At 39.8% G+C, this 71,699-nt stretch overlaps 1 protein-coding gene across 4 annotated transcripts; it reads left to right on the top strand.

Moving 5' to 3' along the window:
* The first annotated feature begins 12,204 nt into the window (after nt 1-12,204).
* Nucleotides 12,205-67,030, top strand: U2surp (U2 snRNP associated SURP domain containing). Of its 4 annotated transcripts, none has more exons than XM_051140717.1 (28): nt 12,205-12,352; nt 22,938-22,982; nt 24,595-24,726; nt 29,465-29,563; nt 31,746-31,860; nt 32,288-32,421; nt 33,126-33,193; nt 33,668-33,762; nt 33,846-33,878; nt 33,971-34,053; nt 34,955-35,120; nt 35,314-35,525; nt 36,438-36,481; nt 39,527-39,631; nt 40,856-40,922; nt 40,999-41,162; nt 43,068-43,230; nt 43,826-43,905; nt 46,342-46,429; nt 48,179-48,301; nt 51,932-52,088; nt 53,376-53,471; nt 54,223-54,289; nt 56,262-56,421; nt 62,275-62,385; nt 64,381-64,499; nt 65,959-66,135; nt 66,863-67,030. In XM_051140717.1, exons 1-28 carry the CDS (start codon nt 12,308-12,310, stop codon nt 66,999-67,001), a joined length of 3,087 nt encoding a protein of 1,028 aa, XP_050996674.1. In that variant the 5' UTR covers nt 12,205-12,307; the 3' UTR covers nt 67,002-67,030. The 4 variants fall into 4 exon arrangements, with proteins under 4 accessions (XP_050996674.1, XP_050996672.1, XP_050996673.1 ...); XM_051140715.1 differs by having other exon boundaries at nt 33,846-33,881; XM_051140716.1 differs by having other exon boundaries at nt 12,230-12,352; nt 33,846-33,881; nt 40,856-40,926; nt 41,003-41,162.
* The last annotated feature ends 4,669 nt before the right edge of the window (nt 67,031-71,699 follow it).

Here is a 71,699-nt window from a genome sequence, read left to right as displayed (position 1 = left end):
AAACAGTGTTATTCGCAAAGTGTCCTTGTGTCTGGCTACGATAAATCAGGCTCTTGTTGAATAAGCTTAAGGAGAATCCAGTTGAGGTTTTCTGAGAGCACTTTTGTCCTCGCGGGCAGGAAGGTCAGCTCCACTCAGAATGAGTGGTGGTCATCTTTATGAAGGTGACTGCTGATTGCCCCAGGGCCAGTGGTGGAAGACTGACCTGCAGAGTACTACACACCAGTACTAAGGGAAGAGCATCTCGTTTCTATGCCCGTTATCCTTGGTCTCTGGCAGAAGCTCACAGATGCTCAACAGGATTTTTTAGATTTACCACCTGGCAAAAGTAGTTCACACCATGGGCTGGCCCTTCCTCTTTCTTGGCCTGTTTTTCTTCCTATCGTTGACCATGCTCTTATATATTGGGGGACATGAGTACTGGAAAGACCAGAAAAAAAGGAAGGAACAATGACCGTGCCTCTTTTTCTCCCTGGACCTCAAGTAAAAGGCTTTCAGATAATTACACCTCTCAGTTCAGGGCACATTACATCATTGTTAGTCTGGCCAAATTTCTTTGTGATTGATCGATTCATTCAATTATTTATCCCCCGGCCCCATTCACTGCCTTTTAAGACTTCATCTGATGGCAGTAATTGTGATATGTTTAATATGTATCCTTTTGTTCTCAGAGCGGATGAACCAGCCAATGTCTTCTTCCGTTGTGAAGGTCACTGCAAGGTCTATAAATTCTTTGTAGCAGCTCCCACAGAAGGATATAACTTAAAATGCCTGAGGAAAAGGGGAGCTTATTTTCCATATGCCCTTTCTCTTGCACACTTTTTGAACAGCAACAGCATTTCCTAACTCTCTTGTGTGCCGTCTGCAGCAGAGCCCAGGAGCTGTTACAGTTCCTATTGCTGAGCTCCAAGCCCTTCCAACAGCACGCAGAAGCCCAGGCTAACCTCACAGAGCAGAGAGAGAGACAGAGAGACACATGGAGAAAGGACCTGGTCCGGTCAACCTCCTCAGCGGAGATGCCGAACACTTGAGTGAGCTATAAGACACCAGAGCAGAAAGTGGCTGCTGGGCAGAGCCTGGTCCAGATTCCCTACCTACAGAGTTGTGAGCTAGGAAAATGGTTGTTCTAAGTCAGTAAGTTTGGGGGTGCTTTTCTCTATAACCATAGATATGTAATAAGCACCCATCACAAGAACTGATGGTTCCCACATTCCCACAGCTGCCTGGCAATTGGCCAGCTTTCTAATTTTCACACCTCTTACAGAGATAATTTGATGACCTGTTTAATAATAATTTCTCCAAAATTGCTAACAAAGTTATAGATAGATTTCTTTACATTTTTAGTAGACTTTGGGCCCTTTCCTCGTAAACTATCCTTTGCTCAGCTTTCTTATTATGGTCCTATCGTTCCTTCGTGGTTTGCTGGGGTGCCTGTATATTCTGGGTGTTTCTAGGTTTTGGGCATTGTCTTCAAATGGAAGAAGTACACACAAAAGGCTGAGTAACAAAGGGTTTTATTCAAAGGCAAAGCTGAAGTACAGAGGATGCACACTGAGAGAGCAGCTGGCTGTGGGAGCCTGGTGTAGCTCAAGAATGGTGTGTAGTCACTGCCCAGGGGCTTCCTTTCCTGGGTCCGGGAAGAGTTGCTTATTCAGGGGAGAACTGGATGGCTTTCTGTTTTGATTGACAGGCTTAGGTTATGCAAGCATTTCCCATATCCTTTCCCACAATGCATCTGATTTTGATCACATGACTGTCCAATCAGGCAGAAGCATGAGATGACACATAAAGGGTCATCCATAAAAGTTCATTCAGAGGATGGAGTTTGCATTCCTGCACATGGACCAAAACCAGTCCAGACTGGATCAAGCCACTGTCCTAATTCCAGTATATGTTCCAAGATGTGTTTGACCACAAATGGAGAGTAGTTATGGGGTTTTTTTGGGGGGGGGGCTACAGGTCAGAGTTTGGAGAGGGGGTTGTGTACAGTCCAGCATAGATGGGATGGGGGTGGGGGGTCCTGTTACTGAGTGCTTTGGTAGACGTATATGTAGCTCAAGCCAAGAAGGTTGCTCAGATACCCCTTGCTTATTTCCCTCGATTCCTTTTCATTTTTAATTTCTTCTATCCTGTAATATCTCCCTGTGTCTATTGTTCCGCCTTGAGACAGGGCCTAGCTTTGTGGGTCAGGCTTAGCTCACCTGGGCCGTACTTCTGGTGCCTTTCCAGTGCTGGCATTGCAGGCATGCACCGCCACACCCTGCTCTGTAATCTCTATATTTAATCTAAGACGGCTTCTAAAAGTAAAATTCTTTCATTTTTAATGCGATCAAACGCATCCATTTCTCGCTTGACGGTTTCTATGTGTGAAGTTTCCTTTGAGATGTTGTGTTAGTTAGGGTTTCTATTGCTGTGACAGAGCACTGTGAGGCGACCTTTAGGACTTTAGAAGAGAGCATTGAGTTGTGTTGACGGTTTCGGACGGTTGGAATCTGGGACGGCAGAGTGAAGCCACGGCAGCAGGTGGCTGCAGCAGCAGCAGCAGGGAGCTCACCTCTCACAGGCAGGAAACAGAGGGCAAATAGGAATGACGCTGAGTCTTTTAAACTCTTAGAGTTTGTTCTCAGTGACACATCTTCCCCAACAAGTCCACACCTCCAAATAATTCCACCCGAGTCTGTGGGAGCCATTCTCACACAGACCACCACAGCTGGGATTGGATTATATGGAACACACAGCTGGCCTGGAAATTGATTATCCAAATAAAATCTAGGCTCTGCTGAAATGAAGAAGTGGGAAGGAAATGGCTTACACACATACATACATACATACATACTCACATACACACACACACACACACACACACATACATACATGCTATCTACACTGATTAAATGAGCCAATTCAAGCCAAACTAGAGTATATAACTGCAGGTTTATTGGGTTCACCAACCTCACAGGAGGGGGTCAGTGAAGTTGCCATGAAGTGGGAGACTGAGACAACAGAGTTGTGAGTTCAAGGCCAATGTACCCTACAAAGTAAGAAATCATCTCAAAAACAAAACAAAACACTAGAATTATGAACAGTGGAGGCAACACACACACACACATGCACACACGCACATGCACACTAAACAGTTCAGGAATACCCCTGAGAATCAATGAAAGTATATCAGCACCAATCACTTCCCGTTACGTAGTTATTTAAACGTGGTTTTTGTTTTCATGTGAAGCAATGACATATCCCCAAAGAAATAGTGAAAAAGATCTAGAGTAAAAGAGCATATGTCCTGCCACTCTGGGCCCCAGAATCTTGTTTTCTTTTTTAGTGACAAATAGAATCTCTGGTTTTAAAAGGAACATACTGTGTACATGTGTACATGTGTGTGCCTTCACAAATACACCTGTTATATATATTACATCAGGTAATTTGTTGTGTAACAAGTTACCCAACATTTTCTTAGTGCCAAACAACAAGCATTTTTTTTTTTTTAACCTCCCATTCCCCTGGAGTTGAGCTGGCTCTCCTGGGGACTTCCTGAGGCTTGCTGGTGGCAGGCTGCCAGCTGGCTCAGCTCCTCTGTAGGTCTGCTGAGCCCCCTGCTGGCAGGGCCAAGCTCCTCACAGGCTGCTATTGCACAGGCAGCTTCGTCTGGTCTCTGGCCCTGAGCCTGAGCTTTCCTTCAGGTTTTCGCTGTGCGGGCCTCTCAATGGGAGCACAGGAACTGGCTACGTTAGAGTGAGCACAGAGAGAGAGGAAGGAGCCAGAAAAGGCAGGACAAGAAGCCAAGGGATTTGTTTTAAACCTGTTCTTGGAAGGACAGCCGTCACTGTTATGATCTAAAGTGGAAGCACGGGCCGAAGGGAAGAGACTCAAATGAGGGGGCTGATCTAGGTTGGAGGCCATCGGAGGCCACCTGCCACACTTGGACGGTATTTTTTATTTACAGATGCATTTTAAAAAACAAACGCACACCCCCCCCCCGTACATTCCCCCCCTTACATACTTTTCCTCAGGCAGCTATGCAACCCCCGCATTCTAACACCATCGTAGCATCTCAAGCCCACACCACATGGCGTTGTTTGGATGTGTGGCCAGACTTGAGAGTCCCGTCTTGGCGGACTCTCGGATGCTATGGGTTGTTGGCCACACAGAGCGCCTTCTCTGCATGTGTACTACACTTTGATAGCTATGGACACCAAACTGCAACCCCACAGCAAGGTCTGCCTGCTTTATCTACAGCGTCTCTGCACAAATTTCAGTGCCGTGGGAAAAATGAAAACTAAACTTCAAAGCTCCTAGATTGGACAAATTGGAGCACTTACGTTTTACTAGCTAAAAGAGAGACAGAGGTCTGTTATTCATTTACTCGGAGGTGGGTTTAACTGCTCACACCTGCAAGCTCAGCATGTAGCAGGCTGTGGTGGAAAGCAATTACAGGAGTTTGAGGCTAGCTTGGGCTGCACGGTAAGAAGCTATCTCAAAATAATACTAATACTAATAGGATATAAAGAACACGTGTAATAATAGTAAGGGGCCTTCAGTGCAGGCATTGGTGTGCCTGCTGATCTCTCTGTTCCAGTCAACATAACCTTAGATAATAATTCTTTTTGAGGTTGTTGGCTTCTTTAGGGGTACACCATAGTCAGTTTATTAGATTCAAACTTCATGGGATGTGGCGCTAGATGCCATCCCATCCAGTTGATACTGAACGTTTACTTTGGAAATGTTGTGCCTTTGGCCAGTTTTAGTTTTCCTCCTGATCTCTGAGGCATTGGAACGACAGCAGAGGCTGCAGGGCAGAGGCTGCAGGATGGAGGCTGCAGGGTAGAAGCTGCAGGGCGTAGGCTGCAGGGCAGAGGCTGCAGGGTGGATACCTCAGATCCTCCAACTGTCCTTCATGTTTCAGAACTTTTTCTACAATCAGCCTCTCCATGTGTGTCACGTGGAGAAGTGCTAGTTAGCTGTTCAATCACTAAACTCTCCTAGAGGTTAAAAAGCATTTTATGCCTTGAATTCATATGGAATGGGTTGTTCTGAGCCTTCAGGGACATGGAGAGAATGTCTGCTCCTTGTGAGAGATTCCTGTGGCCTCCTGCATTGTGCTCTTCTCCTACGGGGTGACTTTCATTCTCTCCTTCCTGTTTTAGGAAGAGTCACTTCTTAAGTGCAGGGTCACACTGGTTCCTTTCTTTCAAACATACTTCCAAGACCCAAAAAAAGTGTGGATCCTGAGGACCCCCACAGTACCAGTCTTTCTGTGGGTCCCCATATGATGATAGTAGGACTTTCCTAATTGCTTTTTTATTGCTGCAATACCAGAGCAAGGCAACTCACAGAAGAAACAGTTTACTGGGGCCTTACAGTTCAGAGGGTGAGTCCATGACCATCGCGGCAGGGAGCGCGGCGGGGATCCAGGTGGAGAAGGGAGCGCACGGGGATCGAGGTGGGGAGGGGAGCATGGCAGGGAGTATGGCAGGGATGGCAGTGGAGAGGGGAGCACGAGAGCAACCAGCCATGATGCTGAAGCAGTAGCTGAGAGCTCACATCTTCAGACAACCACCATGAGGCAGAGAGAGGGAGAGAGACAGGGAGGGAGGGAGGGAGAGGAGCACAGGGAGTGGGGGACAGTGAGGAGAGAGAGAGAGAGACAGAGACAGAGACAGAGACAGACAGAGAGAGAGAGACAGAGAGAGAGAAGGGGGGGGGGGGATTCTGACATATACCCAGAATAACACAGATGTATGGTGGGGACATTCTGCTAAGTGAAATAAGCCAATTGCCAAAGAACAGATCTTGCCATGCAGGGTCACTCACACCTGCAGTATTTACAGTAGGAGGAGTCTAAGACAGGATTATCTAAAGTTTAAGGCCAGCTTAGGCTAAAGAGTAACATTCTGTCTCAAAAATAAAAATAAATACGTAAATAAATGAGAGAAGATATTGTGAGAGCCCACTTCCGTGTGGTATCTACAGTGACCATGTTCACAGACACACAAAGCTAAGTGGGGGCTGCCAATGGGCTAATGGGAAGGGAATGGGACTTGATTTTTTAAATTTTATTTTAATTTTTTATTTGATTAACTTTTATTACATGCTTGCATAGCATAGTGCATGTGTAGAGGGTCAGAGAACAGCCCTCGGGAGGTGGTTTCACTGTGGATCCCAGGGACTGAGCTCAGATTACTGCTGGTTTTACCCACTGAGCTACCTTGCTTGCTTATTACTTTTTAAAAACAGGATACCTTGCTATGCTGCCAGGCTGCTCTCAAGCCCCTGGGTGCAAGCATTCCTCCTGCCTCAGCTCCCTGAGTAGCTGGGACTCCAGGCATTTCCCACAACACCTTGCTGTAGCTATCCCTGAGTGGGTGAAGAGAAGGAGAAATAGGTCTCCAGATGAGTTGTGGTGATGGCTGCACAAAAATATGAATGTACTCGCGGCCTCTTAGTTAAAATGGGGAGCTGGAGAGGTGGCTCAGTGGTTAAGAGCACTGGCTTCTCTTCCAGAGAACCCAGGTTCAATTCCCAGACTCCATATCGGGCAGTTCCCAGGAGACTGAGCTCCACAGACACTGCACTGGCATATCCACACACATATACACGTAATTGAAAGTAAAAGTTTTTTGTTTTTTTTTTTTTTAAGAAAAGGCAAGTTGCTGGACATATTGGTGCACGCCTTTAATCCCAGCACTTGGGAGGCTGAGGCAGACAGATCTCTGTGAGTTCCAGACCAGCTTGGTCTACAAAGCGAGTCCAGGACAGCCAAGGCTACACAGAGAAACTCTGTCTTGAAAAACCAAAAGAGAAAAAAAAAAAAAAAAAAAAAAAAAAAGAAGAAGAAGAAGAAGAAGAAGAGAAAAGAGAAGTTAAAATGATAAATTCCATTATGTATTTTCACCACAGTCAAGTTATATCTTACCACTCGTAGATAACCGTCTGCCCTTTATCTGATACCTCTTCTGTATACAGTCAGTCTGTGGTTAATTTTGTCTCGCCACCTCTTCCTGTCCTGAAATCTTTGTTTATTCCAAAGAGAACCTTTTGGATATATTTATACTATGAAGAACTAGTTTGCTGGACATAAACAAACTGCAAATGAGCAACGAGCCTGATTTCAGCTCTTGTGTAGGGGTGAAAATGAGGTGACAGATGGTTGGGAATGCTAACACAGTCAGTCATCTCCTTCCGTAGCCAGTCCTTACTCAGTGAGCAGCACTGCTGCCCTGCTGGGGTGCCTGGTGGCTGGTGGCTGGTGACTTAGAACAGGCCCCACGGTCAGGTCAGGAGCTGGCGGGGGTGGGGTGGTGGAGGGGCTGATCCCTGATGTTCTCTCAAATAACTTTTGCTACCCTGACACTCTCTCTCTCTCTCTCTCTCTCTCTCTCCCTCTCCCTCTCCTTCTTTTAGCCTCCCCTTCAAGCACATTATTTTAGGCCCAGTTACTCAATGAAAGCTTGGCTGACAATGATAGGATATTAGGAACATGCAGAGTTAGAACGAGGAGCATCAGACTTGCGATCTCTCTCTGTCTCTGTCTCTCTCTGTCTCTGTCTCTCTCAGATGTTCTTGGTGTCTGAGTATGGTGGCACACGCCCTTGATCCCAGCATTCAGGAAACAGAGTCAGGAGGATTTCTGTGAGTTCAAGCCCATTGTGGTCTATATGGTAAATCCCCACCTTAAGAAAGGAAGGAAGAGAGAGAGGGAAGGTAGGAGGGAGGAAAGGAGGGAGGGGGAGAGAGAGAAAGAGGAGAGAGAGAAAGAGAGAAAGAGAGAGAAAGAGAGAGAGAGAGAGAGAGAGAGAGAGAGAGAGCATGTGTGTATGTGTTCTGTAGCAATCACACCAATCTCAGAGTGAGAGGATCTGTAGTATTTGTACATGGAGACTTTTTAATTATTTTAAATTAGCATTATATGAGCTTTTAAAAAACGAGACAGTATTGTTCCAGGGTCTCCAGCATTCTCTGGGAGGCTTGCAGCAAGTCCTGTAAGTCAGTCCTTATGTATGCAATCCCTGTGTTGTTGTTTTGTTTTTAGATGGAGTCTTACTGAACCCAGCCTGGTCTTGAACTCTCTATGTAGCTGAGCATGACCTTGAACTTCTGATCTTTGTGTTTTACCTTCCAAGTACTGGGATTATAGGCATGTGCCAAAGTAGCTGGCTTTGGTGAGATGGGGGATTGAACTTGGGACTTTGTGCATGCTAGGCAAGCACCCTACCAACTGAGCTATATCACCAGCTTCCAGAGAGCAATTAAAATTTCATTATATATCTAATTATTTATCTTTTTATATGTGTGCATGCACATATCATGGCTTGTCAGGAGCTGTTTTTTTCCTTCTACTAGTGGGTTTCAGGGATCAGCCTAGGCCATCAGGCTTAGCAAGTGCCTTTACCTGCTAAGATTTCTCCTTAGAGATACAATCTTGAACATTGAAAAATATTTTATTTTATGTGTATGAACATTTTGCCTATATGTTTGTCTGTGAACCATGTGCATGCCTGGTGCCCACAGAGGCCAGAAGAGGGCATCAAGTCCCTAGAAATGGAGTTACAAATGCTTGGGAGATGCCACATGGATCCAGGTCCTCTGGAAGAGTAGGCTCTTGATTTTAAGCCATCTCTCCAGCCCTAGAGATAAAAACTTAAGAGGCAGACAGACACCCCCTGAAATTCAGCAGTGCCCTTCAACACACTTCTCCTGCCTCTAATTTTGCATCTTCAAACCATTCTCTGGTATTGATTTGATAACAGATGCTCATTGCTGGTCTGTGAGGTACTTAGCTTCTAGGCCCTTCAGACTCAGCGGTAGTTGTACCATAGACGATAACTCCACATCCTACACTCTTACCATACTGGGACACAGCTGTCCTCTTGATCCCAGTAGGCCCTTTGATGACATGAACCTGTCTCTTCTCATCTTGCCTGTAACACATCTTTGACAAGTGATTTCAGAATCTAGCTGGTTAGAGATGGCCATTTCATGTCAGTCCTCTGGTAGGGTTCAAGTAGGGCTCTTCGCATGGCCCCAATTCTGAGCCTTTGTAGCTGTGACAAGTTCCTTTAGATGATCCTGGGTTGTAACAGTGACCTTGGCCTCTTAGAAGATACTTAAAAGAGGGAGGCAAGATTTCTCTGTATAACAGAGCCCTGGCTGTCCTGGACTCACTTTGTAGACCAGGCCGGCCTGAACTCACAGCGACCCGCCTGCCTCTGCCTCCCAAGTGCTGGGATTACAGGCGTGCGCCACACACCTGGCCGAGAAGGTACATGTTAGAAAATGCTGTACCACTATCTTTGAAGCTGGAGGGTTGGGTCACTAGCTGAGAGTGTAGATGAACTTCAGAAGTTGGAAAAGGCAAGGAATAAGATTCTCTTCCAGAACCTTCCAAATTAACCCAGGCCTGCCTGTACTTTTTAGACTTCTGACCTCCAGAACAGCATATTCGTGTTGTTAATAAACCACACACTTTGGGGGTTAATTGTTATAGCAGCAATAGAAAACTATACACGCTTCTACCCGGCTTCCTACTCTGCCTTCCACATGGCTGATTCTCACTGGTCCAGTGTAGGAGCTTTTACATTTGTTCCTTTAGTCTTGTCTTAACACTAAGACTTGGCTGTCAGGCTAGAGAGAAGGCTACACAGAGAGACCCTGTCTCAAAAAAAAAAAAAACAAAAAACAAAAAACAAAACAAAACAAAAAGACATGTCTGTGTCCTGTTGGATCACAGAACTGGAAGGTCTTTGGATGTGATCTCTTGCCAGAACAGCCATGTTCTGAATTAAAACTCCTCTATAGGGCAGGCTTCGTGATGTGTTCCTACTTCATTACTTGAACCCTGTTGTTTTCAATATGTGAAAGCCTCCACAGCGCTGTCACTTACAAAGACAGATCAATGCTGTACAGTGTAAAACTTGGGAACAAGGACAGCAAACAAGACGACTGCAAAGTGACCCTGTGTATAACTGATGCTGAAGAAAGGATCTGTAGGGGAGGGAACTCAAAGAACAAATTAACTCTGAGAGTAGGAGTGGCGTCAAGAGATAGTGGATCCACAGGAGCAGGAACATTCACCATGCAGAAGTTGAATTGTATTTTGGCTGGTGGGGATACAGTGAAAAGGGGGTGGGGAGGGCAGGGAAGCACTTAGGAGGCTACACTGTTGAACTTTTTAAAACCATCAACAGAACCTGGTGCTAGGCACTGAGGAATAAACAAGCTGAGCAGTAGAGGTAGAAGCACTAATAACAGCAAGCCAATGATCAGAAAGTAACGGTTGCTGTACATGAAGTTACAAATCTGTGCCCTCCAGCCAAATGAATTTCTTTCTATTCTCAGATCCTGTCACACATCTCCAGTTCTGAGCCTCTCCTCTCAGGCTGACCCTCACCTATGATTGAAATCTAGGTGGTTGTACACACTTTTAATCCCAGCTATTGGGAGGCGGAGGCTGGGGCAGAGGCAGAGGCAGAGGTAGGCAGATCTCTGAGTTTGAGATCAGCCTGGTCTATAGACAGAGTTCCAGGACTACCAGGATGGCACAGAGAAACTCTGTCTAGGAAAACAAGACAAAACAGAACAACAAAACAAAAATTAAAGACTTAGCTGTTTTATGTGTGTTGGTGTTTTGCCTGCATGTCTGTCTGTGTTAACTGGATTACAGACAGTTGTCAGCTGTTAGAGGGTTCTGGGATTCGAACACAAGTCCCCTGGAAGAGCAGCCAGCACTCTTAACTGCTGAGTGGTCTCTCCAGCCCCATTTCTCTCTTCCTTCCTTCCTCTTTTTGACTTTCAAGACAGGGTTTCTATGTAGCCCTGGTTGCCCTGGCACTGTCTCTCTCTCTCTCTCTCTGTAGACCAGGGTGACCTTGAACTCATAAGAGACGACACTGCCTCTGCCTCCAGAGTGCTGGAATAAAAGGTGTGTACCACCTCCACCCAAAATCTAGTGTTTTTTTTTTTTAAACACTTTCTAAAGATAATCACTTCCTTCAGCCAGGCGTTAAAGGTAGCACAGGCCTTTAATCCAATCACTTGGGAGGTAGAGGCAGGCGATTCTCTTTGAGTTCAAGGCCAGCCTGGTCTACAAGAGGGAGTTCTAGGACTGCTAGCGCTGTCTTGAAAAACCAAAACTAGCAGCCGGGCGTGGTGGCCCACGCCTTTAATCTCAGCACTCGGGAGGCAGAGGCAGGCGGATCGCTGTGAGTTCGAGGCCAGCCTGGTCTACAAAGTGAGTCCAGGAGGGCCAAGGCTACACAGAGAACCCCTGTCTCGAAAAACAAAAAACAAAAAACAAAAAAAAAAAAAAAAGAAAGAAAAACCAAAACTAGCATTTCCCCTCCCCCCCACCAAAACAAAACAAAACACTAACAAAAATCAGGGGCGTGGTGGCTGGAGACTGTAATCTCAGGACCTGAGGCTGAGGCAGGAGAGTCATCTTCTGTTACAGAGTTTTTGCGACTATGCTTCAAAGAAACGGGAACTGATAACCAGATGTTTCAGAGGGTAAAAGGCGCTCGCGGAGCAGACCTGCCAACCTGAATTCGACTCCCGGATCCCACAAGCTCCTGCCAAGTTGTCCTCTTAACCTCCACACCGTTGCTAGGGCGTGCCCGCACTGCACAGTAACAACAAATATAAACGAATGCACAGGCAATAATAAAAATGTATCATATGCTTCGATTTAGAACAGCGTCTATATTACGATTTTTTTTTTCCGGTCTCTGCAGGTACTAACAGTTTTTTTTTTTTTTTTCGATTACCCTCAAGTCACAATTCTTTCTCACTGCTCACCACGTTCACGTGAGCAGATTGCAAATTTGCCTTTCCACTAAGGTCTGTGGCCGCGAGGGGCCGTGACGCAAACAAGTGTCTGGACGGTCAGACCTATTTTCTGAGCCCAGACGCTCGGCCCACGTGGCTACTGCAGTTCTTTTTAAAGGAGCCGCTTCCTTTGCCCCTTCAGGAAGTAGAAGCCACTCGCAATCTCACGCCGGTCGGCTTTAGTAAGAAAAACGACTGAAATATCAGTTAGCTTTGAAAGTCGGGTCAAGGAGATTCCCTAAAATTCCGCGGCCCGGTGACGTGACTAGACGCAGCACCTCACCGGAAGATAGAGGAGTGGGCGGGGCGCACGTAGCGGCTTGACGCGGAAGTCACGCGGTACGGCGCTGCTGAACTCTGCCTTTCGGCATTCGGCTCTTCAGCCTGGCAGGCGTCTGGCGCGCTCCGCCGGGTACCTAGCTCTTTCGGCGCTCGACTCACCCGCGCTGCTGCCTCCGCTGAAGGAGGAGCAAAGCTCAAGATGGCCGACAAAACGCCAGGCGGATCTCAGAAGGCCAGTTCAAAGGTAGTTTCTTTGGAGATCACCGTCGGTCAGTGGGTCCTTCGCTGTGCTCTGGGGCCTACAGAAACCCCTGGCCTTCGAGAACTTACTGGGGTGAGGGGGCTAAGGCCTGTTCGCCACAGTGGGCCCGGCACCGCTGCACCAAGGTGCGCAGCTTGAGAGGCCCGAGAGCGCGCGTCCGTCCCAGCCGGGATTCAGCCCCACATTAGCGTGCCCGGGGAGCGGTGGCGAGCGCGGCTCGCCCCTCGTTTGGCTTTTGGGGGCGTCGCGGGGGGTCAGACCAGTTGATTCAGATCGTGGTGCGGCGTCCTTGTGTCGCAGCCCGCTGCTCTCGGAGGCCGGGGACTAGCGCCTGGGAGAGGCGGGAAGGTTCCCGGGTCTTAAATGTCTGTCCCCACCCCCCTCCCCTCACGCCACCCTCTCTCCCTCCTCTTTAGTTTGGATCTCACACCTTCCAGGAAATGAGCCTGGACCGTCGCGCGCGCGCGTGTGTGTGAGAGAGAGAGGTCCGCCAGTGGAGAGCCTTGGGGGTGGCAAGTGCGGAGCGAGCCGCTCCCTGTGCCCCCTGGCTTAGTGTCACCCTCCACATGTGGCTTTCTCCCTCACTTCTTAGGGAATGAAAAGTGAACACCGCTTTTGAGGGCCGCAGACTTTGGGGTCTCCATCACTATATGGGGTTGCCACTGGAAAGAAAAAAAACTACAATAGACCTGGAAACTGCCCAGAGAAGAGCGCCTTGCATTTAAGTTTATAGGGAACCCTGTGCACTGCTCGGGAAACCGTTGAGCCGTAAAAGTAGTTTAGCGTTAGTAAGGTTTGTGTTAACATCTGGTATTAGTTGCCATTTTGGCCAGCGCGTTTAAAAAAAAAAAAAATTTTTTTTTTTTGTTTTTTGTATTTTGCTTTATGATTCTCATCCCCAACTTTAAGATTTAAACACTGCCATAAACCAGTTGTGAAGCTTTAGAGGCAGAGACAAGAAGTTGGGGAACACGTAAGAGTGTAAGGACTTCAGAGTGTACCAGGATCAGCTTGTATTCGCTGTTTGATTTGAGAAATAACACATTGTCTATTTGCTCTCTTTCCAATAAGGCTGAGTTGTTTTGTTTTTTTTTTCCTTTTTCTTTTCTTTTTTTTTTCCTCCCATTTTGCCGCATTACTCTATTTCCTTTGCAAATAGCAGTGGCCTTATTAGACATTCTGTAGTTAGGTGAAACTATGGTAGGGGGCCAGTTTTGGGGTGTGCTTACCCCAAACTTACACTGTAAGTCTGTTTTCTTTTCTCTCCAGTGGATTTCTTTGGGGAGAAGATAAATGAAGGCTACCTCATGCTGCCAGTCTAAATTTCAGACCCATGACAAGAACGGCTTCTCACTGTATTAGGGGGCTGTTCTTAAAGCTAGCCACATCCATAATTACTCTTTGTTTTTTCTTCTCAAAGTATTATGTATGTATCCCCTTGAGGCCTGGATACATTGAAAACTTTTCCGGGCACACACCTTTAATGCCAGCACTTGGGAGGCAGAGGCAGGTGGATCTCTGTGAGTTCAAGGCCAGCCCGGTCTACAAAGTGAGTCCAGGACAGCCAGAGCTGTGTAGGCAGAGAAACCCTGTTTGGGGGTGGGGGGGAGGCTTTTTTCAAAGTATGCGTACAGGCTTCCGTCTTAAAGAATATTTCTCATGACTCTAGAGTGTTGTTGCTCCCTTTTGAGTAGTAAGTAACTTGTCAGGTTTCTTCCATGAATATTTTCGTCAGTTTATAGTCCTTTAGATGTCACTAACGGGTTTCTTATGGTGTCTGTAAAGGGAATATTTAGACTCATAGCTTTGCCACAATTTCTCTATTAGTATGGAAGTGCTGTAATTATGCGGCAAGGTTATAGGCTTTGAAAACAAGACCTCTGGATTCCGATCCTGACTTGGGTGAACACGGCATGGTGGTGCAGGCCTGCAAACCCAGTGCTCTGGGAGGCAGAGGCAGGGGGATCTCTCTGAGTTGGAGGCCAGCCTAATCTACAAAGTAAGTCCAAGACAGCCAAGACTACACAGAGAAACCCTGTCTGGAAAAGCCAAATCCTGACTTGGTAATTAAGTATATTTGTGATAATATTGAGGTAGATTGCCTAATCTCCTGAGCCTCAATTTTTCTCAGATAAAATCTACCCCTTTCCCCCAGACAGGGCTTCTCTTGTAGTTCTGGCGCTTTATAGACTGGACTGGTCTCGAACTCAAAGAGCTCCGCTTGCCTTTGCCTTCCAAGTGCTGGAGATAAAATCTTACTGGTCTCGAACTCAAAGAGCTCCGCTTGCCTTTGCCTCCCAAGTGCTGGAGATAAAATCTTTTTTATAGGGCTGATATAAAGATTGAGTTAATGTCTGTAAATGTATAGAAAATCTTAGTTCAGTTTCTAAAGTTGTATGTCATCCACCCATCTTGCTTACAGGGTTTTTGAGACAGGGCCTCATGTAGCCCAGACAGGCTTGAGCTTGCACTATAACCTTCAGCATTGGATCTTCCCTCCATTTCCCCAGAATTTGGGGTTGCAGGTGTATGTCAACCATTTCCAGCTCCCTTTTCTTTTTTAAAGAGCTAGAAAGCACTTTTCAAAATGTCAGAGTACACATTGATCCTGTGATTTGGATTCTTAAGTCATAATGACTATTCCAATTGCTGTTTTTTTTTTTTTTTTTTAAATTTCAAATATAAATCCAGACATAACTAGATTATCAGACCATTTTGGCTAGTACTACAGTGTTTGGAATTTCTAGGCTTTAATATGACCTGATTTCATTTTTTTCTGGAAATAACAGGTATTTACCTTGTATTCTATGCTGTACATTAAATAAATAGATACTTCTGTTTCGTGCCCTTTCCTTGGTAGTTACATTTCCATCAGTATGGATAGAGGTGTTTGTTAGTCATTTCTAGATATACAAGAACATGTTACCTTTGTACAAGATAGAGGAATTTTGCCATTGGCAGTGGTGAAGTCTGTCTTACAGAAAGTGTGTGTGTGTGTGTGTGTGTGTGTGTGTGTGTGTGTGTGTGTCTGTACCCTCATGCTACAGTGCGTATATAAAAGTCAGGACAGCTGGGCAGTGGTGGTGCATGCCTTTTATCCCAACATTCGGGAGGCAGAGGCAGGTGGATCTTTGTGAGTTCTAGGCTGGCCTGGTCTAGACAGAGAGAGGGAGAGAATGTGTGTGTGTGTGTGTGTGTGTGTGTGTGTGTTTCTAGAACAGCCAAGGCCTCACAGAGAAACCCTGTTTCGAAAGGCAAGACAAAACCAAAAAAAAAAAAAAAAAAAAAAAAAATGGGTTCTGGAGTTTGAGGCCAGCTTGGTCTACAGAGCAAGTTCCAGAACAACTAGAGCTGTTACAGAGAAACCCTGTCTTGAAAAAAGTGGGTTCTGAGGCTCAAACTCAGGTCTCCAGGCTGTGTGGCAAGTGCCTGTATTCTCTGAGCCATGTTTCTGGACCCATTAGTGCTTCTTAATTACAAAACACATAAACCACTAGAGCTTTTAGCTTTATAATTAATTTTATGTATGTATAATCAAGTGATATACACAGTCTATATAGTTGTCCCTGTTAAGAGGACTTGATGGAGGGGCTGACCTCCCACGTTCCCTTTTATTGTATGCGATTGTTCTATACTTTTCATTTTAGTATCTCCTGGTAGATACTGAGTATGTATTTTAGAAATGAACAAAATTTTCTATTGCATTTTTTTCTTATTACTAAAGTATTGCTTGAGTTCAGGAGGGGTTTTGGAGTCATATTCTAGTTTTGTTTCAGAGTGGGAAGACAGAACTGAGATATTTCTAAAGATTAAAAAAGAAAGTTTATTAAAAATTTGTTATTTTTCCAAGCAGTGGTGGGCCCACACCTTTAATCCCAACACTTGGGGAAACAGGCAGACAGATCTCTGTGAGTTCCAGGCCAGCCTGGTCTACAGAGCAAGTTCTAGGACAGCCAAGGCTACAGAGAGAGAAACTCTGTCTTGAAAAACAAACAAAGAAACAAACAAATGAACAGAAAAACCAAAAAATGAAGTGAAAAAACTTTGTTATTTTGGCCATATTTTGTTTCCATGTTCATACAAATGTGGATTTGAAGACAATGCTAAATTCACTCTATGGCAGTGGCAGTACCTGTTTTTTTCTTTCTCTTTTTAAAAATGCACTATTTTTGTTTGGGCCTGCGTGGAAGTTAATGAGCAGCTTGAAGGAGTTGGTTTATTCCTTTATCATTTGGGTCTGGAGATAGTACTTGTCAAGCTTGGCAGCAAGTACCTTTACCTGGTAAGCCATTTTGCCTGCTCCAGTGCCTTTAAAATCATCTCTTGTGTAACACTTTCTGGGGGAGATGTGAACAAATGTCTACTTTCTAGATAGGGAACTGACAGGCAGACCAAAGTAAGGACACTAGCGAAGTCCAACTTGGTGACCCAATGTATTTTATTGGGTTTACTTACAGGAATATGAAATAAAGGTTATTTGTAGGAACAGAAATGACTCGAAATTAGCTATTTGCAGTTGGTCTGAGCTTTTTCCAGGGAGCTCAGCTTGTCTGAGGGTCTTCTGCGTAGCTGGGTTGGTCTGTTTTGGGGTGGCTGGGCTAGGGTGTCTCTCAGCAGTCCTCATTACTTATATTCTCTTGAGGAAGTAGGAGTCTGGAGTGCCTGGTTAGTTTCAGGGACTTCCTGAAGCCTGTGGATTGTTTACTTTCTAAGTGTCTCTGCAGGATGGAATGTTCACCTTCCTTTAGAATATTCTGTCTCTTCAAATCTGCTCTCCCACATGGAGGTGGAGCTTGAGGGAAATTGCTGTACTACACCACCACCATCAGTAGCAGCACCACCAGCTCCAGCACCCACTACCACCACTACCACCCCACACCCACCTACCACTACCACCCCCGCCCCCGCCACCATTCTTATAGAGGTGAATGAATAAATCAGGAACTACTGACTCTTTGAACATGTAATATGAACTGACAGGCTGATTACTAGGAAAAAATAGTAATATTAGAATCTACTCAAGGCTTGATATTCCTATTTGTTATTTCCGATGTACTTGTGTGTGTGTGTGTGTTTGTTTCTTTTCCTTTTTTTTGTTTGTTTGTTTGTTTGTTTGTTTTTGTTTTTTCGAGACAAGGTTTCTCTGTGTATCCTTGACTGTCCTGGACTTGCTTTGTAGACCAGGCTGGCCTCGAACTCACAGCGATCCGCCTGCCTCTGCCTCCCAAGTGCTGGGATTAAGGGCATGTGCCACCATGCCCAGCGCTTGTGTGTGTTTTACATGGAGATTTAAGTGTGAAAAATAGTTTACCAGCTTGAAACTGAACTTTTAATACACCATGATTGCAACTTTATCTTAAAATATAAAATGGTTAACTTATTTTAGTAGTTGGTTGTATTTGAGTGGAAGTAGGAAGTATGACACCACTTCCCCCTTTTCTTTGAGACAGGATCTTACTCTGTAGCCCAGGCTGCCTTCGTCCTCACTGTGTAGACTTGACTGGCCTTGGGCCCTTTTCAGTATCTACAATGCTAGGATTACAGGCCTGCTCATCATATCCACCTTAAACAACTCCTTCCTTCCTATTTTCCTTGCTCCCTCCTTCATTTTTCTTAGAAATGACCTAATGGACTAGCCTCAAAGTATGTAGCTTTGGATGACTTTGAACTCTTCATCTTTCTGTCTCCACCTCCCTAGTGCTGGGAATACAGACACGTGTCACCTCCTCTAGTATTTAAAGTATTAAGGAGCAAACCCAGGGCCTTGTGCATGCTGGGCAAACATTCTACTAATGGACTTACATTCTTGGTCTCTGAACTCCCATTTTTTTTTGTATGTTTTAGACTTGATTTTAGATCTATTTATTTCATGTATATGAGTATTTTGTCTGAATGTATGTATATCACATGTGTGTCTGGTGTCCAAGGAGATGATGAGTCCCTTGGGACTGGATTTAGTAATGCTTGTACTAATGGTTGCCTCAGTTCTTTTCAAGAGCAACAAGTGCTCCTGACTGCTGAGCCATCTCTCCATCTCCCCTCCTCCATTTTTTTTTAAAGGTTTATTTTATTTTATGTATATAAATGTTAGTCTGTTGTGCATGATGTGAATGTCTGGTGCTTGTCAAGGTCAGAAGAAGGTGTTGGATCCCTGAAACTGAAGTCACAAGTTATAGACACACCTGAGTATCCTGGCTCCTCTGCAAGAGTAACAAGTGTTCTGAACCACTGAGCCATCTCTCTAGAGCAGTGGTTCTCAACCTTCCTCATGCTGCAGCCCTTGTGATACAGTGATATGTTGTGGTGACCCCAACCATAAATTTACTTTGTTGCTACGTCATTACTATAATTTTACTACTATTGTTATGAATTGTAGTGTAAATCTGTTTTTTCTGATGGCCTTGGGCACCCCCTGTGAAAGGGCCCTTTGAACCCCAAAGGGGTCACAACCCACAGCCTGTGACTCACAGGTTGAGAATTGCTGCTCTAGATCTTGTTTTATTGAGCCTGCAGCACTGTTGCAAGATTATGATCGTTGGTGTTAAAAATACTATCTCACTGGACTGATTGTTTTCTAAAATCGTATCTTTCAATTCTTTTGGCTTCTGTTTTCGAAGCTCTTCCCCTTAGAAAGTAACCTTAGAAAATACAGCCATTTGCCTAGTGGCAGGTGAATGAAGAGATCATTTATTTAGTGTACAAGTTGAAGACATCTGTTTCGCTAACCCTTTCTACAAAGGACATTTTTGAAAAAATTAAAATTAATATTTCAGATTGCCTCTTAAACTGTGTTGTTGGTGGGAATTGATTCTACTGCCTTGCACTTGCTGAGTGCACTCTCTGTCACTGAGGTACAGCTTCAGCTTGGAAATAACAGTTCTGAAAGCCAATATCACTTGAGGCTATTGTTAGTTATAGGTTTGTTCTCAACTTTCAAGAAAATTTAGAGACATTGAACATGTATTTAAGCGTTTATTATATTGATAGTATTTGTGTGTATGAATAAATAATTACCTATATTATACAGAATGTTTTAATGCTCTTAAAATTTTTTAAAATTATTTTATGTATATGAGTGTTTTGCCTGCATATATGTCTATGCATCATGTGTGTGCCTGGTGCACTAGAAAAAGGTGTTAGATCCTTGTGACTGAAGTTACAGATGATTGTGAACAGCAATGTAGGTGCTCTGAATCGAACCCAGGTCCTCTGGAAGAGTAGCCAGGCCTCTCTAACTGTAGAGCCATCATCTCTTAAGTATGTATGGTTTTTGTTGTTGCTTTAAGTCGAAAAGTTGGTTTGGCTTGAATAGCTACTTATTAACGAGAGGCAGAGTGGTGTGTATCGTCTGGAGTGTAGGTTTCTGGGGCGGTGCTTGTGTAGACAGGGTATAATAGTTAGTTAGACTGAAGCTGCTTCTCTTGCCTGATCTTGAGCTTGATGCTGAGATACAGTTTTTTGTTTTGTTTTTGTTTTTGTTTTTATGAGACAGAGTTTCTCTGTGTAGCCTTAGCTGTTCTGGACTTACTTTGTAGAACAGGCTGGCCTCCAACTCAGTGATCTGCTTTCCTCCTCTGCCTCCAAAGTGCTGGAATTAAAAGCGTGCACCACTACTGCGTCCGGCCAAGATACAAGTTTTCAAACAAGCAATTACCCAAGTTTGAGGGAGCATGTTGTGCAGCAGGAGAAGGTCAGTACCCATAAGAGAACAAGGCAGAACTGTTGGAAGAATATGAAATGATGCCTTCTTGAGTGGAGATTCGGAGCTGTCCAGAGCTTAGTGGAATTTGATTGCTTTGAGCAGTGAGTAGAGTTTTGAAGGTTATATTTTGAGGCATTAGAAAGAACAGATGAAGATGAAGGCAGTAACTGACCAGGAAATCAGTTGTTACTGATACAGTGCACTTGCATGGGGAGAATAAAAGGAACTAAGACTGGAAAGATAATGATTGGGCTAAAGTGTGGAGGGGTTTGAGTGCAGGAAATAAAATTAGAGGGACTGGGAAGTCTTTTGGGAGCGTTATCCCAAAATAATGGATTAGAAAGAACTTGAAGGTTGGAGGCCCAGAAATTAGAGAGTATTGCATTGCTGGCTCTATGAAGGATTACTTCAAGTATCTTCACATCCTTTCTTAGAAGCTTTTTCTCAGAAATCTTCCTTTCCCTGCCAGGTTAAGATTTGCCTGGCCAGATATGCTCTTGTGGTGTAACCACATTGTTTTAACGGTCTTTTTTTTTTTTTTTTTTTTTAAGTGTTTAAGAGGCCAGAGGTGTGGCTCAGCAGGTAAAGGTGTTTGCTGTCAAGCCTGACTTCAGCCCTGCGATTCAGGTGGTAGAAGAGAGAACTAATTTCTGTTCATGGGCATTTGACTTTCCTAACACACACACTTAAACCATGCACATAAAGTAGAAAGTCTTACGAGACTCAATTTGCATCTCTTTATCATAAACTTGAAATTATTCTGATCTGAATGCTGGGTAACATATCATTGGCAAGTGGCTTGCCATAAGTATGACCGTTGACCTACCTTAGTTGAAACCAGCCGATTCGTCTTCTTACATCCTGCTGCTTTATTTAAGGTTTGAACTGGTTACCTTTGGTTTTGAGGTTATTTACCAACTTGATGGACAGTTAGTTAAGTGATAACCTTTTAAAGTTTTTGGTTTTATATTGTTATTTACCTCATCTCAAGCCCAGCCCACGTGCGAGGCATTGAGTGGAAGTCAGAGGACCACTTGTGGGAACTGGTTCTCTCTCACCATATGGATCAGGGATTGAACAGGTTATCAGACTCGGTGGCGAGTGCTTTTACCTACTACTGTCTTAGTGGCCCTAAGTGACAGTCTAGATGATTAGATTACAAGTGTCTTGGAGTCTGAAAAGATTTAGTTATGGGGAAACAGGCAGAGTACCTGGTGGCTTTTATTTTTAAATTTTAGAAATAAAAACAAAAAGAAATCCTAGAAAAGGCCATTTTGGTTACAGCCCATAGATTAAGGAGATAGCTGGTTTTTCAGCTGCTGCTTCTAAGTAAGCCCCAGGGCTATTTTGGCAGTCCCCTTGCGACTTGGAAAGATTCTTCTTTGGGGTTTTGAGCTGTTGAATAAAGTTGTATTAATATATAAATAATTTTGAATAATTTTAATATGGTTTTAATACTGTGTTTCCTGACCAGGAATGAGTCGTCACAAAATAATTTGGATGGATGAATATTTTCATAAAGTTGGTGATATTTTTCGGTCTTCTGCTCGGGTGGGGGTGGGAAGGAGACTGTAAAGTTAGTTTCCAGATATTTTATGATACTATTGTTATCTAGAGGGTTAATATTAGTGTATTGGAAAGTGTTTTCCATTAACCTCTTGGCTGAATTTATCTTTCGTAAAAGTAGGTATTTGTTGTTTTGGATTTTAAAATTTCCAGATGACAACAGATTCCAAGGTGTGTTTCATAGAGTTTAGATAGCTCCTCCCCCCTCCCATTTTTCTTTACTTTTGAGAAAGATTAGCTGAGAGAAGAAAATTTACAAGGGAGAACGCAATAAAAATTGAGGAGAAAACATAGAAAATGGTGGTGGGGGGGCTTCCTCGATGGTTGCTGCCTCTTACTAATATTTGCTTAAGGCTCAGTACAGAGCCTTTAGAGAAGTAAACGTTGTAGATGAGGTAATTAAAATAATACTCATAAAGCCTGTGTACTCTGAAATGTGTCATTTAAGAAAAAAAGTGAAACTTTCACAGTTGATATTAGTAAAAAGTGACATTATTTGGAGACAGTTCTTTTCTGTGCCAGAAGTTGGCGGGAGTGGGAGGGGGGAAGGAAAAAATAGCTACCTAGTGCGTTTGTTCTCTCTCTGAGACAGGGTCGTACTATGTGGCCTTGGCTCAGAGACTCACTTTGTAGACCAGGCTGGCCTCAAACACACAGAGATAGTCCTGCCTTTGCCTCCTAAGTTCTGGGTCTAAATGACTGCAGTATGTACCAGCCTGGCAGAAGCAGCTCTTGTGTAGCCAGTTGAAAATGACAGCTGAAATGACAGCAAATTAGGAAATTTGATGGTAAGACTTTCTTTACCTTGAACTGGTTCTGCAATGAGTCTTGTGCCTTCTTTCTGCTAGGCTGTGAAGGTTGATGTGTGTGCATTCTTGCTGCTACAGCCCGTTACTCATGTTTGCTTGAGTGACTAGAGAGAGGGAGGATAGTCAGTGTGTAAGAAGTTGCTGTTGGGCAGTGCTAGGGCTTGTGAGAAGTCTTTGTACAAGTGTTTCATTACAAATAGTGGTTCTTGCTTTCAGCCTGTACTATGAAAAGGTAATTGTATTTCTGATTTTTCATTAGCATTTCTGTCATATTTGGAAATATGCATTGCTAATTTTAAATAATTGACTTAACACATTTACCTTAGATCACAACTTTTTTGTAAGCCAGAGAGTGCCACTGTTTAGTTTCATTAGCTGAAAAGCAGTGGCTGAAAGCTGAGGAACATTAGATCTCTGCAGCATAAGAAACAACGTAGAAAGAATTTTCTGATCCTTTAAATATTCACTTTTATTGTTTTGATACTTGTAGAGCCGATCATCAGATGTTCATTCATCTGGATCTTCAGATGCGCATGTAAGTATAAACGATAACCTTTCCTTTTTCCTTTAAAAATGTTCTCTTTATGTATGTACGAGAGACATGATAAATGAATGCAATTATACATGTGAACATTTAATTCAGTCTTCCTTTGTATTTTGTTTGCATAAACTCCCTCAAATTATGTTAGAAACTTGATGTGTATGTTTAAAAATTTTTTTATTATGCTTACAAAATTCTGTACACATAAATGACCCCTTTCTTGCTGCGCATTGTACCTGCATTTTGAAATCCCTGCAAATCAGCTGCCATAGCATGTCAGTTGGTTCTTTCTCATTATGGTACAATGTTGTATATTAGAAAGGTAGACTTGTTTGTTTTCTTACTGCGTGTATAACCTTTTTAGTTTAAAGTTTTTTGGCATTTTGTAATCAATAAATATTTTTTCCACTTACTATAGCAATACTCAATGTATGCGGTGTAGATTCATACTACAAGTTGTTGAAATCATTGGGAGTCCGTGAACTGAGAATTATTTTGTAATAGTGGCTTTGGGAGATGGCTCAGTAGGTAAAGTGTACCTGTGTGACAAGTGGGCATGGTGGTGCATGTTTCACTTAATTTTTGTTCTGGGAATGGAGTCCTGAAGCACTTTAGCCTGCCAGCGTCTATCAACTGTTGAGTTCCAGGTTCAGTGAGAGACCTTGCCTCAAAAAATTAGGTGGCAAGTGACTTAAGGAAGATACTTGGCCCCAAACCTCTGGTCTCCAAATTCATGCATGAACAGGTGCATATGTGCTCTCTCCCCCACTCCCCATGCCTCATGTGGTTCAAAATAAAACCCCTTTTGTAAAAGCACCAAGGCATTACTTGCCTTTTTCATTGTGTTGACATTTTCTCTGACGGTGCAGAAGCAACTGATAGGCAAACTATTGGCACATAAGCAGGCATCAAGGGAGTGACTCTGAAGTATTCAGAGACACTGTTCTATTCATTTCCATCATGTGCAGTAAATTTATACCTTAAGAATGTTTCAATGTGAGCCTACATGGGGGCCATGCCTGTTATCCCAGCATTTGGGAAGATAAAACAGGAAGATCATGGGATCATGAAGTTGAAGCAGACTTACTATTATAACAGACCTTGACTCAAAAAAATAATAATGAATATTATTTTTAATGAGGTGGTAAAATTCTTAGACTCAACTCATGTATGGGTCTTTCCTTTTCATATCCTTTGTGATGAAACAAGTACACATAAAGTCCCTACTAACTAGAGTCTGATGTTTGTAGTAAGGGCGACTGAGTTGATGATGCAGTTCCATTTAATGAACTACCCTTCTTATTTAAAGGAATAACTGATATATAAACTTGTTATCTGACTTGGGTATTTGACAGATATTTCTTGAAAGTGAAGGGAAAAAACCTGTTACTTAAGGAGTAACAAATGTTTCCAATGTGATATTTGAGCTTTCAAGAGCAAGTCAGAGTTTTTGAGAACTTCTTAAGCAATTTACTTATGAACTTGGTGTTGTTAATAATGTATTTTTAGATAAGTGCAATTTGTCAGTATGTGGACACTGGATTAATTCTAGCTTTTAGTACTGTGGATGTCATTTTTGAAACCATTTTTAAAACTTTATCTGAAGATGGATGCATCTGGACCCTCAGACAGTGATATGCCAAGTCGAACACGACCTAAAAGCCCAAGAAAACACAATTATAGGAATGAAAGTGCCCGTGAAAGCCTTTGTGATTCTCCTCGTCAGAGTCTCTCAAGAGTGAGTATTGCTGAAGATGACAAAGGACGGCTAATGATTTTACTCTGTCCTTGGTTGAATATGGTGGTTTTGTACTTGTTTCCTTTTTTTTGTTTGTTGAAACAGGGTCTAGCTATGTAACTCTAGTTGTCCTGAAACCAGGTCTGTAGACCAGGCTGGCCTTGAACACACAGAGCCATCCCTTCCTTTGCCTCCCAAGTACTGGGATTAAAGGTGTATATCACCATAGCCTGGCCTTATTTCATTTTATACTATTTGAATTAATATTGTTTATTAATAATAAACTCCTATTTATCCAAAGAAAAATGTGTAGCTCATATTAGATGTTTCATTGAAGGTGTTTACTTTTATTTGGAAAATAAACATTTTGAATGTCAACTGATTATTGTCATATTTATTGAGTTACTTAGAAATATTCAGACATTTAAGATAGTGGTTAGGTCTCTTGACATTGCTCAGTAGGTAGAGGTGCTGGCTGTGCAAACGTAGAAACAAGTTGGATTCCTAGAGCCTCGTACATGTGGATGGAGAGAAATTACAGAGTTGTCTTCTGACCTCCACATACATGCCTTGGCATGCACACCCACCTACCCACAACATGCACATATACGCAGTATAAAAAGGATGCAGTCTTATTGTTCTGAGAGCTTATGCCCTCTCTGAAACATGGAGATAGATGATAGTAGTTGCTTGGATAAGTGGATTCCCAGGACAATCATGAACATAGAGGTTTTTTGTGTTTGTGTGTATGTTGTACGCACATGAGTGCAGGTGCAAGCAGCTTGCCAGAGGTCACTATGGGCATCTATTTCAATCACGCCACCATGTTTATTGTGAACTAGGGTCCCTCAGTGAATCTAGAGTTCCTCTTCATTCTGCCAGCCTAGGTAGCCATTGAGCCTCAGACCCACAGTGCTGGGGTTACAGACATACCCCACCACTGGCTGTCTGCACAGGTGCTGTGTATCCACACTCAAGTCCTCATCGACTAAGCGTTGCCCTGAATGAACTATCTCCGCAGCCCCTGAGAAATGGATTCTTTATTATAAAGCATCCCTGAGTCTTCTAGTGTTTAAAATCTATTTAAAATGTTCTTGTAGGTATACAAGTTAGTGTACTTGTTTAGTACTTGTGAGTCCCTAGGTTCCATTCCTAGCACTATTTTAAAGTGTACAACTTAAATAATTTTTCTTGTGAAAAAGTTCAGAAAATATTGTCATCAGCCAGCACAAAGCACTGATCATACTTTTTTTTTTTTTTAAAGACAGAAACTCTTTAGTTTTTTTCAAGACAGGGTTTCTCTGTGTTATCTTGGCTGTCCTGGACTCTTTTGTATAGACCAGGCTGGCCTCAAACTCAGTGATCTGCCTCTCTCTGCCTCCCAAGTGCTGAGTAAAAGGCTTGCGCCACCACTCCCAACAAGACAGAAACTCTTAATGTAGACCAGGATGGCCTTGAGTTCACAGATACCTGCCTCTGCCTCTAGAGTGCTGGGATTAAAGAAATGCTCCACCATGCCCTGCTTGATCACATATTTATTTTTTTCTAAGCATAAATAATATTTTTTCCTTTCTCATGTACATTTCATAGGAACAACATACTTAAAATAGCCTTTTTCTTGTATTTTTATTTCAGCAAAAAAACTATTTTTTACATAAAATACTATATTGCTCCTTTGAGTAAACAGTAATTTTCTTTGCCATTTTCTCTTTTGGGTATCCAAATATACCTTTAGATCTAAACAAAAGTTGTTGTTTTTTTTCTTTCTCCCTCTCCTTTCTTCATTCCTTCTACTTTTCCTCCTCTTCTTGGGTTTGAGAAGGTTTTCTCTGTAGCACTGGCTGTTGTGGAACTTACTTTGTAAACCAAGCTGGCCTTGAACTCAGTCATATCTGCCATCTTCTGCCTCCTAAGTGCTGGGATTAAAGGTGTGCGCCACCATGCTTGGCTACAAATTTTGTTTCTTTTTGGTTTTTTGAGGCAGGGTCTCTCTGTGTTAGCCTTGGCTATCCTGGACACGCTTTGTAGACCAGGCTGGCCTTGAACTCACAGGGATGTGCCTGCCTCTGCCTCCCGAGTGCTGGGATTAAAGGCATGTGCCACTATGCCTAGCCAAATTTTGTTTCTTAAAATTGTGTTTTTACTCTAATTTATGTAATTCAAAGCTTGCTCCAGTGACACTGAATGATGGCAAGACATTTTTCATTCTTTTTTGAGGGAAAGATGATTTTGAATCTGTTTGAAAAATTGACTTTTGGGGCTGGAGAAATGGCTCAGTGGTTAAGAGCACTTGCCACTTTTGTCCAGGACCCAGGTTTAGTTCCCAGTGCCCCACAGGTGACTTTCAGTTCCAGGGGATCTGACAACTTTCTTCTGATCTCATTGTGTACCAGGCACACACGGTGCATGTGTGTACAAGCAGGCAAAACACTCATAAAATAGAAATCTTAAAAAGTGAGAGAGAAATTGACTTTTGTGTTATTAGCTGCTTACCTTTCAGAGGGCTTTTAATGTAACCTTCATATAGGTGACCTCAGTGTTTCTCTACTATACTCCAAAGTCTAATTTAGTAATTTGTTAACTTTTCATTTTAGTAAGGAAGGAAAAAACTTTGAGAGTTCAGTATTTTAGGTTGTAGTTAATTAACACCCCTACATTTTAAATTTATGAATCAAGTGAGTTACATGAATCAATTGAAGGCCTATTAGATCAGATTTCAGAAGGAAACTGCTTCTGAATTGTACAGATGAAGACTTCATTACAATAATGTTTCTTTGGCCTGCTAGGTGGCTCAAGTTGTAAGAGCACTGGCCACCAAACCCGACCCACCTCAGTTGGCTCTTGGGGACCTACATGGTGGATAAAGAGGACTAGCTCTGTTACGTTGTTCTTTGGCCTTCACACATTTTGGCACGTGTGTTCTGTTTTTCACATGCATACACATAAAAATAAACTAAATGTGCTAAATTCCTTTAAAACAAATGAGAATTCATTGTGTATATACATTTTGATCAAATCCATCCTCCATTCTTCCCCTTCTCGTTCCTCTTGTATCCCCCATTCCCTCCCGACTCCATGCACTTTTTCTTAATTTTAAAATGTTTAATTAAAATCACATCATTTTCTTCTAGTTCCTCCTGTGTCCCCACCTCCTGACTTCCTCTCAAATTCATGTCCTTTTTTTTCTTTGATCATTGTAGACACACACACACACACACACACACACACACACACACACACACACACACACTGTTGCATTGGTTTTAGTATTGCTTGTGTTGATGTGGTTTCAGGGCTGAAGCTCTTGGTATTGTATAAGCAATAGTGGACCTCACCCATGGGGAAGACTTAATTCTCTTTCTCAGCAGTCTTTAGTTGCCTGTTCGTGTAGGGGAAGGCCGCTGAGGATTTCCTTCCTCCACTTTGGCATGTCTGTAGGTGCTGCTGTCTCAGGCCAGTTTTTGGTAGCCAAGTTGTTAAGGTTTCAGGGGTGTGGATTGATTGTCATTTCTAGGAGACAATTTCACAGCAGACTTCCTGGTCTCTGGCTCTTAAAATCTCTTCCTGCAGTTGTGTTTCAGATACAGCCTTGCGCCAGAGCACCCCTCAATCAATTATTTCCTGTATTTTGAACAGTTGTAGTTTTCTGTAATGGCCTCTCACTGCTGCAAAGAGAAGCTTCTTTGAGTGGTGAGAGCTATACTTATCAGGCAAAGGCAGCTCCGAAGCCTCATTCCAGATCTGGAGCTAGGCCTGTGGGTGTGGAGATGGCAGTGGGCAAGGGAGAGGATGGAAGAGGAATGGCGTTCCAGTTTGTGTTCCTTAAACCCACTGTGTTTACTTGGTGCTGCCAGATAGTTTTCTTATAGAACAGTAGAATATCATTTAAGCTGCTTGGCAGGAGTAGTGTTTCAGCTTTTTTTTTTTTTTTTTGACTCTTGGAATCTTTTCATATCCCTGAGGTATCTTGGGCATGGGACCCAAGTCTAAATATAAAATCCTGTCTGTCTTACATGTATCTTAGACATGCAGCCAAAAGGTAATTTGTTACACAGTATTTACACCTGGATTTTGACTGAAGCTTGTTCCTTGAGACCAGGTTTGAAACTTCCACTTGTGGTATTGAGTGTTTCAGATTTTAGATTTTCAGATTAGAGGAGGCTCATTTGGGTGTTCAAAAAATATTGATAAAGTTTTAAGTATGTTGAAACCTGAAATGCACAGAAGATGGTATAGTCTTAGCAAAGAAAATGATATTTTGTTAATATCAGCATTTTTGATAAATGGGATACTTAGTTAAGTTATAATCGGATGTGATGTGATTTTCATACCTGAAAATGAAGTAAGTGGTGGCTTTCTGAGAGCGGGAATGGATGGATGCCCTTCCCATTTGAGGATTTGTTTTTCTGTCATGGCTACTTTTGCCTAGAGGTGTCTATATTTTTTCTCTTCTATGCCTCTGTTGTTCTAAGCCTTGGTTGCTATTTCTTTGTTATTTAAACCTCTTTCCCCTTAAAAAATGGCTTTTGCCTGTTACTGACTTTGATTTGGAATAAATTCCTTAATTGGTGAGTATTTACATCAGAATCAGCCTGAGATTGGCATTTGTGCTTTTCTTTGCATTGGTACTTTAGAGACTCTTCTAAAAACTTGGTTATCAATTAAAGTATAGTAAATTTATAGGTAACATTAAAGTATGTATGTAAAGACAAAATCATCTTTGGATTTTTTTTCACAGCCCCTTCTAGAAAACAAGCTTAAAGCATTCAGTATTGGAAAAATGAGCACAGCGAAGCGAACTTTAAGTAAGAAGGAACAAGAGGAATTGAAGAAAAAGGTAATGTTTGAGGTGTATTTTAGGTTGTCCTTGGAAGAGAATGGTAAGGGAGCGGTAGAAGCCATGTTTCCTGAAACATTTGACTGCTTAGATGTTTGCACCTCCACACAGGAGTCAAGTCTTGAACACAAGAGATGTTTAGATGAGTTCAGCTGATGAGTTGTTTTGTGAGTGTGATTATATGCACGTGCACTGTATTGGACCCATTTCCCTTAGACGATGCTGTAGAGTGAAGGCACTTCCCTCCATTTATCTTTTTAATTAAATGTTGAACCTTTGTGATTATTTGTAGGATAGAAGCAGTCTACATTTTTATAGCTTTGTAATAATTTATTCATTTAAAGTCCTTTTGAGCGATTTCTGGTTTTGTTTTTTGGACAGCGTATTAAAAATAATGCTGTTATGAACAATGCTATACATGGGTGTATTTTTTTCCCCCAGTTTGCTTTTTGGGATATATTCCTGAAAGGGAAATTGTGGAGTGAATGGTAAATTAATAAATGTGCTGTACTTGTCAATTTTGTCAGAATGTTCTCTGTAGGGCAGTGACATTTTGTTCCCTATCAGTAATGTATTAGTGATGCCCCCGCCCCCATTCACTTGGCAAGTAGTGGATTTTAACCGAAGGAGTTTTTGCCAGTCTGTAGTGTGAAAAATAATGCCTCAGTTTAAATTTGCAATTCTTTCATCAGGAATACTGTTGACCAGCCCTCTGCCTCTGTTTTGTTTCATTTTTCTTCTGGTGTTACTCTTTCTTGTAAAAACTGTTGTTACAGTCAGTTGTCAGTTGTTTCCCATAACTTCTGTATTTCTAACCAAGTTTTTTTTTCCATTCTCTTCCATTTCTGGCTTAAAGAAGAATTTCCCTCTATTTTGTTCTAGTATCTATATTCCTAGGAGAATCCCATTGAGTTCTAGGATTGTTCTCATTTTTAAGAAAATCTAATCTTCATGCAGTTTTTCCTGGTATATATATATATAGTACAAAGAATTGATTTCATTTTATCTTATTTTCAATTATAGTCAGTTATGCCAGTTTCCTTTATGGGAAAGTCTGTTTCCCTCTGATACTAGATGCTCCTTTTATTGATGTACTAACCCCTTTATTAACACTTTTCTACTTGTTATTAGATAAATTTCTTTTGTGATTTTTTTGTTTGATTTTTTTAAAAAAGATTTATTTATTTTATGTATATGAGTGCTTTATCTGTATGTCCACCTGCGTATCAGAAGAGGGCATCAGATCACATTATATATGGTTGTGAGCCACCATGTGGTTGCTAGGACTTAGAACTCGGGACTTCAAGAAGAGCAGGTAATGCTCTTAACCTCTGAGCCATCTCTCCAAACCTTGATTTGGGTTTTTGAGGCAGAATCTTCTTATATAGCTTAGGCTGGTCTGTCTTCCTATCTTGACCTCTAAAGTGATAGACATGTACTTTGATTATTTGGAAATGAAATTTTTATATTTGAATTAAGTCATCTTGCCTTGCAGAACTTCTTAAATAATAATAGGATAATATGTTTTCATATAGTCATTTGTCATACAGTTTGACTCTTGAATTGTTTTTAAATACATTTACTTGTTTACCCATATGTGTGTAAGTATTTTTCTGCAACTGTACATTTCTAGTAAAGGAACAAAGCCTTTTTGTTTTAATTACTTAATATTTAATTATTCTTAATATCTAATACCCACCAAACATTAGATGCTAGAATTGCATAAGAAGGGAGAGGTTTTATGCATGTTCTTTTTTTCTTTCTTTTTTTTCTTGTTATGTATATGGGTGTTTTGCCTGCCTGTATGTTTGTGTGCACCTTGTGTGCCTGGTGCTCAGAGAGGTCAAAAGAGGGAGTTGATCCCCCTCAGACTGGAGTTACAAATGGTGTCAGCTGCCATATGGTTACTGGGACCTGCGTGGGTCCTTAGGAAGAAGAGCCAGTTCTCTTAACTGCTGAGCTGCCTCTCTACTTGGTGGTATTTGCCTTTAATGCCAGCATTTGGCCGGCAGATCTTGTCCAAGACCAGTCTGCTCTGTGTATCAAATTCAGGTCTGCCTGGCCTACACAGTGAAGTCCTATTTCAAAACAAAACAAAACAAAGCAAATAAATAAGTAAAACCAGATCAAACCATACCCAAACAGCAATTCTTATATCACTAATATTTTGTTACATATTTAGGAGGATGAGAAGGCAGCTGCTGAAATTTATGAGGAATTTCTTGCTGCTTTTGAAGGAAGTGATGGTAATAAAGTGAAAACGTTTGTTCGAGGCGGCGTTGTTAATGCAGCTAAAGGTAAGTAGAAAGATCTGGATTTGAACAAACCTTGGATGATGTGACAACAGATTAATTATGGAATTTCACATTTCTTTTCTATTAGCACCCTCTAGTGGTTAGAATAATTGACAATATGAATGACCAAATACGGAGTAAGGAAGAGATACTGAATTTGGCAGCGAGACTATATGAAGGAGATAATATAATGTTTTTTTTAAAAAAGTCTCCTTCATGTTTAAAAAGATCAAATTATGTTGCAAAGTTTTTAATGTGTCATAGTTTTGCTATAAAGTGATCAAATTGATTTTTCAGGTAGAGTGGTAATATGTAAATTTAATTTCATATTCAAATCTTAATACTAAAAGCATCCTTATTTTCTTCTTAAGAATGACAAAAACCAAAATTATATGAAGTTAGTTTTACAACCTACTATTTTAAATTTCAGATGAACATGATACAGATGAAAAAAGAGGTAAAATCTATAAGCCATCTTCAAGGTTTGCAGATCAAAAAAATCCTCCGAATCAGTCGTCCAGTGAAAGGCCACCATCTCTTCTTGTGATAGAGACGAAAAAGCCTGTAAGTCATTATTAAGTAACTGAGCACTTATTTTAGAAGCTGGCATTGTCATTAGTACTTTGAGTGCATCCCCTGTAAGACATTTCTTATGGTTTGTAACTCTTGAAGTAGATGTTGCTTTTCGATGTTGTCCAGCTCAATAATTCATGTAGACAAGGGCTGATGGGTTAGGTTAGGACATGGTAGTCTGAACACTTGTTACTTGTGTTCATATTACATATTGAAAGTCAGGAGTTGGGTTGTAAATGTAGGGTAATGTTGTTCCTTTAAACATTCTGAACTAAGATCCTAAAATTATTAACAACATGTAGTACATGTCTCTTAGGATGATCCTAGGAATTATTCTCAGAGCGGATGTTTCTGCCTTTTAAATTCTCATTACAGTTTTTTGTTCATTGGAAATAGGAGTTTTACAGGAGACAGTAGGTTGCTAACTGTGGGATCAGGTCACCTGGAGCCACAATTTGGTTAGTTAAATATGATTACGTTAAGTAGTGGGATTGATTTTTCTTGTATGGGCGTTAAAATAGCTCTGAAAGCAATTAAAACACAATAGCTTTATTGCTATGTAATTCACATACCTAAAAATTTGCAACTCCAGAAGATTTTTATTACTACCAAAAGAAACCATAAATTTTTCCTTTTTTTTTTTTTTTTTTTTTTTTTTTTTTTGTTTCAACTATAACTTATCATATTCTTCATAGCCATTGAAAAAAGGAGAGAAAGAAAAGAAGAAAAGCAACTTGGAGCTTTTCAAAGAAGAACTAAAACAGTAAGTTGTATAGAAGAATTCTCTGTCATAGGCACATTGGACTGGTAATTACAGCTGTCGGTACGTATACCTGTTAGTGTCAGTTGGCTGACGTGTGATCTTGCTGTAGCTACAGTAGGTGATAGCATGTGCTTAAAGGTCAGCTAGTGTTGAGTCAGTGTCTGTTGCTTGTACTGTGTAAATTTAATTCAGTTGGTTTATTTCCTATCTGGAATTTGTTTATTCTTTAGGGTAGAGGTGAGAAGTCATCAAATTTATTAAGAGCAAAAAATGTAACCAGTAGTTTCATGTTGAATTTCCTCTTCAGCCTAAAAGACATTGTTCTTGTCCTGTAACCAAGGGGCTAACTGTTGGTTATAATTACTAGTAATGCAAATACATTCAATTATTTGAAGGTGATACTTAGATGAGCGCTGTTACTGAATATGAATATATTGTGATTTACTCTTAGTTGACTGTAAATATTTTCAACAGAATTCAGGAAGAACGTGATGAAAGACATAAAACAAAAGGCAGGTTAAGTCGATTTGAGCCTCCTCAGTCAGATTCTGATGGTCAGCGACGTTCTAGTAAGTGGTGTTTATCTTAATGTACATATTTATGATTCGTTATCCTAAAAACTAAGAGTTGTTTTCTTTTTTCCCCATTTAAGTGGATGTGCCTTCAAGAAGAAACAGATCATCTGGTGGTAATACCGTGTCTTTGCTTTTTTAGTTAATAGAAATTATTTCAACTTTGTATTTCGCAGGGTATAATTTGTTTTTCTCCTTGTTCTAGTTCTTGATGATTATGCACCTGGCTCGCATGATGTAGGAGATCCAAGCACTACTAATTTATACCTTGGAAACATTAATCCACAGGTAATATAAGTAAAATAAAATAAATGGTGGCTCATGTTCATTTGTTTTGTTGGACAAGTAGATAAATTTCTGAAGTTGGCAGGTCTAATGTCACGAGATAGCATTTACTGATTGTTTGGAAATTTGAGACTTGAAGATTTGTCTGTTAGTAACTAGATAGTGCTCGTTGAGGCATCTCTTTCTGAGAAGTAGCTTGTTTTCTTACAGAGTTTCTCTTTCTCCCTGTGTTTTCCCCAAGTGTGTGCTTGTTTTAGCTGCTGCTCGGGCTCCTTCCATTTCCCACCTCCCCTTCGCTGGGGTTGCAGCACGGGGCAGCACGCTGGCGTGGGCGCCGTGGTCCTTCTGCTTCCGTCTGAATAGTCTGTTTGGGGGTATGGTAGTTAGGCAGGATATTGTGTTGAAAAACTATACTTTTGACCCTGCTCTGTGTTGTACTGACTGTTTTCTGATTCTGTTCGTGGGTACTAGAGAGAGCAAAGTGATAGGGTTGTTTTTCCTTCCGTCATCAACAAATACACTCCCCACTCTTCCCTGAAATGCTGTTCAATTTATGGACAAACCGCTGCTGTCAAACAGATGTTTAGATCCCAAAATCTTCAAACAGGAAGGCAATTCAGACATGCTTTTGGTTCCAGTAGCTTTTAAGACCCTAAGCCCTAGCAGCTGCTTATTTAAATAAAATCGAAGGCTTCTAATAGGGAAATATTGCAAATGGTAGGACAGGTTTCTTTTTTCTTTTTTCTTTTTTAACCTGTGTAGAGTTCCTAGTACTTGAGTGTGATGCTGCAATAATATGTTACTTTTTACTCTTTAATATGATTTTGCTTTCTGTGCTGCATAGAATTCTTTGTCCCTCCTGTTTTTTGTTTTGCATAACCGAGCACTCTGATCTTTTTAATAGATGAATGAAGAAATGCTGTGCCAAGAATTTGGAAGATTTGGACCATTAGCTAGTGTAAAAATTATGTGGCCTAGAACTGATGAAGAGAGAGCAAGAGAAAGGAATTGTGGCTTTGTCGCTTTTATGAATAGAAGAGATGCAGAAAGAGCTCTAAAAAATTTAAATGGTAAAGTCTTTATTGTTCATTTATACATTTAGATATTTCTTTGCTGTAGAAAATCATTCATAAAAACTCTACTGAGAATTTGGATCAAATTTGAAAACATACAAAGGAAATTTAAGTCAAGTCGCCAGAAGCACTTTTTCTCTGGAAGCGTGTTAACATAACCTTTCTTTTTCTTCTCTGTTTTCTTTTGTAGGAAAAATGATTATGTCCTTTGAAATGAAGTTAGGTTGGGGTAAAGCTGTACCTATCCCTCCACATCCAATATACATTCCGCCTTCTATGATGGAACACACACTCCCCCCACCTCCATCCGGACTGCCTTTTAATGCGCAGCCTAGAGAACGATTAAAAAACCCCAATGCTCCCATGTTACCACCACCTAAAAACAAGGAGGATTTCGAGAAGGTAATTTAAAAAAATGTACATAGGGCTGCATCTAATATGTAAATACTATATCTGTGGTAGTGTTTCTTTTCAACAATTGTTTTTAGAAATGTGTGTTACTCTGGCAGCGCATAAATAAGTAGATATGTTCCCTGCCTTAGCCCATGGAAACCCTATATTGAAATATTAGGTCATATTTCATATTTTTATTTGTGGCTACCATTCCCTTTTGACCACTGGGTAAGCCACCTCCCCCCATCCCGTGTTGTATTCAGTGTTTGAATTTATTTTGTTCTGAGAGCGTGATAATTTTTATTTGGTTAAGTGACATATCAATTTAGAAAGCCCACCTAAATAGTTAAGTTGTTTGGATGACAGCAAACTAACTTAGTCTTCAAGGTCTTGAGTTACTAGATTATATAAAGCATTTGTCGTATTTCAAAAACAGTAACTAATCTAGTAAAAACAAAGGGTGAGTATTTTCCTTTATTAAACACAAAACCAACTTAATTTCAAGTTATAAGAATTTGTTGGTTCTATTTTGAGTTAATTACACTTGAAATTGCAGGGCTGGTTTTAAAGGCTTGGGAACAAAGTAGCAAACTATGGTCAGAGGCAAACAGTTAATTACTTCACAAATTAAAATCTTTATCTGATCATTCTCAGTGTAGTACCTATTCCAGTGCATTGATGTGCATTCTAGCAGGAATGTTCTGATTCTTTGCATTTGGTGAACATTAACTGTTCACTGTGTACACGTCCATTTGCATTTATGTAATTGCTTAGTGTATAATTACTTCAAATGCAGTGATTGCCTGCAGAACTTGTGATTAGATGTGTAGTATTTTCAATGCATATGTATATTTTTGCTTGTTACTTGTTAACAATACTCACATATTCTATGTTTATTATCTGATGTGACTTCATATACAGACTCTGTCGCAAGCCATAGTCAAAGTGGTTATCCCAACAGAAAGGTACATGTTTTTCTTTATTATTACTGATCTAAATATAGACAATATCCCCTTCTGAATTGAAAAGAACTGGTGTTGAGGAAAAGGTAATGTCTTGACTGAGCAATGGCTCCTTCCCAGTACTTTTGGGGGGGATGTGTAAAAATTAAGTTTAGTACACTTTGCAATTTTATGTCATCTTTTATTTTTATTGTTATCATTTTAGAGAGTTTTTAATAGCTTTAGTAATTAGAATGTTTAAATAGATCAATGTGGAGTTGTTGGTCCGGTAACTTGAAACGATTGTGAAGGGAAAATAGGTATTTTAAATAAAACATGTCTTTAAATTTTAGGTAGTGTTATAATTTGACCCAGTTTATTACTTTCTCTTGGTTTCTAGATTATCTACATTTAATATATAATCTTGGGTTTAGATCTTATTGAAGGTACAGTTATATATATTTTTTCCTAATTCATTTTAAGAAGAAACTGCAGTTGCTTTCATGGACACTGGATGTATTAGGAACTTTTAGTCATAATAACAAAGGCGTTTGGATCTCCTTACTTTTCTTTCTTCCTCCTTTTTATTTCTTTTTTAATACACTGCTAATGAAGAACAATCATGCTGTAGGTATGCTCTTGCTCAGTCAAGCTCAGCCTTTTCCCAAACACAGGAACACAACACTGTTGATAATAAATGAACACAAAAGTATTCCAAATTCTCTTTGACATTGGCCTTGGTGAGCAACACCAGCTGAACTGTCTGCGGCAGCGGGGGACCAGGAAAACATCATGGGATGGATTGGGAAAGTATACAGTTTTTGACCAGACATTGGTACGATCAACTCCAATAAATGTGGTTTTTATTATAACTGAGAGACATTTTTTTTGTTGTGGTTGCCCAGAATAAGATAATTACTGTTTAAAAATAAAATAATGCACTTTTAAAATATAATATTTTTGTACTACACTCTTCATTTTGATAGAAAAGTCAGTTTTTTAAATAAGAAACTTATATAATTCTTAAGGAAAGAGTAAGATAACAATGCTTTACTCTTGATTCCAAATCAGCAGCAACTAATTGTCAGATTTTGATTTTGAATAATCATGAGACATTTTTAAGCTTCCTTTAAACTTGTAATTTTATAAAAAATTTTAACCATTTCAAGCCTATTTAATACTATAGTGGGTTCTTCTTCCACTGTTAAAACTTTCACAGGGAATGTATTTTTTGTAGCATTCAAAAAAATAAGTCCGGTAATTTTATGTGTGACTTAGCTTATTTCTAAACAAAATTTTGTGTATATGTTTTGCTGAAAAGTCTTGACTTACTATTAGAATGAATCCTTTGGTCTTAAACTTGTTAAACTGTTTTTCATGCTCCATAAATTACTGAAGTCAAATTGTTATACACACACACACACACACACACACACACACACACACACACACACACACACACGTACGTCTCTGGGTCTATACCATTTGTCCACCTGGTCGATGGTTGTGTATTATGATTTGCACATAAAACATCCCTGAGTTTTAAAATGCCATAGAGCAGCGGGGATTTTAGAACTGAGTAACAATAACATGATCCGTTTCTAAATAGTGCCACAAACTGCATGGGTGCTGAGAGTGCCTTCTCACTAGGGAGCAGTACTGCAGTTTGCACAGCAGCTAGTACTTTTGTGAAGTAAAACCATTTTAAAGTTACAATTCGGTGATTTTTTTTTTTTTAAATGAGGTTAAATTGATAGTTCTAAGTGTATAATTTCCCCTTTGTAAAGATTTAAACCTCCATGTAAATTTTTGGTCTTTAGAATTAATTTTATTTTACTATATATAAATATTAGTGTCCATTTAAGTTGGCTTATTTGAAAGCTTTAGAAAATATAGTCAGTAGTAGAGACTTTTCACTGTCAGGTACTTTGAATTGAAGGAAAGCACCGCCCCCCCCCCCCACACCTGTCTTCATAACTGTGCTCATAATCTAGCCATTACATGGACTTTATTGAGCTGAAAATACTCAAGATGTAATTTATGTGTGTCTTAGACCAAGAGCCAATATCCTTTTGCTTTTCCCAGTTGTTACTTGCCAACGTGGTGCTACCTGGGGAGACAGAGGAGTCAAGGGCAGCGTATAATAGTTAAGCTGAGTCATGTCTGCCAGACACATTAGTCAGTGTCTGAATTTAGTTTGGAATCTTTTATTAAAGATTTTATTTCCAGATTTTAAAAATGTGAATGCGACCAATAAAGTAACTTAAACAGTTACCGGTATCTTTTTGGCTTAAATATTGGAAGATAAGCATTACAGTGGGGCACGTCACCACGTCCCCTTTTTTGGAAGGTGTAGAAATTCATTTACTCATGATTTTACAATATTAAATTTTTATTGGTTGATAATATACAGGCAGGATAGCACATTAGAAACTCCAAACTAATTTTGAAGTGTGCTTCAAAGGGATGTTGCCTCATTAAAGGTCAGAGTTAGTAAAAACTCCATCTGGTATGTGTGTACTAGAAACCCAGGAGTTTGGATGGGTCTTTTATTAAGTCAAGTCTTAAATTGTTAAATAGTTTTACATTTTTGCAGATTAAAGTTACACTTATAACATTTCATTATCATTATGAAAGTAACTATTAGGAGTATTTTCTTTTAAAACAGACATAGTGTATACATTTTTAGATACATGCAAATTGTAAGTTGCTAATTTTAGATATTTGCAGCTATCCATCCAGTTAGTTGTGATTTATAATTTTTATTTTTGCATTTTGAAAATATTGTTAAGTGATATTTAGAGAATAAACTCTGTAACTCTGATGCTGTCTTGTGGCTTCCCACACTCCTTCACCTCTCCTTCCTTCCCGTTCCTCTGCCCTCACTGCCCTGTCCCCTCTTAATGCACAAGGCCTTGAATGTGTGCTCCAGGTTATTTTTTTTTACATTAAATTCTGTTAGCGGAATGATTTTTCTCTTAACTGCACCATTATAGTAACTTAGGTCAAGTGTAGTTTTATATAGGGATATGTCTGAATCCATTTTCTTTAACTGTGTTGTTGTTGTAGGAATTTGCTCGCCCTGATACACCGAATGATAGAATTTGTTGTGCGTGAAGGGCCAATGTTTGAAGCTATGATTATGAACAGAGAAATCAACAATCCTATGTTCAGGTGTGCTTTTTTAAAATTATGGTCATAAATCTGTAACAGTTAAGCATAAACTATCTTTAAGTAGCATCGAGTACATCCGCATTACTATACAACTTCACCATTCATCCATTTATTTTCAGACATCTTTTCCCCTTCCAGAACTGAAACTCTGTAGTCATGAAAGAGTACCTTACCTCCATCTCTCTGGTCATAGTAATGATTTATGTCTATATTCTACATATTCTAAAGCCTCTTAGCTCTTTTTCTTGTTTGGTATTAAAAGTATTTCTAAGACAACTTGAGTTAAGTCCCCAGACTCATGTGATAGAAAGAGCAGATTCCCAAAAGTTATCCTTTGACTGCCATTTTTTTCTGTGGCATGCATGAACATATGCACATACACAAATAAACATATGTATTTTTGTCCAAGAATAAAATTCTAAAAACAAAGATTTTTGCAGCATAAGAAGTGTGTCTTAGTCACTAGACTAGATTGTGCTTAACTTGGTTTTCCATCACTTACTTAGTTAGGGTATAACAACTCAGCATTGTCTAGGAGAACAACTGTTTCATTGTGCTTTTCAGTGAAAGAGTCAGAAGCAAGCTAGAACTGAGCAAAGTAGTTAGAAAGGAAATTATCATCTGAATTGCTTTAATCTAAGACATTGATTTAAATGTTAAATGAGGTAAAGGTTTTTCAAGTTTACATATTGAGAAAAATTTTTTAATATTCTAATACATCTTCTGACCTGTGCTTTATAAAAACAGTTATGTTGAATTTGGTGTTATGGCCCACACCTTTAATCCTAGTACTTGGGAGGCAGAGGCAGGCATGTGTCTTTGAGTTTAAGGGCAGCATGTTGGGGTACATTCTGAGTCCTACGACAGTCATGGCTACATAGAGACACCCTGTCTCAAACAAAACCAAACAAAATTTAAAAAATAATCATATGACTCAGTCAGATGCACACATTCCTGGTGTTCACATTAGTCTCTAAGACGGTCTGGAAGATAAGACGGCCCCTTCCCCTACCTTCTTGTCCTGGGATCTTTACTTTTAGTCTTTAGAAGTAAGGAGGCAAATAGTAATTCTCATTTGTTTTATTTAATTGTTAGTAGCTCTTTTTTTTTTTTTTTTTTTTTTTTTTTTAATTGGTGAGGCTGACAAGTAGCTCATAAGTAGATAGCTGTCTCCCATGGAATATGGTGCTTAATGGTTTTTTGTTGTTGTTTTGTTGTACTTAGGTTCTTATTTGAAAACCAGACACCAGCCCATGTTTACTACAGATGGAAGCTTTATTCTATTCTGCAGGCAAGTAGGAGCAGTTACTTTGTTGACTTCAACTGTGAGGTTTAGACCGTTTTAATAACATTCTGGTTATTATTAGGGAGATTCTCCAACGAAATGGCGGACAGAAGATTTTCGTATGTTCAAAAACGGATCCTTTTGGAGGCCACCACCATTAAACCCATACCTTCATGGGATGTCAGAGGAGCAGGAGACAGAAGCTTTTGTAGAGGAGCCCAGTAAAAAGGGAGCACTCAAAGAAGAGTAAGATTTTTTTCTGTTACGTATTCAGGAAAGTTGCTTTAATGGTTGCTTTCATTAGTTATCTTGCAGTGACTGTTTCAGCTTAAGATAAAACAGTATTTTCACTTGTGTATGTTTAAGAGTAAGATGTTTTATTATATCCTTTTAGACACAGTGAATAAACACAATGGTAAACACAGTAATTATATTAAACTTGACCTCTTCCTGATAAAATTAGTCATCATTTCCTAAACACAGTCGAGCTCTTTCTCTAGCATTGCAGTACTTAAAGTTCTTATAGATATTACCCAGAGACTGTTAGAATTCTTGCCAGATTTCAAGATAAAAGAAGAAAAATTACCATGTAGGTAGTTGGGCCAGGCATTGACTACACAAAGCCTTCCCATAGGGTTTGTGTGTGTAGTAGTTCTGAGATGGCGTCGAGGAAAGCATTAATTAGTGCTCACTGGTGAGATGACTCCTAGCTTCAGTTCCCAGCACCTACGTGGTAGCCCACAACTATCTATCTGGACCTCCAGTTCTAAGGATCCAGTGTCCTCTTCTGGCCTCTGCAGGCACTAGGTATGCATGTTGTGTATGTACATACATACATAAAGGTAAAACGCTCAAACACAAGATAAAAATTAATCTTTCAAAAATAATTAGCGCTCACTTAGAATAGGTATATAGTGAATTAGCCATATTTAAAAAGCACATGGATTTAATAAGTGTTTAGAGATTCTTCATATCTCATGAAAAATATTGGCTAAAAGATTTAGCATGGGGCCTGGAGAGATGGCCCAGCAGTTAAGAGCACTGGGTGTTCTTACAGAGGACCCTGGCTCAATCCTAGTAACCCCATGGCAGCTCACAGTTGTCTATAATTCTAGTACCAGGAGGAGATCTGACACCCTCACACAGACATACGTGCAGGCGGAACACCAATGTACATTAAATGTAAATGAATTATTAAAAGATTTTAGCATGTATTATATCATTGCACAGCTTGTAAGGCTTAATACCCATTGCATCAGTACATTGTTGGCGAGGGCGTTTGTTAGTGGAGTCCTTCAGCTGTTGAGTGCATTTGTTCCCTTAGGTTTAGCTGCAGATCTAGTCCATAGTCTAAATCTAGGTGTCTCCTGGTTTTGTAAATAAAAATTAAAGTTCTTACTACATTTACGTATTATATTTTGTGTGTGGGTACATTTATTTGTGTATACATGTGGAGATTAGGGAACAACTTGCAGGACTCTTTCTCTTTCACCTGTGGGTCCTGGAGATGAAACTGAGGTTTTCAGGCTTGGAGGCAGGTGCCTTTATATGTTGTACCATCTTGCCTTCCAAGTAAATGAAGTTTTATTGAAACACGATGGTGCTCCTTTCTTTATATATGTATGTAAGGCTGCCTTGGAGTTACAGCAGTAGAGGAACTGTCTTATAGAGGCTATGTGGCTTGCAGAACCTAAAATATTTATGTTTTCCTTACAGAAAAAAACTGGTCCTACTTAATCGCTTGTAAAAGTGCTAACATAATACTTTGAAAGAAAAGATAGGGAGAACTGTTTTAGGTGGAGACAGTAAGAGTGGAACACTTTTGGAGACTTTTTTTAAAAAATGACCAAAATTTAAAAGTTCCCCTAAATTTTAAAAAAGTAGAATATTTTAATAGTTTGAGGAAAAAGTATTCTGCTCTCTATAACTTCTTTGAAATTTTGTAACAAATTTGGGGAGCCTAACAAAGCTTAGTCTTTAAAACTATTTCATCTGAATGGCTTTTAAACAAAGTAGTCTTTGTGAGGTGAATGTGGCAACTGATACAGTGTAGTAGCGCAGCAGCCACGAGAAGCTGGTCTATGAGTGGTAATTATTGGGGTATTTGGGGTGTTTGGATCTTTTATAAGTGAAAACTTTATTTATATTCAGACAGCGGGATAAATTAGAGGAAATCTTGCGAGGATTAACTCCAAGGAAAAATGACATTGGAGATGCCATGGTTTTCTGTCTCAATAATGCTGAGGCTGCTGAAGAAATAGTGGATTGCATTACTGAGTCGTTGTCCATCTTAAAGACACCTCTTCCCAAGAAGGTAACAGAAGTGACTTGCACTCTTCCCGAACATCTAGTTAAGAGAAGCAGGGGTAATCATTGATTCTAAATCGGAACTTTTTTAAATTGTAAAAAAGGTTTTTTGTTGTTGTTATTTGCTTTTTAATTTAAAAAGCTTGATTGATGAAATCTTTTCTGTATAGACTTTCATTCTGTCTGAGAAACTGGCTGAAGAGTAATTAAACAGATTGTATTCCAGCAAAAGTTGTGGTTGTAATGATGCTGGATCTCATAACTTTAATAATAAATAGTTACTTTTAAATTACAGCTAAATAGGGCTGGAGAGGTGGTCCAGGGGTTAAGAGCACTTGCTGCTCTTCAATATTTCTTGAGTTCAGTTTTCCAGCCACCACATGGTATCTCACAGCCATCTATCTATAATGAGATTTGGTGCCCTCTTCTGGAGTGCAGGTGTTCATGGCAGGCAGAACACTGTATATATAATAAATACATAAATTTAAAAAAAATTATAGCTAAACTTAGCCTCTGTCACTACTATAAGGAATGAGTATACAGGCTTTTTTCTAGATATGCTGTTAGCTAATGTTTTCATTTTGCTTCATTTTGTATTACAGATTGCCAGATTATATTTGGTTTCTGATGTTTTGTACAACTCTTCAGCCAAAGTTGCCAATGCTTCGTATTACAGGAAATTGTAAGTATAATGTATGAGCGGATACTCTGGAAATGATGTATTTAAGGATGAGGAGATCAAAAAAGAGGATTGTGCCGGGTGTGGTAGCACACTCCTTTAATCCCAGCCCTTGGGAGGCAGAAGCAGGCAGATCTCTGTGAGTTCGAGACCAGCCTGGTCTACAAGTGAGTACAGGACAGCCAGAACTACAAGAGAAACCCTGTCTCGAAAAAAAAAGAAACAACAACAACAAAAAAGAGGATTACTGTTAGCATTCTTCATTAATAATATAATTTTAGGGGTCGTTGAGATAGCTTAGTGGGTTAAAGTGCTTGTCATGCAAGCCTGATGAATGAGTGAATCTAGGAACTTAGGTAAAGGTGGAGGGAAATAAATGACTCCATAAAGTTGTTTCTTGACTTTGACTTCATCCCTCAACACCACAGTAGTAATAACAAATATTTTAAAAGATTATTTTAATCTACTTAATTTAAAGTAGAATTAAAAAGAAGAAGTACACTTAGTATTTATTAAACTAAACCAATGTAAGCTAAATTAGCAGTGTTTTTAAAAAACTTTTTCAGTTTTTCTTTTTAATGGCATTTGTGTGTTTGTGTGTGTGAACATGGAACATGACCTATAAATGTAGGTCAGAGGACAACTTGTCCCAGGGATTGAACCCAAGTTGTCTAGTGTGGCAACAAGTGTTTTTATCTACTGAACCGTGTAGCTGGTCATTATTAGTTTTTTAATTTAACTAGGGTCTAACTTTAGCCCAGGTTGCTCAGAGCTGACTGTGTAACCCAGACTGACCTTGAACTTGTATCTTCTTGCCCTAACCTTCCAGGTGCTAAGATTTTAGTATAAACCACCATGCTTTATATTTTATTTCTTAAATATTGACAGTAGAACAAATAGGTGAAGTTTTTTAAAAATGGAAAAACCATATTATTTTCCCAATTTAGCCACAAATGATGACATGTAAAAGAAGAAAGCAAAGCTTTAACATCATTATATTCTTTCGGTAATCATTGTATTAATTTTTTAAAAGACTTACTTATTTTTATTGTTTCCATGTGAATGCTTTGCCTGCATGTATTATGTGCATCACACACGTGCCTGGTGCCCATGTAGGCCAGCAGGGACTATCAGATCCCCTGGGATTGTAGTTGTGATCTGGTTGTCAGAACTGAGAGCTGAATGGATTCAGTGCTCTTAACAGCTATCTCTCCAGCTCTGTGGATTTTCCTTGTTGTTGTTTGCTAAAGCAGGGGCAGTTGTTGTGGGCACCATAATACATATGTAAATCTTGAGTTCCTCAGAGCTCTTCTGTGTCTATTACAAGACCAGGCTTAGAGAGAGCAATTGACTCTAATAGGAAATTCAGAATCATGGCCTGGGCTGGGAATTGTAGCTCATTTTTGGTTGAGTGCTTTCCTGGCATGAAGCGGCTCTGGGTTTGATTTCCAGCAACATTTCAAAAGTGGGTGTGGTAGTGCGCACTTTGATCCTGGCAATCTAGAGATAGAGGCAGGAGGTAGCTCAAGGTCATCCTATTGAAGTACATAGTGAAGAAGACCCTGGAGACTAATTTGCATTTCCATCTCCTAAACTCCTAACTTGGGAGTCTTTCTTGACTTCCCTTTCTCTTCAACCCCACACCTTGCCCATTAGCACTTTTTGCTGATAAATATTTTATAATATATCCAGAAGCTGACTGGCACCACTTTCCTGGCTGTTAGCCCAAACTGCCATTGTCTGAATTACAATAGTGATCTCCTAACTGGTTTTCCCTCTTCTATTCCCTGGTCTGTTTGAAAACACAAGTCATGCCAGGCAGTGGTGGCGTACATCTCTAAACCCAGCACTCGGGAGGCAGAGACAGGTGGAAACTCTATGAGTTTGAGGACAGCCACAGCTACACAGAGAAACCTTGTTTCAAAAACAAACAAAAAAAGAAAATACAAGTCGGGACCTAGGTAGAGTTCAGTTTGTAGCGTGCTTGTCGAGTGTGCCCGAAGCTCTTGGGCACTGTGTGAAATCAAGTGTGCTGGTGTGTGCCTAGCATTTGGAAGGTAGAGGCTGGAGGATAACAAGTTCCAGGTTATCCTTGGCTACATAGCAAGTCCTAGGTTAGCTTAGACTATATATGTGTGTCTGTGTGTCTGTATAAGTATATGTGTACTCACCCTACTTTTAATTCTGCAAGTACTTTTTTTACCTTAATACTTAACTTACCTTTTAAGTTTGTTTTTTTATATGACACAAAGGAGCAGGCAACATGGCTAAATTCATCCTGAATATAAAATTGCTTGCTAAAGCAGGACACTGGTATTTTAAATTTCTTAATTTGCTTTATCTGTAAGACCAGGAAAGGTTTTCATTGGCTAGTGGGCTGAAGAAAGTGTGAATTTTAAAGCAATTTCTGTTTTAAAGACTATATTGTTTGAATTTCAGTTTTGAAACAAAGCTATGTCAGATATTTTCAGACCTCAATGCTACTTATCGTACAATTCAAGGCCATTTACAATCTGAAAATTTTAAGGTATGTATGTTTTATTGTTTCTTCCCAATGTGTCAAATGGAGGATGGCATTAGAGGGCTATAAAGGATCGTGAGACAAGTACAATATTTAAGACTTGGATCTTTTAGAAACTACTCTTAAAATTCTTTAAAATTGTCTTCTCAGGTAGCTTTTAGATTTATGCTAATTATCTAAATGTTTTTATTTAAAATTTCTTTAATTTATTAGTTTAAATTATATGTTTGCATCTCTTTGTGGGTATAATGCACATGTGTGCAGGTGCGTACCCAAGCCAGAGGTATAGGATCCCCTTGGAGTTGGAATTACAAGGAATAGTGGGCAAACTGATATAGGTGCTGGGAGCTGAACTGAGGTCCTCGTGCCTTATTTAAATATTTTAATACTGTTTTTTTTCCTCCTCACATCCTCACAACACATTCAAAAGACCATTTATTTTACGATGGTATATGGTTACTCATGGTTGTTTAGAAAGTATTTTCAGGGCATTAATGGCTCCAGTACAGCAAGTGGCTATGATGTGTGGCCTCACGTGGTATGGCCTAGGTCCTGGAGGTGCCACCTGACCCCAGTCTGCTGAGGTACCTGTCATGCTTGAGCTGGAGTGAGGGCAGCAGCCAGCTCCATCTTCCAGAGTCTTGGGAGGGCCTGAAGCTTGGCCTGCAGTCTCTTCCCCCGAAGCGGGAAGATGGAGTACATGTGGCTGTCTACCATAGGATGCCACCAGAGGAGAAGGGCCCAGTGTGAGTGTGTCGCTATGAAAACAGTGCCATTTGAGACACACTTCTTCACCGCTGGGGCCAGGTGCAGAACGTGATAGAAATAGAGTGGACATCACTGATTTCACAGTTTGCAGATGTGTTGCAGCTGACTACCACTATCTGAACAGTGGCGGAAGCACCAGGTGGCTTAAAAATAGCCTTGGTAATGATTGGAAAGCTTGCTCTTCAGGAGTTGTGTGGAAGATGTAAACTGTCTAGGAGTGTGGAGAATGCTGGACGGTGCTCTTGTTTAAATAATGAATGCACATTGAAGACAGGTTGTTAATTTTGATGAGCTGCTTTGAAGGAAAAGGAACTATTCAAGGTTTTTTGTTTTTTAAATAACCTCTAAAAGAAAGACCAAGGACCTTAAGTTGTAGATCATTGTTAAGAAAAAGCCAGTCAAAACCCTCCACCCAACATTGAATTGAACAAATGAATATGCTATTGTGGAAAGATTGTGTAGAGAAATTTCTTTAGCTTGGGAAGCTATTCCTGATCCCATTATATATGTATGCAGACAAATCCACTGACACCTTTTTTAGTCTTAAATTTTGGTTGTAAGTTATAATTTAGAGGAAAATGTGGTCAATGTATAAAGCAAAGTGTTAGCCTGGACCAGGAAGTGCTTCATTGGATCGGAATGGATTCAGGATAAAGCTTGATTGTTTTGGTTTCTAGTGGTCAGAAGGTACTGGGAAGTTGTTTTTCACATACACTACTGATAACGTTAAGAGTTGACCTTACTTAACAAAAAACAAGTTGGGTTTTTTTTCTCAGTATTTTTAGACCCTTATTCTGTTTGCTTGGAAAGTAGCATTGAATTGCTTTAAAAATTTGAGAATGACATGTAGTTATTTTCTTTAATTAGAAAAAAAGATCTAGCAATGTAAAGAAATATTCAGCAAATCACAGTGGTTGTTCTCATAGACTAAAGTGTGAGACGTATGGCCTCAACTAGTTACTCACTGTCTGTTTTCTATTTATTTAGCAACGTGTAATGACCTGCTTCAGAGCTTGGGAAGATTGGGCAATCTATCCAGAACCATTTTTGATCAAACTTCAAAATATTTTCTTAGGACTTGTAAATATTATTGAAGAAAAGGAAACAGAAGTAGGTAGTCTTGACTGTTAACACTGTTCTGGGGGAAGGAATGTTGTGTATATAATATGTCTTTGTGAAAACTACGTCTGTTTACCACTAAATAATCCAGGAGTCAGTGTTGCATATGACAGGGATTTTCATTGTGTTCTTACGTGATAGTGACTGTTTTTATTTCTGATATATTAGTAGAAAACAAATAATACACAGAAGCCCCTCAACTAACGAGGGGGTCTTCATAAACTTATTGTAGGTAAACCTCATGAAGTTGAAGAGACCTTGCATGCTTGCATCTAGGTGACTAACCCTGAGAGCTTAGCCTAGCCCAGCATGAACTTTCACAGAGCTTAAATTACACTATAGCTAAGCAAAAGGGTCTAACAGGAAACACGGTTTTAAAGAAAATACTGAGTATCTCATGTAACTTACTGAAGAACTGTATTAAAAAAATGATGGCAGCTGGGCGGTGGTGGCGCACACCTTTAATCCCAGCACTCAGGAGGCAGAGGCAGGCGGAACTCTTGAGTTCGAGGCTAGCCTGGTCTACGGAATGAGCTCCAGGACAGCCAAGGCTGCACAGAGAAACCTGGTATTGAAACAGAAAAAAATAAATAAAATAAAAAAGGTGGCAGTGCAACACAGTAGATATTGTTTACCCATGTGATTAAATGCCGCTGCCCAACATGATGAAAATGGCATACTGTAGAAAACATCAAAATTTGAACCAAAGTTACTACTGAATTGTATTGCTTTGCACCATTGCAATTTTTTAAAAGTGTAAGTCAGATCACTGTGAGTTGGGCATTGTCTCTATATAACAGCTTATATTTTGTTAAAGTAAATGTAAGCTTGGAAGATGCAGCATGGTGGTACCAAACTGTGCTCATCATCATTCTCTTGCTTTTTCCCTCCTAAATAGTTTGTAAATCGTTTATCTTTGTTTCTGATAGTAGTGTCTGACTCACTTTGTTGATGCATTGAAATCACTTATGTTTAAGGCTATTATTGAGAAAGGTTTTCTAATTGTAATAATTCTAATTGTTCATTGTTTGTTCTGTTTGTTTGTTCTTGAGTTCCCCCACTAGGATCAAGGCTTTGCTGGTATATCAGTTGGATATGATGGATTCTTTCCTATCTTCTTTGTTTATCCAATCCTCTCCTGAAGTTTCGTTTATTCCCAGCTCTTGTGGTTGAGGCTTCTTCTCCTTCTGATATATATCTAAATGTATTTTGTAGTGCTGGCTTGGTTCTTGTAAACTGCCTTAGTTCATTCATGCTCATCTTGAAATGTTCTCATTTCTCCGTTCTTTTAACAGACAAATGTGTTGGCTATAGCACTCTTGGTCGGCAGTTTCAGGGCTTGATTTGCTTTCCATGCTTTCATGCTTTCCTGTTTTCGGGGTTATGGAGATCCTGTTACTCTTGACACATGTGCCTTTGTAGATGAGCTGATGTTTTTTTTCTTAAAGCTTTTACTACTGGTGCTTTGCTTTGTATTTTTGATGTCTTTACTATGCCACAGAGAGGCTTGCTCTTTCTTTTCTTTCTTTTTAAATTAACTTATTATTATGTATACAGTGCTCTGCCTTTATGTACACCTGCAGGCCAGAAGATGGCATCAGATCACATTACAGATGGCTATGAGCCACCATGTGGTTGCTGGGAGTTGAACTCGGGACTGGGACCTCTGGGAGAGTAGTTAGTGCTTTCAACCTCTGAACCATCTTTCCAGCCCCACAGAGAGGTTGTTAATCTGGTCATATCTGTTGGGATTCTAAGTATCGGTTTGTTTGTTTGGTTGGTTGGTTTTTCAAGACAGGGTTTCTCTGTGTAGCCTTGGCTGTCCTTGACTCACTTTGTAGACCAGGCTGGCCTCAAACTCATAGTGATCCACCTGCCTCTGCCTCCCGAGTGCTGGGATTAAAGGCGTGCGCCACCACCGCCCGGCATTGTTTTGTTTTTTTTAAATCTCTGGATTTGTGAAATTTTCTGTTCCTTTATTTTACTGAATCAATTAGTTCCTTGTGCTTTTAGTACTTATCTTAACTGTCTTATGTCCCGTGGATGATCAGGTTTGGGCGCTTTGCCAAATTCTAGAGTTCTTTGATGTTTGTGGTCATGACTGTTTACTCATTTGTTTTCCTTATTGATATTTGAGTGCAGTATTTCATTCACTTTGTCCTCCATAACTGATATTCTTCCTTTTGCTTTGTAGAATCTATTGGTGATGCTTCCTACAGTTTGTTTTGCTTTAGATTTATTTTATGTGTATAAGTGTTTTACTTGCATGTGTGCATGTATACCATGGGTGAGACAAAAGAGTCAAATGCCCCGGAACTGAAGGTTCTAATGGTTGTCAGCACTGTGGGGTGCTGGGAATTGAACCCAGGTCTTCTTGCAAGAACAAGTGATCTTAACCATTGAGCCATCTCCCCAGTCTGTCACCCCTCCCAAAATGCCCCCCCCCTTAGTTTCATAGTATGGGCGGCATGCAGGCATGTGCTTGCCACAGCTCTCGGGAAGAGGTCAGAGGACAATCTCTGGGTTCTTTATTCTCTCTTGCTCACCTTACTCTGTCCATGGATTGAACTCAAGACTGGTAAGCAAGCCTATGTGCAGTGTCTCTCCTTGCCATCCATCTTACAGACCCACTACCGTAAATTTTACTTGAATCATTGAGGTCTTCATTTCTAACTTTTCTAATATTTTTACCTATATTGTTAAATTTCTAAACCTTTCCTCTCTGTTGCTGACTCTCCTTTAGGGCCTGCTTTGTATCATTCAACATGATTACAAGAGAATTTTGTAAAGTTTCTTCTGAGGTTTAACCTGCATCACTGTCTTTCAGTTCCCGATGAGAGGACTTTGGAAGGTCTTTGCTCTTCACCTTTCTTGTGTTGCTGTGTTGCAGCCCATGCATCTGGAGGCTGGGATATCTTTTTGGGATAGTAGGAGAGCCTTACAGGGTAGTCTACTTTTGAGCGCGCAGTCTTCAGTACCCTTTGGTGAGATTGAGGCAAATTGCTTCAGAAAACCAGGGAACTACACAGGTTTGATTCCGTTCTTTCCCAGGATCTTTTCACTTCCTTCCTGAATTTTTCTGACTCTTCCCCTCACCAGTTGGTGAAGGGACAGCTACTCTTCTGTCATCTTCTCAGGCTTCTGTTTGAGTTTCTGCAGCGTACAGTGTTCCTTTGTACATGTTCTCTTTTTGGACCTTCTGTGTTACCAGAGCTCAGCGTAAGTGTAACTTCAGGGCATCGTCTGACTTCTTCAAGTGAAATTTAATTATTAAATATTATAATAAGATGGTGATGAACTCTCTTAGCAATAGTTCTGACCTGTTTCCTTTTAAACAATGGAAACCTTTATTAAGCTTTTTGACAGAAGAACCAAACTTAATTTTTTTTTTTTTTAATCCTTGACTCTCATGCTACCTGGCACCAATAATAAGCACTTAGTACATATTAGGTAAATACATGTATAGATGGTTGCTGCCTTATCAGATAAAACATGTGTTTATATTGTGTCTGGAAATAAGGATATCCAGCCATGTTAATTTGTACTAGATTTTAAGTTAATCTAACATTGAGAGACTTAAGCAAGTCAAAGAAAATACTGCAGTAGTTCATGTTTCTGTAGGATGTGCCAGATGATCTCGATGGTGCTCCCATTGAGGAAGAGCTTGATGGGGCACCTCTGGAAGATGTGGATGGAATTCCCATTGATGCTGCTCCCATGGATGATCTTGATGGAGTCCCTATAAAAAGTCTTGATGATGATTTGGATGGAGTGCCTTGTAAGTCACATTTCAAACATTAAGACTAACAAGTTTAGTTGCCAGAATGCTTTTAAGTTTTGCACATGATGGTATAGAGAAATGTTTTGATTTTTGACTGTCAGGCCACTCACCATTTCTGTGGTGAAGGGAAGGGCTTGATTATAGTAATTTTTCTTTTTGGGACAGTCCTCCTCCTCGTCCTGTATTAGCAGGTTTTTCTTTTTGTCTCAGTTGTCTGAAAGTTACAGGCAACATCTTTTATTTGTTTTCTAGTCAAAATGTCAGATGCCCAGTATTACTTGTTCCCCTGTTTGTTTTCCACCTGCCTGAGTTCATATTAAAGTGTTGAATAATGTATGAACTTTTTAGTTTAGAAAATGATCAGGTATTGGTTCTATCCATCTATCCATCTCCCTCTTACCTCCATATACTTCACCTGTTACCCAGAGTTTTTCCCAAATAGTTCTTCCATGGCCATTTTTTGCCTTGCTGTTGATTGGTGCTTAAATTTACCCACTGCCAACTTGGTCAACAAATATTAAATGGATAGTTCCAAAAAAATTCATAAATTTTAGGTATCATAGTACATTCTAACAATTTTTCTAACAATTGTTTTATTTCTAACAATTCTAACAATTGTTTTATTACTTTTTACTGTGTCTAATTTATAAAAGTATGTGCGCACAAGAAAACATAGTAAATGGACATAGGGTCAGGCACTTACTAGAGGTCTTGGGATGTGTTCTCTGTGGGTAAAAGGGCTCGCTTTGCACTGCTTAAAATTTGGATCTTGGCTGGAGAGATGGCTCAGAGGTTAAGAGCACTGACTGCTCTTCCAAAAGTCCTGAGTTCAATTCCCAGCAACTACATAGTGCCTCACAAACATCTATAATGTGGTCTGATGCCCTCTTCTGATCTGCACGTGTAAATGTGGGCATAGCACTGCATAATAAATAAATAAATAAATAAATAAATAAATAAATAAATAAATCTTTGCTGGGTGTGGTGGCATAGGCCTTTAATCCCAGCACTCAGGAGGCAGAGGCAGGTGGATTGCTGTGAGTTCGAGGCCAGCCTAGTCTACAAAGCGAGTCCAGGACAGCCAGGGCTACACAGAGAAACCCTGTCTTGAAAAACAACAAACAAACAAACAAAAAAGGATCTTAAGCAAAAAAGTGAGTTAATTATAATTCTTGTTCTTGATACTGTCAGTGTTTCTCTACATGTGGACTTATTTGATTTTGATAAGCATAGTAGTTTGAGTTGTCCTCTAATATATGTAATAGCTCATCTTTTCTTCAATAGTGGATGCAACTGAAGACTCAAAGAAAAATGAACCCATATTTAAAGTTGCCCCGTCAAAGTGGGAGGCTGTAGATGAATCTGAATTGGAAGCACAAGGTGAGTAAATTGCAAATACTGAACTTTGAAACAGTTGTGCCCGGGGATAGTGGTGCCACTGAGTAGTAGTTAGTACTTGCCTACCATGTGTAAGGCGCTGGGTTGGATCCCTGGCACTTGGAGAGGGGGAAGAGAATTCAGTTCTTATTATTGGTGTGTTTGTATTTTTGTGTGTATTTTATTCCTTGTATATAAAACCTTTGTTTTCAGCCTTCAGACTCAATGTTAACATGCTTTAGGTCTATCATAAGTACATTTATTGTTGGTGCTCTTATAATAATTGTGTTGCTCCTTCAGTTGGAAGCTTTGAGAGAAATCACAAAAAAATGAAACAAAACAAAACACAAAACCCTTTCAGGCCAAGGTGTTTGCATAGAAGTGTGGACGGGAAGCAGTGTGTATTTGGAAATCTCCAGAAGGTCAATTTCAGAGAAACTGAGCCTTGACCCTCCATAATGCTTGTTAGATACAGTTTACACTGGCCTTTCTCTTCACACTTAACCGTATCTGTTAATATTTGTTGGTCTGAAGTAAGTGTGACAGTTTTTTTAATCATTTCTGAATTTGCATAGTTATAGTGTAGACTCAAGAAAAGATGATGTATAGCACATTGAATTGGCTGTTGGAAAAAGAGATAAGCTTAGATAAAAGCTCCTGTAATAGAAACTTTCAGCTCTGAAGCTGAGTGTCTACTGTGTTGTAGCAAAAGTGGTAATTTGCCTTATGAATTACATTCTCTTTCTCTATACAGCGGTGACAACTTCTAAGTGGGAGCTATTTGACCAGCATGAAGAATCAGAAGAAGAAGAAAACCAAAAGTAAGAATCTTAAATTTCAAACCTACCCGGTTCCCTGCACACGTAACACTCCATCTTTTACTAACAGGTCTGGTTGGAATAATGGCCCTTGTGAGAGAATCATCCTTAGTCTCCATCGGTTTCTCCCGCTGAATAAAGAGCGAGTGGGTGTGTGGATTGCAAGGATGCTTGCTCAGTCAGCAGTTTGTAGCAACTGTCTGATGACCTGAGGAAACTGGCAGTGTCTTCATTGGTGTGTCTGGATGGACCAAGTTGGCAATGCTGAGATCCTCAGAAAGTGGAAGTGTGGCTCACCAGTGGAGATAGCTCTCTGAAACTGCAGAGTACTAGAGTTGAATGGTTCAATTTAGTTTGCCTTGAAATTGATTTTGTTGACTTTATTTAATCCATGGCCCTATCATTAGCAACATCTCAAAATGTTAGCATTAAAATACCGATCACATAATTCTTTAATTTACAGTGAAAGGTAGAAGTCCATCAAAGAATTCCCGATACATTGTATGCTCATTTTATTTCTGAAAACATCAAGGTTTTGGTATAAAATTGATTTGTATGTTACTATATTACTGTGTTTTAGTATAGATGTTGAAGTAATCATTGGTAGAAGCATGGGGCAGTAGAAGTGGAATTCATGTTTTTAATTTTTAAAAAAATTTCAAGTAAATTATGTAAGCATAGGTTTATGAAGCTACACATAGTTCAAGAACACAGATTAGCATATAGCTTTCTGGTCTGTCAGAATTTCTCACAGCTCACTACTGCTCTCTAGTGGTTGAGCCAGAACTGCCTTTTATGGCTGCTTCATAAAAGTGTTGCATTTGCCCAAGGCATGAAATTTAAAACTAGTACTTGTAATACTTGCAGAGAAATGTTAAAAATAGCAGCATTTGTAATGAATTTGGTGCAGATTTATAATTTAGAATTTCCATTTTTCACAAAGTATAGCGGGAAGCAGTAACTCAAAGGTCAGGAGCACTTGGTACTATTGAGGAGGACTGGGCTTGATTGCTAGTACCCATATTGAGGTTCACACCCATCCTTAGCTCAGGGGTTCCCACGCCCTCTTCTGATGTCCATGGACAACAGGCGTGCACACGATACACATAATGCATGCAGGCAAAATACTCACACCCATAAATTAAAATAAAAAATACAGACTTTATAAGCATAAAAACAAGCTGAAGGAAGAGCTAGCGTTCAAGGTCAGCTGCAACATAATAGTTGAAGTTTTCCAATACTCAAACTTTATATATAGTTTTTATTCTAGTATAATGTGCTGATCAGGTGAGGGCCTTCTGTGTTGGATTGCTTGTTTTATGGTGAGTGCGACTAACTCATTTTATGTTCTAGATTATAGCTTCTGAGGAAGGAGGGCTAAACATTTACATTTTTAAAAAAGATTTATTTGTTTGTTTGTTTGTTTGTTTGTTTATTATCATGTATATAATGCTCTCCCTGCACCTGTAGGCCAGGAGAGGGCACCAGATCTCATTATAGATGGTTGTGAGCCACAATGTGGTTGCTGGGAATTGAATTCAGGATCTCTGAAAGAGTAATCAGTGTTCTTAACCTCTGAGCCATTTCTCCAGCCCCCCAACATTTGGCTTTTTAAACACAAACTTTCATGAATTGACAGAACTGAAGTTGCCGCACTCATTGGTTATTCATTTTATTTCATCGCATGCCCACAGTGTTGCAGAATGAAAAGTACACGATAGCATTGGCATGCAGAATTTATTAAAAGTGTGATTATATTGAAGCTCAACTTTTTCTGTAGTGGAAATGTTTTTTCAGAACTGTCTAAAAAAAAAAAAAATACCTGACCAGATGTATGCAGAAAATGTTTTAGAAATGCTTTATATGTTCTGCAATATCATTTAAGTTCTAAGACAATGGAAAACAATACCCAAATGAAAAGTATAGCATTTTGTTTTCCCTACTGTGGCATTCAGTGTATCCTCTGTTTCTAAAGTCAGGAAGAAGAAAGTGAGGATGAAGAAGACACTCAGAGTTCCAAATCAGAAGAACATCATTTGTATTCTAACCCAGTAAGAGAAGAAATGACTGAGTCCAAGTTCTCTAAGTACTCTGAAATGAGTGAAGAAAAACGAGCTAAGCTTCGTGAAATTGAGGTTTGTGTTGTATTGGAATTAAAGCTGCTTTACTGGCCTTTAATGATTAATACCAAATTAACTCCCTCTTGACATGGTTCTTTATACAACCCATTCTCTCTGCTTAAAAACCTCCATATGAGTTAACTCTCTGTCTTTTAGTTCAAGTGTCACCTTTTGTCAGTGCTAGCCTTGTCTTTCTCTAGACTTACTTCCTGGTGTGCTTATCTCTGTGTGGTTTTACTTCTTATGTGTGTGTGTTGTTTGTCTGGCTTGCTTCCTTTGTTTGCTGAACATCTATTTCCCACTATGCTGTGTTTCTGTGAGGGATAAAGAACGTGTCTGGTCTCTATTTGGATGCATGGAATACAGGAGCGTCTCTGAGGAAGTGGTTGCTAAGGAATAGGATTGATCATGTAGGAAACCCATTCAATTTTGAATGCATACCATATAACTAAGAAAGTAAAGTATTTTCCGGCACATGCAAGTTAGGTTTACATTTTATTAATTACAGTGATTTATTTGAAAGGTTTCCTGATAGGATATAGAATATGTTGCCTGAATCCTAACATTAAGAAGAAGGGAAAAAAAATAGGTGAGCAAGCCTGAACTATCTAGGGCAAACTTTCCCCCTTCTCAGTCCTCTTTCTTTCTTTCTTTCTTTTACAGTGCTTTTTGTTTTATATCCCAGGCTACTTGGATATGTTGGAGAGAAAATCATTTGAGGAACTTGAAAATAGATAGTTTTTATTAGCATATATTAACTATATATAATGAGTTTCATGACATTTTCACTTATGGATGTAAGGTATTTTTATCACACTCAACCCGCATTACCTTCCTTTGTCCCCTTTAGCTCCCATACCTCCATTGAGCCTCTTCCTGGTTCCAACCAGCCCTGTACTTTATTGACTAGCAGTTGCCTGCATGCCTGCTTTGGTGTGCATCTACCAATGAGTTTTCATTAGCGTTCATTTGGGATCTTGAGTGGTAAGAACATATTTAAAGGAACGATTCTCCTTCACATGGTGACCATCAACTGTTATAGATCCTTGGGAAGGACAAGACCCTGCGAGGAGAGAAGTATTATTGAGTGCTCAGGGCAGCAAACTTTCCCAGCAAATGTCAGCAAAATCGCCAGCTAGTCTAGAGCTTGAAAAGAATGTGAGAGTTCTCAGTCTGTAGTACTCACTCATTCAGTAGTGACGTTGAATGGCAGCACCTTTCTTCTTACACACTATATTAATGATCTTACTTCTCCTTCGACTTAATCATTGGTAGGAATATTCGTTTTCTTTTTTTTTAAAGATTTATTTATTATGTATACAATGTTGTGTCTGCAATTACAAATGTATGCCAGAAGAAGGCACCGGTGCTCATTATAATTGGCTGTGAGCCACCATGTGGTTGCAGGGAATTGAACTCAGGACCTCTTGAAGAGTAGCCAGTGCTCTTAACCTCTGAGCCATCTCTCCAGCCTGTATATTCTTTTTCAATACCTTTCCCCTGGTATCACCAAACCAAAGAAAGTGTTTTGTTTTAACCCTATGCAGAGTCTGCATGATGCCAGTTTATAAGTGGAGACAAGAAGCTTTCAGTTAGTACTTTACTTCCTGTCCTTGTAGTGCTCTATGTCCCCTAGCTGGCTTAGGGGAATAGGGTGTTCGTTGTATAACCGTAAACACACTCACTTGGACCTTTTTCATCCTGGGTATGTCTTTTTGTAACTCAGTAATACCTCTGTCTTCCTAATGTAATGAAACTACTAAGAGTAGAAATTAGTTATACATAGTGACATGTGCTTGTAACCTTACCTTCTTGGGGCAGGGAAGGAAGACTGTAAGTTTAAGATTTACCTCAGTTATCTAGAGAGTTCAAGAATAGTCTTAACCAGATTGTGTCAGAAAGAAAGTAGAGAGAGAGAGAGTATGTGTGTGTGTGTGTGTGTGTGTGTGTGTGTGTGTGTGTGTGTGTGTGTGTGTGAGAGAGAGAGTGTGTGTGTGTGTGTGTGAGAGAGAGAGAGAGAGAGAGAGAGTGTGTGTGTGTGTGTGTGTGTGTGTGTGTGTGTGTGTGAGAGAGAGAGAGAGAGAGAGAGAGAGAGAGAGAGAGAGAGAGAGTGTCCCTGGGGATGTGGCTCTCTGCTAGAGCAGTTGTTGAGCATGTAAAAGACTCATGCTTCAATCCTCAGGGCTAGGGAGGGCTAGGGAATAGAAACAAACACTATAAAACACATTTTCTTGGTAATGTGGAGCTATAATGTCAGCACAGGGCTGGGCGATGGCTCAGTCAGGAAAGGTGCTTCCCACCAAGCCTGGTGACTTGGGTTCGATTGCCATGACACACATAGTGGAGGCGCAGAACCTAATTTGACCTCCACATGAATGGCTGTGATATAACTTTTCGCGCACGTGTGCGCGTACACACAAATGTTACAAAAAAGTCTATATAGACTGCCTAATTCTTTTAAAATGTTTTGTTTCCTTATTAATATAAAGAGAAGAAAACCATATAATGTAGCATTTGGTTGTTATCTGAACTTTATGAGCATTATCATTTCCAAATTCTCTGTGTGTGTGTGATATTGTATATGTGCACGCATGCCTTGTGTGCACACTGTATATGATCTTCTATATTTTATAGGCTGCTTCCTAAGTGTCTCTCTCGTTCTCATAGTACCTATCTCATAAATTAGAAGATAAACCAAAATCTAGGTTTAAGTGTAGATCTTAGCTTCATCTTGGCTTTACCTAAATTCTTCTCCGTTGTTACTCTGGGACGTTTAAGTCAGGGAACAAAGTTTCACAGCTGGTAGCAGATTTGAATTAGAACTCAAGGCTCACAGACTTTTTTTCACCCTTTCTTACCTTGCTTCCCTGCCACTTTATACTTGGTTTTAAAACCCAGGGGCTTTGTTAGAGAACCTTTACGTAAAGAATACAGTTCTAAATTAGTTTCTCTAGGTAGTTTTATTATACAGTATATTTTATACAATAGTTTTTCTTCTTGAAAGCTATTCCTTTCCCTAAATGCATCCTAATAAAATTGCCCAACAGCTTAACATTTTTTAAACCTGCAATTAATAAAAACTAATGGATTTGTGTTTCATAATACTAATATTCTCTACAAAAATGCTTAAAAACCTATAGCCATGTATTGGGCTAAATAGATGTTACTTAAGAGTGACAACTAGGCTAGTGCTGTCTTTTCCTGTGCTGCTTTTCCTGTGTCTGCCAACAAAGGATGGGAGCAGAAGGTTAGGAGCCAAGTGGAGGGTGAAGCTTGGGTGGTGGCGGGCCTCTCCTGCCTGCCCTAACAGAGGAAGGACTGCTGAAGGGAGGATGGGATGCCTGCTTGTTGTCTCGGCCGCAGGGGTGACTGTTAAGCCTTTGCCTGGACTATTTCTTTTTGGGTTGAACAGCGTGGTCACTCTTTTTTATATGGGTATCTCAGTTTGTGTTTGGGTCTCAGACTTTATTATCAGAAACTTTTAAGGTGGCATTTTATAATGGTTTAAAAAATAATTTTAGCCATATGTAGTGGCAGATGCCTGTAATCCTTGTACTTGAGAGATAGACACTAGGAATTAAAGTTTGATTCTAGCTTGGCTACACAGGGAAACTCTATCAAAAACATAAAAAAGACCAGGAGATAGTGCAGTCTGTAAAGTACTGCCATGAAAATTTGAAGGCCTGATATAGATTCCTAGAACTCATGTAAACATCTGGGCTTGGTACTGTGCACCTTATGTGGTAGTACGGGAGAGCATAAAACAGAAGTTGCCAAGTCCCCTGGCCAGCCAGCTTGTCCTAATTGCTGAGCCCGAGGTTCCAGTGAGAGATCATCTCAAAAAACTCAGGTTGCTAGCCTCACACTGAGGTTGCCCTCAGCCTACACATACACAAAATTATAAAAAGATTGTGTCCTCTAAAGTCAGGTTGCTGTTTAGCTCATAGATACTTGATTTTTAAACCAGTTTATCAATGTTATATTCCAAACAACAGAATTTGGTTGTAGGAGGTTTCATATAGTGGTGAAGTCAGCTATTTGCGTTGTCCTGCTTTTCTCCTTAACTTCAGCATTTACATTTAAATTTTTCATTAAAATGTGAAATGTGCAAAGACTAATTTTAAGGCTTTTGAGGGAAAAGATGGAGAGAACCTTAAGTCTCTGGTTTATCAAATACTGCTGTGGAAGAGGACAAGAAATCAAAGAACCTATAAAATAGTCATGAATTCAAACAGTGAAAATATTTCTTTGATTTGTGGGGCAGGAGAGGATTATAACCTTCCTCTAATGTTCAGGCTTCCTTTCCTACATGCTTTAGGAGCAGGTAGTCTATTTAAGTGGCTTATCAATATAAATAAAGAGGAATGTTAACCTCTGGAGATATTCTTGCCATCTCTTCTGTAAAACAAGGCCGAGCCAACTTGGGATGTCCATGTGCTTGCTTCTCTCCACATCACTGTCCTTCCCTTGGTTGAACAGAAGAGTATGGTTGCTTTTAAAATTTTATGGACATTTAAACTCCTGGAAGCCTCCAGGCAGTTTTTATTTTAATGATGTAGAAGTCAGAGGACAACTCTCAGGAGTCATTTATCTCATGCCTTGTTGAGGCAGGGTCTTCTTAGCGCTGCCATGGACCAGCAAACTTCCCAGAGTGTCTCCTGGCTGCCTCATGGAGTGCTAGGAGTGCTAGCCCTACAGATAACTGTCAGCAGGTCACCATGTTCAGTTTTTAAAGTATAGACCCTGGGGTTAAAGTTACATTTACTATTGTTGCACTTGTACATATCACAGTAGTCAAATGGACGTCAAAACAACTTGTGGTTCTCTCCTGCCATGTGCATTCCTGGGATCAAACAGAGATCATCAGGCTTGGCAGGTGCCTTTCCCCACTGAGTCATCTCGCTGGCCCACATTTATCTTTTTAGTGGTTTTTATTGTATAAAAGAGTGTTAGTCTGGCATGGTAATGTGTACCTGTAAATCACAGCACCCAGGAGGCCAAGGCAGGAGGATCACAAGTTTGAGGCCAGCCTCCAATACATTTCAAGGCCTTGTTTTCAGGAGTAGGGAGTGATCAAAATATTTAACTCTCCAGAATGTGAAATTTTACCTTTTCTTGTATTTCCTTTCTTTGTTACTGATGTTAGTAAGGTTAGGTTATGACTATTTTTTAGGGGGACGAGTCGGGGGTTGGTACAGGCTTTTAGATTGCAAATGTGTGTATAATTAGCCAGAAATCTTAGGGTGAATATATAAGCACTCTTACTAACATGCTACAGCAAACAGTGGTCACATAAATAGCTTAGGTCACTCTAAGTGATACATTTTAAGAAATGGAATAAGAAACTCTGATCTTTTTAAAGTCAGCATTTACTCTTATTTTCTTAAAGTACATTCTGAATGTGGTTTAACTCTGTCTCGATGGTTAGTGTTTACACTGCGCTGCAATAGAGTGGAACCCTTGTACCATGCAGCTGTGTGTTTTGTTGTAAGGAGCTGTTTTTAGTGTTGTTTTTAACATATTATCCTTTTATGTTCTGCTGACTTTAATCTTGCTCCAAGTATGCTTGCCTGTACTCACCTTTCCTTCTAATTTGGGGAACTAGATTCCAAATTCATTGTTACTGTTAGTGAAGAAATAATGTTCCTAAGGCTGTGACGCAGTCTGTGGTTTTCATACTCTCCTGGCTGTCTGAGAACATCTGTGCTGTGTTGATGGCCTGAATTTTGTGTGGTGGGTTGTCTGATAGACTTTATATTGAGATTATATTTTGACCCAGTCCTAATAAATCAATGCTTTGCTATAGGAGAAAAGCAATGCTTGAGAATTGTGATAGAAAATTCTTATTTAAAATGTCTTATTTCACAGCTAAAAGTTATGAAGTTTCAAGATGAATTGGAATCTGGGAAGAGACCTAAAAAACCAGGCCAGAGCTTCCAGGAACAAGTAGAACACTACAGAGATAAACTGCTACAGCGAGTAAGGAGTACATTTATTCAGCAATATGCATTTCCAAAGTTACTTATTTAGCTTTGTTGACTGTTAATATAATAGCACACTAAAGGGAAGTGTATTTCAGTGACAGCCTTTGATGTATAAACGTTAAATGATGGTTAGAAACATTTTATTCTGGATAGTACCCATGGACTAGACAATCTTGTTAACATACTTTCAAGAACTGGAAAACCCTATGGGAAGACACTACATTGACCCTAGTAAGAAACCGTTAATCCTAGGAAATGACGCAGATGAGTTTTGGGAAGTACTGTAGTTGGGAAGTTCATTTCTAAGAAGTTGGAGTAAGAGGGGAGGTACCAACCTCACCAGGGAGTGCTGGGCTGCACACAGTCACTTAGGGATGTGCAGAATACTGGGATGAGACCCCACACAGGGTCTCTGTGGAACTGCTGCTTTAGTCTGTACCTTGGCCTTTATTACGGTGATAATAGCTATATCAAACAAGAAAAAGGCATACCTGAGAGCAAACAGGTACAAGATTGGTGGCAGGGAGCTGCCTAGTAATAGGACTGTGTAACTGTGCAGACCTGTGGACACAAGAGTTTTCTCTAGTGTTAGATCATAGCTAGTATTATTATTTTTGCTCTTTGATGTTAGTCAGAATGTTTAAGACAGTTTAATTGTAGTATAGGTTCTATAAAATGTGCAATCAAGAAAAAGATATCATTTAGGAAAATGTATACTACATGTCATTAAGGGAAGTTAAATTCCTTTGTGGCTCTTTAAATGTGGCTGTAGTTGGATAAAAGATGAATGAGATTATTTTGTAAAATGGTGCTCGTTGTCTAGCCCTTGAGTCCCTTTAGCAATGGTATCTGGGGATTAGTCTGGATGCCAGAATACATGTTCATGTTCCCTGTGTCTCAGTGGCAACAAACTAAAAATGGATAACATGTCCATTACTAGTTTAGTCTCCTGTATGCCGTGACTGTCTACTGGAGACAAGCGTGTGTGTTTAGAAGGCATGTGCTGAAGGTCTTTGTAAATAAGCTGGAACGCAGCCAGGCCTCCTGACCTAGGCGCTGTCTCTGGTGTTCTTGTTGCCGTGGTACCGCTAAGCAGGTGTTAAAAGGCTGTATATATGACCCATAAGACAGCAGTTGTTTTTTTGGTCTGGCTTTGTAAAAAGCTTGCCAGTATCTAGTCATAAAATTTTTTTCAGCTTTTAAAAATGAGAAGCAATTAAATTAACATTTTTGATGCATGCCAATCATAAATAAATTTCATTTCTGTTATTAAAGAACTGAGTTGGTTCAGTGTCTTTAGCTACTACTTTAATTATTCTGTCATTAACATAAGTTAGAATTTTATGGGGAAGTGGCAAACAGTTACTTTTCTGGTTTATATAATTATGTCGTGTAGTCAGTTTATAAGATAGGATTAAATTTCCTTTCATAGCTACTTACACAGTCTTTGGTAAGGACTTTTTCCAACGTGAGCCTGCTGTATGCCGGCAGATTGCTCTCTTTAGTGTGATGGGGAGGTCAGTCAGTATGTTGCTTGCTAGCTTTTCCCGACTCCTCCTTTCCCTCCCCTCCCCATCTTCCCCCATTCCCTCCCTCCCTCCTTCTCCCCATTGTGATGTGGTAGAGGCGAAGGGACAGAGCTCTCAGACTGATGACTGCTGTGGCTGTGCTTACTGGGCTTCATCTTCCTGAGTCTAGTTTTCTGTATCTAGACTGAGAGTGATGACTTGGCATAGGCAAATAGTTACCATAATGTGTGGGCTATGATAAGCACTCAGTAAACATTTAGCTCCCATGCAAGGATGGTGGTGGTGGTGGTGATGATTTAGTTTATAAGAAATGACTAAAGGGTAGATAGTTTTTGAAACTGCAGTCATACCTTAATTAGCTTTTTAAAAATTCCTAAAAGAGGAAGCATGGGTAAATACGTGGGATAGCCTAGATGGACTTTTTAAAGCAACCGAATGTTTTCTTTTAAAACACAAAACAGGAGAAGGAGAAAGAATTAGAAAGAGAACGCGAAAGAGACAAAAAAGACAAAGAAAAATTGGAATCGCGATCGAAAGACAAGAAGGAAAAAGATGAATGTACTCCAACAAGAAAAGAAAGGTATGGCATGTCGTAGCTGATCTGCCTTCTCTCAAGCTGTGGAGTGCTGTTTGGTTTTAAAGTATTTCCATCTTCAGTAGCGTCAAACCAGAAGTAGTTTTTACAGTAACCATGTTTGGCTTCTGCCTGTAGGAGGCAGAGCTAACAGAGAGGGGCAGTTAGTTGTCACTGGCTTAACTAATTAGGGCATCTCTTTACTTGGTTCATATGGTATTCTTAGCCTTAATTCTCTGCAGGAATTCAGTTACACTATTGCGTATCTACCCCACTGCTTAAATAACAGCTTGTCATAGCTGCCTGTTGCCACCACTGCAAGCATCTCCCTCCCCGAGAGTAGACTATATAGAAGAGGCAGTGACTTGCACATCATGTTAAGTTTTTTGTTTAGCTTTTCTCTTTGAGTTTTTATTATTTTTAACTTTCAATTTGTGTGTGTGTGTGTGTGTGTGTGTGTGTGTGTGTGTGTGTGTGTGTGTGTGTTTGGGTACTGTGGAGGTCAGAGGACAACTTGTGGGAGTTGGTTCTCTCCTCCTGCCATGTAGGTCCCAAGGATCAAACTCAGATTAAGTGCTCTCACTTGCTGAGCCATCTCACTGGACTGTGCTTCTTACTTCTGTAGTTTTTAAATGCCTAATGTAGTGAAGCAGTTGCTTCAGTTAACAGAATAAAGCTTTCCACATTAAAAAAAGAAGTGGTTGCAACTGAGAAACCTTGCTCAGTCACTTGCAGATACTTACAAATAATAAAACTACACGGATTGGCTAACAAACAGACGCCATTTTTGTGTGTTTTATATTTTGATATAATTTCAGTTTTATAGAAAAGTTATAAGAATAGTGTAGATACTCCCTGTGCACCTTTTACCCATATGCTCCACCTACTCAAATGCCTCTCCTTCAGTCCTTCCTGTTCTGCGTCACCTCCAAACAGTCCACTATAATTGGCCAGTGCAGTGCCCTGTGCTTTGGGTTGTATTCATTTTACTTCAGTAAAAGAACCACATTAAGAAGTCAGCATTGGAAAAAAAAACTTAGCTGGGCATAGTGGTTGCATGCCTTTAATCCCAGCACTCAGAGAGGCAGGGGGATCTCTAAGTCCAAGACAGTCAAGGCTACAGAGAAACCTTGTTTCAAAGAAACCAAAACAAAAAGAAAAGATAAAAAATCAATCTTCAGTGTTATCCCATCCAGAAACGTCAGGCTTTCTTCATCTTCCTAGTACTGTGTTAGAGCAAAAGAACATTGCATTAAGTTGAATTTACTTGTTTTGGTGCAAGTTGTCTAAAAGTTACTGTTCATGAAATGCAGGACATTGACTGTTGTTAGAAAATAGTACCAATATGGCTATTGAGAGTTAAGTTAGTGTGCACTGGGAGGGATTAATAGCTAAGTTAGTAAAACTTGAAAATGAATCCTGAGTCTTTGTCACTTAGAGAGTGTTTCCGTGCTTTGTTCTGTAGGAAGAGACGGCACAGCACCTCCCCCAGCCCATCTCGAAGTAGCAGCGGTAGAAGAGTGAAATCCCCATCACCAAAATCAGAGCGGTCGGAACGGTCTGAAAGGTCTCATAAGGAAAGCTCACGCTCCAGATCCTCTCACAAGGACTCTCCTAGAGATGCTAGTAAAAAAGCCAAAAGGTAAGTGCACGCCATTTTTACTGTCAGCTTCAGTTACCAGCTAGCTAGCTGGCTCTGTAAGCTTCAAAGGGAACATGGCCAGAAGATTTCTTTCTTTTCTTTTCTTTTTGGTTTTTCAAGACAGGGTTTCTCTGTGCAGCCCTGGCTGTCCTGGACTCACTCTGTAGACCAGGCTGTCCTCAAACTCAGAGAGCTCCACCTGCCTCTGCCTCCTGAGTGCTGGGACTAAACGCGTTGTGCCACTACCTCCTAGCCTTTAAAAAAGTTTTTTTTTATTTTTTAGATTTCAGAGAAACAAATACTATTCTTATTTTGGGTGATATCGCTCTTGTTCTTACTTACCCTAGTTTCTCTACTGATCACTCATGTGTGTGTACATACTCTTTTTTTGGTTTTGTTTGCTTTTTCGAGACAGGGTTTTTCAATGTAGCTGTGGCTGTCCTAGACTCGCTTTGTAGACCAGGTTAGCCTTGAACTCAGAAATCCACCTTCCTCTGCCTCCCAAGTGCTGGGACTAAAGATGTGCGCCACCATGTTTGGCTTTCTTTCTTTCTTTTCTTTTTTCTTTCGTGCATGTGTGCATGCGTGCGTGCGTGCGTGCGTGCGTGCGTGCGTGCGTGCGTGCGTGCGTGCTCGCTCTTATGGCTCTTTTTAAGCCATATAAGATGGTAAGCAGCTTTAGTAGCTGGTTGTTTAAACATTCATTCTTGTTTGTTTGTCTCTTCAGGTCACCATCTGGTTCAAGGACACCTAAAAGGTCTAGACGGTCCCGGTCTAGGTCCCCTAAAAAATCAGGGAAGAAATCCAGGTCCCAGTCTCGGTCCCCACACAGGTCTCATAAAAAGTCAAAGAAAAACAAGCACTGACACATATTTATAAGATGCTCTCACTTGATGGAAAGCAAGTGTGTTGTGTGCCTGAATAGTCTGGTGGTGTTTTGTTTTTTTTTTTTTTTTTAATAAAAAAGAAAAAACCACACACACAAACAAAAAAAAATTCTAATGAAAGAGCATTCCTGGGTTTTGTTTGTTTGTTTGTTTGTGAATGCATGTGTAAACTCATGAGTAACTGCATCTGTAGACCTGTCATTGTTTTATATTGTATAAATTACTTTTGTTGTGGCTGTTTCTCAAGATGAAATTTTTATTGTGCTAATGAATTTCATCAGAAATGTGTACAATGGATCTGCTGGCAGTAGTAGGATTTTGTTTTAGGATGTTGTGACTTAGACATATAATACAGATGTCTTCCCCCCTTTTGTAGCTTTGACAATTTGAATTAGATTTCAAATAAAATCTGAACAGAAAACTATAATGTTGTTTTTTTGCCCAGTTGCTGACACCAAGTCCCTTAAAGACCTACTAAGGGAATTTGCCACCATTGCTGTCTGTTACACCTAGTATAATTCATAGGCTCCAATGTAGATTCATTTCTGTAAGGGGGTTTCATACCCAGAGATCAGAGGGCTTAAGTGAGTGGGTCTGATGTGTTGTTTGTTACTGTAATGCCCAGTTAAAACAGTTTTTTCAAGGAAGCAACGTTGATTTCAAAACACTCAACCCATCTTTGAGCAATTACGTATTTTATAGGGTAAACTTGATTTTTATCTTCTATCATGAAACAAGTTTATTTATAAAATATTTTATAAAAAATATTTGCCATAGAATTCTTTTGTATAATAGTTGCCTTTTTACAATTGCCTGTAGGTTATCTTTAAAACATTGGTATCATGATATACAAATTTGTTAGAAACAACTTTTTTTGTTTTGAAAGATCTGGTTTGAAGTACAGCTTTAAATAAAAATTGAAAAATGGTTTTTGGGCAGTTTTAACACCTAGGAGTGGCTTATAAATTCAAAGTGCAGAAAGTTGACTTACGGAGTTGCATTCTGTCGTACACAGGAAAGAACTTGGTATGTTCTAAGGAAGAAATAGGAAAACTTGTGAATGTTGGTCAACATGCCGGGAAGCATAACGCAGTGAAGGGTCGCATAGACTTGAACTGACACTGCCATTTGCCCATCTCGCTTTCAGTTTTTCACTTGGTACTTCATGTAGTGTTTATATTTTTTCTCTAACAATGGATTGTTAGGATTTAACTTATTTTAAGAACTTACTACCTGTTTACTTACTAAGGCAGCCTGGACCTGTGACTTGGGGAGTAGTCACATCAGTTGTGCAGCACAGCGTGTCTTTTCCTTACCCCACACATCCACAGCAGCTTTAGAAAGGAGCCAGTCATACTGCCTGACATGGAAAGTATTGTTCAGTCTTTCATTTACCCACTGTCTTAGGAAATGTTAATTCCTTAAAGTTGCTCAGAATGATTAATGTGAACATTTGGTGCTGATACTTAAAAGTTCTATATGAATACAGCCATTATAAAAGGAATACATTTTTCTCCCATATTCATTGTCGGGGAGAATGATATTTTATATCATCTTTCTTTTCAGAAAAATAGTGTTGAATTGCTGGTTAGTTGTGGTATTTCTCATTCCTGGGTCTTTGGATAAGCAAGGAAATAATTGACCAGAAAGTAATTTTCTTTTTTCAGGCAGGTTATGAAGCATAGTTACTTTTGTCTCTTGAGTGCAAAACCTTAGCTTGGTTTTGGGTATTTGTTTGAAGAGTTTTCTACAGCAATGGATCCATATTGTAATTAATACAGTTGGGTAAAACTGGCTTCCTTTTGGGAAAGGCGGGAAATTACTTAGACCTGATAGAATATTTTCTCAGGTTCTTTTTTCTCTCTCTTTCTTTCTTTCTTTCTTTCTTTCTTTCTTTCTTTCTTTCTTTCTTTCTTTCTTTCTTTCTTTCTTTCTTTCTTTTCTTTTCTTGTCTTTTTTTTTCTTCTTCTTCTTTTTCTTTTCTTTCTTTCTTCTTTCTTTTTCTTTCTTTTCTTTCTTTCTTTCTTCTTTTTTGTTTTCTTTCTTTTCTTATTCTTTCTTCTTTCTTTCTTTCTTTCTTTCTTTCTTTCTTTCTTTCTTTCTTTCTTTCTCAAGACAGGGTTGCTCTGTGTAGCCTTGGCTGGCTGTCCTGGACTCTCTTTGTAGACCAGGCTAGCCTCGCATTCACAGAGATCCACCTGCTTCTGCCTCCTGAGTGCTGGGATTAAAGGTGTATGCCACTACACCCAGCTGGGGTTCTTTAATGTATATATTAGGTTGTATTGAATTTTGTTTTAATTGTAAATAGTATTAACTAGGTCATTTCCTATTTTTCTTTATGAGGAAACATCTAGAATGAGCTGTTAAAATTCACAATGGCTTCAAGTGGCACACACCTGTTATCCCAGCATTGAGGCTAGGCGACTGTAGCTGAGGAGTTGAGACTAGCTTGGGCAATAGAGTGAGATCCTGTCACGAGAAGGAAGCTGATCTGTAAATTTTTTAAAGTAATAGCTTAGTTTTCATATCTAAAGAATACATGGCACAATTTCTGTGAGTTGACTTAAAGTATTTATAAATAATCTGAGAGTTCCAGGAAAGATGTTCCCAGCTGTGTATTGCACAGCTGTTCTCTACTTGTTGTATGTGCAGGGAGATCCTCTGTTGCCCATCCCTACAAGGTTCCTAACAGGAATTCCTTACCAAGGCCATGCCATTTGACTTCTCTCTACATACACATAGAAAGTAACATGTTGGTTGATTTCTTACAAAGACAGACCTGTGGCTAAAAAGGATCGTGATGTGCTTTGGCATTGTATTTCTGTATTACTGTGAGTCAGCATGTAGGGGTTTCTGACTGTAGCGAGTTAGAGACTAGGGAGACAGAAAACCCTGATCCCAAAGGATCCTTTTTATTTGGTTCACAATATTTTTGGCTCTTTTGCTAAATTTTGCAAAAGACCTAATTTTCTTTATTGCAGACCATTCCTATGGGCTTAACCTGAGAATTGTATTCCAATTCTGTGTTGGAAGGAATACTTCCTTCTGACCCATGTATTTTCTCCATTCTTTAATATTCTTGAATACTTGAAAAAGTAAGGAAATTTTGTTCATGATCAAATTTCGGTTTTTCAGAAATATCCTATACATTTTTTGCGTTAATGGTGGTATAAGTTCTGAAAAGTTGCGTGACCATAGTTTATTATGGTTAAAAATAAGAGCAGAGAGAAACCTGTTGCCAAAGTGACTTAACCTAGTCTGATAACTACAACAGTGTGATTTCTTTAGCTGAGAAAGTTGTTTTTAAAAAATAAACTACCACTTTTGTAAAACAGTGTGTATTTTAAAGCTTTTCATTTGCTGTTTCCCCTCTTCTCACTTTAGTGGACAAGCCTAACTACAAAAAAAGAAAAATTCAGTGCAGGTGTTTGTGAAGACAGTATAAGTTTAAAGGGTCTAGTGATTAAAAGTTCACACTAACAAAATGTTTGGTGTTGTCGCATTTCACATGCAAGTTTTGGAATAGAAATTGGGGAGAGTTTATTTCCATTTTGGGCTTTTCTTGTTTTTATTGCTAACTTCCTAAGATTTAGTTAATACACGAATACAATTCCCAGGGAAGTGTGATGACAGGCCAAGAGGTGGGAGTGTGCTGCTGTTCAAAGGGAGCCTCGCTCCATTGCTCAACTCTCAATGCCTCTGTTTATTCAGTGCCACCTCACGGAGTTCTAACGTAAATGGATTATATGTATAACTGGTGTTTGTATGGTTTTGTAGATAAAATGTCCTCATTCACTTTCATGTGTAATTGTGGTTAGAGTATCAGTGTTTTACCCTTTTAACTTCAGCAGGCTCTTGTGTGTTGTATCTCTGGTGATTTGAAATAGCAAAAGAGACTGATTTTTAGAAATGGAATAACAGTTCTGCCTGCTCAGCTGAAGTGCTCTGCAGTGGGACAGACGCCACAGAAGGCTAGTGGGGCTGCTTTACAGACGAGACTCGCACCTTATAGTTTTCTACGTAAAAGATTAGTCACAAACAAAGCTTGCGGGACTCACTTTTGTTGGTTTTTATACTTTTAATTACTTAAATAAAATAATTGTTTCCATAGTAAATTTAGACTGCTTATGTAATTTTCTGCATATGACTTTCTAATGGGGAACCCTATAGGATAATTTAGCTTTCTGCAATTTTCTCCCGTGCAGAATAGTGCTGTGAGGCGCTGCTGCAGCTGTCTGTTGTAGCATCAGAGCCACTACGTTTTATGCACTTAAACTCTCAACAGATTTTATGATAGGTGATTCCCTATTAATTAGGAACTTTTATACCCTTATTCTGTTCTGTTTCTGTCACTTGAGGAAAGCTTGAGACTCCAGCACACAGCAGCAGTCTAGCCACCAACCTGTACATAGCAGCTCGTCAGTGTGTCTGTTTCGGCTTTAAAGGATAACGGCACCATCACACTAAAAACCCACTGGTTCCTTTTTAAGGTTTTGTTTATTTTTAGTTGTGACAAAATGCTCTTGACAAAATTTACCATCTTAAGCATTTTTAACTGTACAGTTTGCTGGTGTTAGGTATGCTCAAATTGTTGTGCGACTGACCTATATAACTTTAATTGCAAAACTGAAACTCTGTACTTGCCCGGTTCTGCTTTCCCCTTTGCCCTGCCCCATG

This window comes from Acomys russatus, chromosome 32 (genome assembly GCF_903995435.1).
Source record: "Acomys russatus chromosome 32, mAcoRus1.1, whole genome shotgun sequence".
NCBI classification, from domain to species: Eukaryota; Metazoa; Chordata; class Mammalia; order Rodentia; family Muridae; genus Acomys; species Acomys russatus.
The sequence above is the reverse complement of the archived record's forward strand: the minus strand, read 5'-3'. Positions and strand labels throughout refer to the sequence as shown.

Excerpts from the sequence above, each read along its gene's own strand:
- U2surp (XM_051140715.1), top strand. The coding sequence starts at position 12,308 with ATGGCCGACAAAACGCCAGGCGGATCTCAGAAGGCCAGTTCAAAG. Across the intron at positions 32,422-33,125 it reads TGATAGAGACGAAAAAGCCT|CCATTGAAAAAAGGAGAGAA; the intron begins GTAAGTCATTAT and ends TATTCTTCATAG. Across the intron at positions 39,632-40,855 it reads ATCAACAATCCTATGTTCAG|GTTCTTATTTGAAAACCAGA; the intron begins GTGTGCTTTTTT and ends TGTTGTACTTAG.